Here is a 72,089-nt window from a genome sequence, read left to right as displayed (position 1 = left end):
CACCAATGTTTGACCTGTTTATTATAGAGGAAGGTAAAGGGAAGGGTATGAACATTTTTTGAGTGTCTGTCATAAATGCTTTCCAGATATTATTTGGGGGAATGCTAAATTGTGAATAGTTCTTAAGGTTCATAAATGAGATCATATGGAAGATAAGGATTCTGCCATTTTTCTCTGCTTTGGGTTGAACAATGTGGATACAGAAGGAAGGCAATGTTGCTAAAATCATGAAAAAGCTATATGATAAAATTGTTCTCTCCAGAAATTGACTGAAATTCAACTTTCTAGACTTATTATTCACACCATGTTCCACTTAAATGACTGTTCAGTCTCCTATCACTGTCTTTTCTTAGGATGTACTATGTAGCACAGTGGATAGAGCACTGGTCTTGGAGTCAGGAGAAGGGAAATTAAAATCTGGCCTCAAACCTTGAGACTTCCTTAGCTGTGTGACCTTGGCCAAGTTACTTAATACTGATTGCCTCACATCCTGGTCCATTTCTAGTCCTCCTGACTTGTCCTCTGACCACTGTATCCAGATGGCTCTGAAGGAGAAAGTGAGACTGATGACATAGCACAGCACTCCTCACTCAAATCCAGTCCATATTCTTGTCATGTTATCACTTCCCCTGGTGTCTTGGTCTTCTTGAAGAACAAAGACCATCTACATCCAATGTTGGAATGCTCTCTGTCTTCATCTCCATCTTTTAGAATTCCTATTTTCTTTCAGTCATTCAGTCGAAGTTTCATCTCTTTTATCATTCCTTTGCTGATCTTCCCAGTTGCCTTTGCCATGTCCCATCAAATTCTATTCATTTTGTATCTACAGACATGCTATCTCTCTATAGAAGTGCCACTTTCTTCTTGGCAGGGATTCTGCCATTTTTTGTTTTTCTATCAGCAGCATCTACTATAGTGTGTGTTGTGTATAATGAGTATTTAATTATTGCTTTCTATTCTAGGTAAAGATGGCCATGTGAAAGGTGCAGAAATCTCACCTCTCCCACCTTTACTGCTGAGACTGTAGAAGATCATCAAATCAAGCAATACTTTGAAATCCAAAGTGACCCCTTAATAAATGTATTCAACCAATCAAGGGTAAAACCAAAAAGATGATCAGAAACTAAGAACCCTAAAAGAGGAAGCAGTGTAAAAAAATCCTAGAAGCTCCTTGACTCAGAACATTCCAGTAGGGGACTGAGGCAGTAGTATGACTAGGGTTGTCCTCAGAGGGTGCAGAGAAGAGGCAGTATTCTAATCTTGGACATCTCCCAGGGGAGAGGCGAGTACCCAGTGTTCTGACTAGGTACAGTCACTATAGACCTCTGACTTCACAGTTGGAACAGAAAAAAAAGAAATGACCTATGGGGGTGAATTTAACATATGATATTAAAGAAAAGGAAGAAGAAGTCTGTGCATAGGGGGCACCTGGAAGTCCGGCACCAGGGTGGCATTCATAATGTGGAGAATGAGAGGCTGTCGGGGTGCTCTCTGTGGTTCAGGTTTGACTCCCTTGCTTTCCAGTCTTTAACTCCAGCACCATAAAGAAAGGCATCTTACAGGTTATCAACTTTCCAACTTTTATAACTCAATAGGTAAAGTGAAGGAGCAGGCACAGAAGATCATCCTGTGCTGCTAAGAGAATGCTGTTGGATGGTGCTAAGTCAGATGTAATTCAGACTAAATGATGGTATTTCGAGAGAGTATTCTTCTCCAAAATTTATAAAAACATCTGTCAAATTGGGGACTTATTTTTCTGTTTCTAATACCAAGCATATGTTGTTCCAGTCATTGTTTGGATAGTGCTTTTCTTAGACTTCAGGAAGGGCAAGTGTTGGCACCTATTTGGTTTAGCTAGAGAAGTTCAACTGGTGCTATGCTGTGATCTTTTTTTTAAAATTTTTATTTATTTAAGGCAATGGGGTTAAGTGACTTGATAAAGGTCACACAACTAGGCAATTATTAAGTGTCTGAGGTTGAATTTGAATTCAGGTCCTCCTGACTTCAGGGCTGGTGCTTTATCCACCCCCCTACTTAGCTGCCCCTATGCTGTAATCTTTCAATAATTTGAACTTAAATAATTTATACAAATATAGAAATTAATGTACCACTATTATGAATTGCTTTATGTCAGGTAGGTCTTTCCCTTTCACGTCTGGATTTTCTTGGATGTGGGGACCACAGTGATCCCTTTACTACTGGGAGAAAAAAATCATAAATTTTGCCTTTCCTATGTGATACTAACAAGGGTAGTATTACCTCAGATAGATATAGATATAGATATAGATGAGATAGAGATAGAGATAGAGAAACAGATGCCTTTTCCAAGTAGCATCAAAATTTATGTCAAAAATGCAGTGTCTTAAAAGCTGCTTTTTAAAGTTATGTAAATAAATTCAGTCAAATATTGGTTATGCTTAAATATGGTTTATGTTTTCCAGATACTTTTTTCATGTAGCATCAAGATTCTTGTACAAAAAATATTGACTTAATAGCTGCTTTTTTAAACTAATGAAAAAAATAGTTTAAATGAAATTGATTATGTGTAATTATAGTTGTATTCCGTTTTAAGTGAACTAATCCATATAAAGTAACCATCGAGTGTTTGATTTAATATTTAAAATAATTGACAATGCTGTTGTTGATGAAAGTAATTGCTTATAAATTGGATGAGTTTTAGTAGTTTTGAACAAATAGTCAAGGATTCTTGTCTACCTCTTTTGTGTGGGGGTAGTCTTATTATGAATGGGAAGTGAAGATAATAGAAGATCACTGCTCATTCTTAATGTTGCTCTAAATTCAAATGAAAAATGCTATTTAGAGTTTTCTATAAAGTGCCTTTAATGGTGACCAACTTGTGTATATGAGAGTCACAGGGATATAACACTTTGTTGGGTTACTGTACATTTCCCACCTTTGATCAAACAGTCCAAACTGGTAGTTCCCGAGTTGTTTGTTTGTTTGTTTTTTTTTTTTAAATGAAGATGCATCTTTAAAAGCAGGTACAAAGGTAAGTGAACTGCTTGCCACTTTAAAGGAAGAATGAAAGGAAATAGGCACTCAAATAGTAGTGAACCATCATTAGAAAATTAATAACGGCTATAAATAGACTAAAAGAAGAACTGACAACAAAAAAGAGAGCAAATACTCTAGTATCCGCAGAGAGTAGCTGTGCCCTAGGAATAAAAGAGAATATTTTTCCCTCTCAAGCTTTATGGACATATTCTGCAAGTTGTGGATTTCTTCATTCATCTATTGTTTATTTGAAAGACAGGCAGATTTCTAAAAATTGTTGTGATCATAAACTACATCTGTTGTGTGAATTCATTATGATACTAGAAAGTCCTGATTTTCCAGAAGACGATGAAACAAGATGTGGTGTTGATGAAACAAGGAATGGAATTAAGTGTAAATCTCCTGATTTGGAGAACTAAAGACCATTCAAAAAAGCACATGTGTTAGAAATTCATGATCAGTCTCTTAAAAGAGACCTTGAAAACAATGGTCAGGGAAAAAAAGTATTCTAAACTGACAAGTAATATAGAAAGAGAGGATGCTGAGAAATTGAGGTATGTTAATGAATATCCAGAGTTACCCACTTTCTGAACCTTTCATACAATTTTTTCTGATTGTCCAGACTAGATAAGTTCTAATAACTTTCTAAAATATTATTTCATACAAAAGTTTTGTGAAATTTATTAAATTAGGGATTTGACAGTAATTGTATTTCACTACTCTAGGCGTATGGTAAAAAATTACTAGTTATTTTCCTAGCTGATTTTTAGTTTTTGTAAATAAGCTCTTTCATTACACCTATTAGAAAAAAGCAAAACAACAAAAAACAGAAAGCAAAGGGCAATATGTTAATGAAAAATTGGGAACAAGAGGAGGAACCTTATCATTTTCCATAATTAAAAGATATCAGAAACATTGAGAAAGGGATGGGGAATGGCTAACGTGAATGTCCCTTCCATTAGGACCAAAGAGGATTTAATACAGGTTCACACACACACACACACACACACACACACACACACACACACACATAAAGAAAGACACAAACATGGATTTTGAGTACCCAAATGCATTAATATCATGGAAATTTTGGGACAGCAGGGGAAGAGCATGATTTAGAGGCATGATAGGGATAGCATAAACAAACCAAAATACAGTATGACTGTGACAGATCATGAAGGAGAGATTAAGAGGAAAGAAAGAATAAGAACTTGAGACACAGATCAGCTAAGGAGAAGAGAAACAGTGTGAGTTTTAAATTACTAAATTTTAAGTAAACTCTATCACTTTCTTTGGAAAGAGGGGTTGGGGTATCAAAGAAAAGAAAAAGAAATAAGACAACAGAAGTATGGGAATACACAATTGATGATTAGAATTACAAACATCAATGAAGTCACCCACAAAATGGAAGAAAGTAACAATATAGTTTAGATAGAGTTCAAAAAGATGATCATAAGAAACATATAATTATACTAAGGTACTGGGTTAAAATTTAATTTTTCTTTGGTGAATTTCATTTTATTTTATTTTTTAGAAGTCAATTTTTTAAAAGATTAATAATTGATTTGATTTCAGCAACACAACAATATAAAATAGATGATTATAAGAGATGAAGAGAGAAACTTCATTATGTTTCAATTCACTGTGAATTAATATTAATACTTAATATATGATAAGACACCTAGAGCTAGCTAAGTGATGCCTGTTGGATAGAATACTGGGCCTGGAGAAAGGAAGTGCTCTGTCCAAATCTGGTCTAAGTTACTCACTTGCTAATTGACCTTGGGTAAGTTTCATAATGTCTGTTTGCCTCAATTTCTCAATTACAACATAGGAAAAATAATTACATTTACTTTTCAAAGCTGATGTGAGAGTCAAATGAGATAATATTCCCATCTTAGTTTGTAATTGGTCTTAAATAAACACTTATTTTCTTCCATAATATCTATCTAGCTGAAATTGAATGGTATAGCATTCCAGGTAGTTAGGTTTTATAGTAGTTTGCTAGGTTGTGCAGAGAATAGAATTTAGAAGTTAAAGTCAGGGAGACTAAGGTCAAATGTGCCAGTAGTCATTTATTTACTTTGTGGCCCTAGGCAAGTCAATTAATCTCAGTTTGCCTTAATTTTTTATTTTAAATGTAGGAATTATATTATTAAAGCCATGCCTCAGAGATATTGTGAATTTATTTACAGATCACCACATTAAAGCAAATATAGCAATAAAATGAGACACATGAATTTTTTGTTTTCCTAATACATGTAAAAGTTATATTCATACTACAATTGCCTATAAAGTTAGAAATGATATTATGTCTAAAAAAACAATGTGGATCCTTTAATGAAAATATTTTATGCTAAAAATGATAACCCTCATCTATACCTTCACTGAGTTGTCATCTAAGACATCTAAAATGTCTTTTTTTTTTTTTTAGCAAACAGGGTGAAGTGGCTTGCCCAAGGCCACACAGCTAGGTAATTATTAAGTGTCTGAGACTGGATTTGAACCCAGGTACTCCTGACTCCAGGGCTGGTGCTTTATCCACTACGCCACCTAGCCCCCCCTAAAATGTCTTGAATAGAGGTTGATGGTAATTGACTGATCAGGTTACTCTTTGTTGAAGATTGGGGTTGCTGTGGTTATTAGAGTAAGAAAATAATGAAATTTGTCACATTGTTGGGCTTTTCCTATCAAATGAACATATAGAGATTTTTCTGGACTTATTAAATCATCGACTTTCAATATTATTGTCTCTCAGGTTAAAGGGAGACCAGAAGAGAAGTAGAAACAGGTGGAACACCTGGTCATTGGAGTAGTCAGAATAAAGAACATTGATTAATATTTTTGATATATGTGGTTTAAGGAACCCCAAAACAATTACAATAGTAATATTACAGATAACTCATCCTTGATCATCATAACAGATATAAAAATAACAATTAAAAAGCTTAAATACCATTAAAATAACCAAAATATGGCACAGATTGGTAATGTGAGCCAATGTCATGGGATATTGGAATAATGGCACCAAAAGACTTGCAATGCAGGGTGGCCAGAAACCTTCAAATTATTAAAAAAAGATCTCATTATTTGCAAAGCCCAATTTAGGTAAGTGAAAAAAATGAAATAAACTTGTATATTAAATAATATTTGTGAAATTCATTTTTAATTTTAAAAGGCTGTGTCAATGCTAGTTTTTATTAATTATTATTGTTATGTCAAGGAGAAATATATAGTCAAACTATAATGGTGGGAAGTCTCCTTGTTATCCTTTATACCTAGAGAAATCTAGACAAAAGATAAAGAAGATCAAGAGTAAAAAACTGAAAATAATTTTTAGAAATATTAAATATGAAATCTCTGCTTTGATTTCTGAATTTGAATAGGAAAGTTTTTCGCTCTAGACAGATAGTGCCATAGAAATTAGAATTCTGGACATGGATTCTGAAAGGTTCAAGCCCTGGGTGATTCTGACCAAATCATTTAATTTTTCAGCATTAGTTACCAGATTTCTAAAATTAAGATAATAAAAAAATTACCTGATCTTGATGCAGGCTACATGAAATAGACTTGCAAATTCTTTTCCAAACCTTTCAAAACACTTTATAGATACTATGGCCTGTTTTCCAGGAATGTGTAATACCTTTATGGAAGTTGACCAAGTATTAGAGTATTTAAGAATCCAAACAACAGATTCAGAAAAACAGAAATATTAAATGCACCCTCTACTGCAGGCAGTTCAGTAAAATCATATTTAATGAAGGAAAATTGTAGAAAGGATTAAAAGTCAAGTCAAAAGTAAATTAATCTCCAAGAAATTATAAGTTAAAGAACAAATAATAGAATACTAGATAATTTTATTAAAGAAAATGGCATGTGTGAGACAGTGATGCAGGCAAGGCAACCTCAATGGAATAAACACATCTTGGGATTTCTGGGCAAGATGGTGGAGAGGACAGACTCTGTACTAAGCTCTCCTGGTTCCCCCTCAAAAAATGACATGAAAGGAACCTCTTAACAGAAATTCATTTGATCGACAAAACCCAGAAAAAGAAGCTAGTAGAAGAACATCTACCAAAAGGTTTGTCTCAAGGGATCACAGGAGAACCAGGAATGGAGAACAGAGGGATAGTGCAGCAACAGCAGTGGGGTGAAACCAGAAGACCAGCCTTAGCTGTGGAGGCGTTGTGAGTGGTGGATCTGAGGACCAACATTATCCACAGAATCTCTGACTGGGGTAGCGGATGTCTGGTGAGTCCCAGCTGGGCTGGAGGGAAAGTTCCAGCATAGAGAGTTGCAGAGCATGACTGGAGATGGACCCCTGGGCTGGGGGCCTGAACATACTTTTAGTGGAGTCCTGGTACCAGAACAAACACAATAACTTTGCACCCCCCACCCCAGGCTCAGGTGTGGGCAGCAGAGCACACTCAGATGAAAGGGGGATTGACTACCTCCCCCAAGGCCCAGATCATTGTTCAAGGACAATTTAACCCTGCTGATGCCCCTTACCCCCTCTGGGTCTAGGAAGAGGGCCTCAAATACTCCAGAGAAAGCAGCCAGTGCCCCCTCCTGGCTAGCCCTTCGATTTACTAAGTCAATGGAACAAATTCCCTAGGGTTTTCAAAATCAAGCCTTTGAGAGCCAGTCACTCCTTAACACAAGATCTTAGTAAAATGAAGAAAGTCCAGTGGAAAGGGGGGCTCATTGACAAATATTTAGAAGAAACAGATTTTAACTCAGAGAGACCTAGAACTTCTGAGGAAAATATGAATTGATCTCCAGCTCAAAAAGACTTCCTTGAAGAAATCAGGAAGGAGATTACAAATCACTTGGGAAAATTGGGAAAGGAAACTCAAGAAAAAAGTAACACCTTGCAAGAGGAAAATTCTCATCTCGCAAAAAAGAAAACAAATCCTTGGAAAATATAATTGGACAAGGAGTTGCAAAATGTAAATGAAGAAATCTTCTCAAAAAAAGGAATGGGAGCGGCTAGGTGGTGTAGTGGATAAAGCACTGGCCCTGGTCTCAGACACTTAATAAATACCTAGCTGTGTGGCCTTGGGCAAGCCACTTAACCCCGTTTGCCTTGCAAAAAAACCCTAAAAAAAAAGGAATGAAATCTGTGGAAACTGATGACTTCATGAGACAAGAAGGTTCCATTAAACAATAAGAAAAGTTCAAAAAAATGGAAGAAAATTTAAAATACCTCACCAGCAAAACCACTGACCTTAAGAATAGATCAAGGAGAGAAAGCCTAAGAATTATTGGTCTTCCTGAAAACATTGAAGAGGAAAAAAAGCCTGAACTTAGTATTAGAGGATTTAGTGAAAAATTAGGAAAAATTGCTATCTAATAAGATGAACCTGACTATATCCCCACCTGGAAGAAATATTCTCATAACTCTTGAGAATTGTAACTCTATTAGAGAGAATATATTTAGTCAGAAGTGATGAACACTCATGACTTATTCATGAAACTGCTATCCAATAAGATGAAACTAGCTATATCCCTACCTAGGAGAAAGACTCTAATAAATCTCATGAATTGTAACTCTGTTAGAGAGAATTTACTTAGCCAGAAGTGATAGACACTCATGGCTTTTCTGTGACTCAGATGGAATGAGCTAAAAACAATACCTCCTTAAAAAAGTGGGACAGTAAGGAGACAGGAGGATGGAGGAAATTGAATGGGGGTAAATCTCACTACATTAAGAGGTACAAAGGACCTATTGCAATAGAGGGGAAGAAGGTGAGAACTGCCTGAATCTTACTCTCATCAGATTTGGCTTAAAGTTAACATACATACACTCAGTTAAGAAACTTATCTTACATTTCAAATATTAAAAGGGGAAAATGGAGGGCTAGGGAAAGTGGAACTAATAGAAGCAAGGGAAGGAAGAAGGGACAAAGAGAAAGGGGAAAGAAAGGGGGGAGGGGTTTGGATATAGGAAGGTAAATACACTGAAGGTGGTGGTATTCAGAAACAAAATACAGGGGAATATGGATAAAGTGAAAAAAGGGGAAAATACAAACAAAGGGAATATGACATGGGGGTACAATAAAGAGTTAATAATTATAACTTTGAATTTGAATGAGATGAACTGTCTCTTAACATGCAAGTGAATAGCAGAGTCAATTGAAATCTGGAATCCTGCAATATGATGCTTATAAGAAGTACATTTGAAAAAGAGAGATACATATAGAGTAAGGTAAAAAAGGTGCAGCAAAATATATTTTGTTTCAGTTGAAGTGAAAAAAGCAGGGATAACAATCTTTATCTCAGACAAAGCAGCTGCAAAAATAGATAGCATTAAAAGAGATAAGAAAGGAAACTTTATCCTCCTAAAAGGTACAATAGACAATAAAGTAATTTTTTTAGTTTTTTTTGCAAGGCAGATGGGGTTAAGTGGCTTGCCCAAGGCCACATAGCTAGGTAATTATTAAGTGTCTGAGACCGGATTTGAACCCAGGTACTCCTGACTCCAGGGCTGGTGCTCTATCCACTGCACCACCTAGCCACCCCAATAAAGTAATTTCAATACTAACTATGTATGCACCCAATGATATAGCATCCAAATTCTTAGAGGAGAAGTTGAACAAACTACAAGAAGACATAGACAGCAAAACTCTACTAGTGGGAGATCTCAACCTCCCGCTCTCAGATTTAGACAAATTTAACCATAAAATAATCAAGAAGGAAGTTAAGGAGATAAATACATAATTAGAAAACCTAGACATTGAGAGACTTATGGAGGAAATTGAATGAGAACAGAAAGGACTATATTTTATTTTTCTGCAGTATATAGCACTTACACAGAAATTGACCATATACTGGGGCATAAAACCCTAATAATCAATTGGAGAAAGGCAGAAATAGTAAATACATCTTTTTGAGATCATAATGCTATAAAAATCACATGTAATATTGGGATAGGGAGATATAGACCTAAAACTAATTGTAAACTAAATAACCTCATTTTAAAGAATGAGTGGATCAAAGAACAAATTATGGAAAGAACTAATTATTTCATCCTAGATAATGACAATAATGAAATAAATATACCAAAACCTAATGGTGGCTGTCAGAGTATATATTTAATCTTTAACTGCTTACATGAATAAATTAGAGGAAATCAATGAAATAAATAAGCAACTAAAAAAATTAGAGAAAGAACAAATTAAAAACACCCAAATGAACACCTTGTCAGAAATCCTAAAAACTAAAGGAGAAATTAATGAAATGAAAAGCAAGAAAACTATTGAACTAATAAATAAAATCAAGAGTTGGTTTTATGAAAAAAAAACAATAAAATTGATAAAGTTCCAGTAAATTTGATTTTAAAAAACAAAGAAGAAAACTAAATTGTTAGTATCATAAATGAAAAAGGTGAACTCACCACCAGTGAGGAGGAAATTAAAGTAATAATTCAGAATTGTTTTGTCCAATTCTATGCCAGAAAAATCTGGTAATCAAAGTGAAAAAGATGAATATTTACAAAATTATACATTGCCCAGGCTAAATGAAGAGGAAATTAAATACCTAAACAACACCATTTCATAAAAAGAAAATCAAGAAGTTATCATTGAACTCCCTAAGAAAAAATCTCAAGAGCCAGATGGATTCACAAGTGAATGCTATCAATCATTTAAGGAATAATTGTTTCCAATTTTATATAAATTCTGGGGAAAATAGGTGAAGACAGAACTCTGTATAATTCTTTCTATGACACCAATATGGTGCTGATACCTAAACCAGGAAGAGTTAAAACAGAGAAAGAAAATTACAGATCTATCTCTCTGATGAATATAGATGCAAAAAGCTTAAATAAAATCTTAGCAAAACAACTACAACAAGTTATCACTAAGATAATACAGTAGGACCAAGGAGGATTAATCCCGGGAATGCAAGGTTGGTTCAATATAGGAATACTTTTAGTATAATTAATTAAATCTATAAAAACCTATCAGAAATCATATGATTTAATCAATTGATGCTGAAAAAGCTTTTTTGACAAAATACAACATACATTCCTACTAAAACACTGGAAAGCATATGAATAAATGGATTGTTCATTAGAATAATAAGCAATATCTATCTGAAACCATCAACAAGCATTATATGCATTGAAGATAGGCTAGAAGCATTCCCAATAAGATCAGGGGTGAAACAAGGATGCCCATTATCATCACTACTATTCAATATTGTATTAGAAATGCTAGCCTCAGCAATAAGAGAAGAAAACAAAATTGAAGGAATTAGAATTTGGAAGGAAGAGACAAAATTCTTACTCTTTGCAGATGACATGATGGTATACCCAGAGAATACATGCAAATCATCTAAAAACAACTAGAAATAATTAGCAACTTTAGCAACTTCACAGTATATAAAATAAACCCTCATAAATCCAGGCCATTTGTATATATGACTAGCAAGATACAGCAGAAGGAGCTAGAAAGAAAAATTCCATTCAAAGTAACCTCGGACAATATAAAATACTGGGGAGTCTACCTGTCAATGCAGACTCAGAAAATTTTGAAAACAATTACAAAATTCTTCTCACACAAATAAAATCAAATTTAAATAACTGGGTAGATATTACCTGCTCATGAATATGCCGAGCTAATATAATAAGAATGACATTTATATCAAAATTATATCACTTGTTTAGTGCCCTACTGATCAAAATTCCAAAAAATCACATTAACGAGTTAGAAAAATTGTAAGTAAATTCTAATGGAGAAATAGAAATTCTAGAATTTCCAGGGATTTAATGCAAAAAAAAAGGTGCAAAAAGAGGTGGCTTAGCCTTATCAAGATCTAAAATTATATTATAAAGCATCAGTCATCAAAACTGTTTGGTATTGGCTAAGGAATAGATTGGTGGATCAGTGGAATAGGTGCAATAGCAGGAAAAGATTATAGTAATCTGTTGTTTGATAAACCCAAAGATTTCAGCTATTGGAATAAAAACTTTCTCTTCGATAAAAACTGTTGTGAAAATTTGAAGTTAGTATGGAAAAAAACTTGGATTATATCAACATCTCACACCCTATACCAAGATAAGATCTAAATGAATACAGGATTTAGTCATAAAAAATATTATAAGCAAATTAGGAGATCAATAAATAGTTCACCTGTAAGATCTATGGAAAGGGAAGCAGTTTATGACCAAGGAAAAGATGGAGAACATTAAAAACAAACCAGACAATTTTGATTACATTAAATTAAATAGCTTTTTCACAGACAAAACCAGTGTAACCAAGATGAAAAGAAATGTAGTAAATGGGGAAAAAAATTTTACAACTAGTATTTTTGACACAGGACTAATCTCTATAATATGCAGAGAACTGAGTCAAATTTAAAAAAAAATAAGCCATTCCCCAGTTGGCAAATGGTCAAAGGATATGCAAAGGCAATTTGCAGATGAGGAAATCAAAGCAATCCATAGTCAGGTGAAAAACTGTTCTTAACCATTACTTATTAGAGAAATGCAAATAAAAGCTTCTCTCAGATGCCACCTCATACCTCTCAGACTGGCCAATATGACCAGAAAGGACAATTATCAATGTTGGAAGGGCTGTGGGAAATCTGGGGCACTAATGCATTTTTTTAAGGTTTTTGCAAGGCAATGGGGTTAAGTGGCCTGCCCAAGGCCACACAGCTAGGTAATTATCAAGCGTCTGAGACTGGATTTGAACTCAGGTACTCCTGACTCCAGGGGCCATGCTCTATCCGCTGCACCACCCAGCTGTCCCCGTCAGTAGTCAGTAGTACATTGTTGGTGGATCTGGGAACTCATGAACCTTCCTGGAGAGAAATGTGGAATTATGCTCAAAAGGTAATAAAAATGTGTATACCCTTTGATCCAGCAATTCCACTACTGGGTCTATACCCTGAAGAGATTATGACAAAGGGTAAAAACATCACTTGTACAAAAATATTAATAGCAGCCCTATTTGTGGTGGCAAAAAAGTAGAAATTAAGTGAATGGAAACAATCTAAAGATTAATAGACTGCCTTCTGTGTGGGGTAGGGTGGGGTGAGAGAAGCAAGATTAGGGGTAAAAATTGTCAAATTCAAAAATAAATAAAATCTTTCACTAAAAAAAGAGTTAGTAAGGACTCAAAAAAGGAAAAGAAAATAAACATCTCTAAACTTTATCTGAAGGTTGAAAGAATATAATGATTTGGGCATTCCTCTAAAATAATTTTAAAAATAACAAATCAAAAAGTTCCAAGTGAACATTGTACTATATCCTAAGAAATTTGAAATTAAAACAAATAGTATCAGCACATGAAATTGAGAAGTAAAACCAGGAGCTGGTATTATGAACAAAGTACAGTAAATAGCTAGTGGATTTGATCAAATGAGCAGGAGGAAACAGAACATAGGAGAAATGAAAATAAAATAAAAGAACTTATAAAAATTATTTTAACAGTTATATGCCAAAAAATTCTTAATTTTGATGAAATGGAAGAATTTTAACAGAAATACCTAAGGTTTAGTTTACTTGAACAAGAAACAGAAATTTTAAATTATCTTATTTCAGAAACAAAGTAAATTAGCTATAAATGGGTTTTCAAAGCAAAAAAGTTCAAAAGAAATGGGTTGCAAGTGGATTTGCCAAACATTCAAAAAAAAAACTATATCCCAGTCCTACTTAAATTGATTCCCAAAACAGAAGCAGAGCAAATCCTTCCAGACACTTATGTGACCAGATATCAAAAACAGAAATGCAACAAAATAATTAAACAAGGAACCATTAACCTTAATGAATATCAAACCAAAAATGTTAAGTAAAATATTTGTATTATGGGTACAGCATCATGTTGTATTTTTATTGTAAATAATGTGTTTAAGATAGGTAAAACTATAAAGGTTACATACTATGTTAATAGCAAAATAATAAAATTTCATTAATAAAACTGAAATAATTTTTCAAAAAATTCAGCATTTATTTCTATTAAAAAATACATGGATAGTTTTTATGTCAATAATAATACTTGCACTGCTTGATGTTCAGTTTGTAGTGAAAAAGGTGCTTTGTTAACCTTAAAGTGTCATCTTTATCTGTGTTTCATATGTATATAGCCAGACTTGAATATAACAAATAAAATATATATACATGTATATATATAGTGACCATACTGCAGAGAGGGGCTTGTAGGGCACCCCTGATCAATTAATTCTCCCCCAACTCATATGATGTGATTTAGGAATATAAGCTCAGACAATGAAGTATTAAAATATGTCCCATTCAGCTTTTGAGGAGGTACATTAGAAGTTTGAGTGGTTCACAGCTATAGTCATGTATTCACTGATTATAATAATCATGAAAGTGAGAATGATCTATTGATTCATCCCTCTCAGACATTTTTGGGCTTTTTCAAAGAAAATTTGCAAAAGCAATCATAATTCTTTTCCCCTTTAGAAGGTGAAAAAATTTGCCTCAGTTTCCTTAAGGAAAGGATGTGTCCCTTTTCATAAAAGAATAAAAAATCCCATGGAAGGGAGTTATCTCTGCTAATCTAGATGAGATGGAAGTTGGAAAAACCTAGCTGAGGAGAGAGAGCATCAAAGCTGTCTTTGATTCTTGCATTGCCAATTTACAATCATTGTCTTTGTCTTAGTATCTTAGTTGTTACCCCTCTGCCAATTTTCTGGTAATGGTGGTGGCTACTGATGGGAGTTGCTGTTGCAGGAAGGCAGGAAGCACTGCTCCTGTTGGTGGAATTCCCCTTTGCCCCCTTTGCCATTTACTCCCTTCCAGCATGTTCCCTTCCTTATGTTGGAGGGGTGGTTATGACTGTCTCCCAGTTCCCAGAAGAGTTGCTATCCTCTCATACCACCTATCTTCCAGGATTCTGCCTTAGATTCATTGGCTAACGCTAGATGTGTATTTCTTTCTCTTTGGACCTCCATTTTCTTTTTTTTTTCTTTTAGGTTTTGTTTTGCAAGGCAAATGGGGTTAAGTGGCTTGCCCAAGGCTACACAGCTAGGTAATTATTAAGTGTCTGAGACCAGATTTGAACCCAGGTACTCCTGACTTCAAGGCCGGTGCTTTATCCACTATGCCACCTAGCAGCCCCAATGGACCTCCATTTTCCTATAACTTCTGATTTCCCTCCATCCTTTAATTCCTTTGGTGGAGTTGACAGAGAGATCAGGTTGATGTGTCTAATGACTCATATTACTATACCTTTATTTAGGGAGCTCAAGGAGTAGGGAAACTACTGTTCACTTCTCCTTAAGAAGATGGGGGGTGGGGTGGGGGAGGGAAGTTAGATTGGGGAAAAAATTGTAAAACTCAAAATAAAAAAATCTTTAATCAAAAAAAAAAATGTCAGGATCTAAGGGCAAAGTTTCCCTATCCACTTCCTTCTTTCCTCTAGAATCTAGATTACAATCTGATCTCCTTTTCTCCTGCACCTTTCTCTGGGGATCATGTTTCCCTGTGGCTAATAAACTAGGAATTCACATTGGAATGCCTGCTTGTAGGTGGTACCTTTAATAGGAGCTCTTCCAGGAACCCCTATGGGTGGTTGGGATCTTATCTGAAACTTAAATTTCTCCCATCCTTTCTCTATCTTGTGACTCACTCTATGTGCCTCAAAGTGTTCCTAACCTATTTCCTTTTTTATTCTCCTCACTCTTTTCTCATTTTTTCTCTTCTCTTCTCTTCTCTTCTCTTCTCTTCTCTTCTCTTCTCTTCTCTTCTCTTCTCTTCTCTTCTCTTCTCTTCTCTTCTCTTCTCTTCTCTTCTCTTCTCTTCTCTTCTCTTCTCTTCTCTTCTCTTCTCTTCTCTTCCCCCCTTTTTTCCTCATCTCCCTCCTTATTATTCTCTATTTGTGTCTATATTTGTTCACATCTTCAGTTACCTTTAAGGATGAAAGACAGTTTCTGCCCATAGAACCCAGGACTTTGTGAGGTGGAAGGGATCATATTGATATTATATACACCTATATCCCATTTTACATGAAAAGTTAAATAATTATGTTGTGATTTTCTCAAAATGGACATTCTATTATCCTCCTGCTTATCCATCACAATCTCTATACTTGGACAGTTATTTTTTTTTCCTAACCTGCTTCTCTCTTATTGCAGCAGTTTATTTACTTTTTTCTCTTCTTTGGGATGATTAACAGTTCTCTCTTTTCCTGTTCTCAGATGTAGATTTAGGGTCATGGATGATAGAAATGGGACAGCTGTGACTGAATTTATTTTGTTGGGATTTTCATATTTGGAGAACTACCAGATAGCCCTCTTTTGGGGGGTGCTCTTTGTCTACCTGATCATCTTGCTGGGCAACTCCCTGATCATCAGCCTAACTCTGCTGGACTCAGCCCTGAGCACTCCCATGTATTTCTTCCTTCGGCATCTCTGTGATAGAGATTCTCTACACTACAACTATTTTACCTAGGATGTTGACTAATCTTCTCCTCTCACATCCTGCCCTCTCTCCTGCCAGTTGCTTCACCCAGATGTATTTCTTTGCCCTCTTTGGCATTGCTGAATGCATCCTGCTCACTGCCATGGCCTATGACCGTTATGCTGCTATTTGCCAGCCCCTTCACTATTCCATGATGATGAATCAACAGACTTGTGTGGGTATGGTAGGTGCTTCTTATCTAATGGGCATCACCACAAGTACTACCTACTCCATATTAATCTTTACCTTGCCCTTCCATGGCACCAACATTGTTCATCATTTTCTATGTGACATTTTGCCTGTTTTGAGATTGACAAAGGGAGACCCATTCTGGGGTGAGGTTGGGAATCTTGCTGTCACCTTATTCTTTATCATTACTCCCTTTTTTCTAATCCTGTTTTCCTATGTTCTCATCCTCATTACTATCCTTGATGTAGCCTCTTCTCAGGGATGCCGAAAGGTCTTTTCTACTTGTTCTTCCCATCTACTGGTTGTCATACTCTTCTTTGGGACTGCAAGTCCTGCCTACATGAAACCAGGAGCCAATTCTACTGGGGACACAGACCAAATCCTTTCCTTTTTCTATACAGTTGTAACTCCCATGCTCAACCCTTTTATCTATACCTTGAGGAACAAGGAGGTGATGGCAGCCCTGAGGCGGAAGATAACAAAACATCTTTGAAGTCCTTGCTGGGTCCAGTGGTTTGCTTGGCTTCTTTTTTGGTGAGTTAAGAGTCACTTCCTTATCTTTGTTTTTTCTTTAAATTAAAGTTTATATTTTTCAACAATCATAGATTATTTGTTATTCTGCTCCCTTGCCCTCTGCAAAAGGAAGAACAGCATAGCTCTTGTGACAATATATAAAGTCAGAGAAGACAAATTCTTTTATCAATTTTGCCTCAAAATGGGTCTCATTTGGCATAAGTGGTGTTCTTTACCCTCATGGCTTGATCTTTGTAAAAGGAGGGAGGGTGGACTGTATTCCTACATTTTCTGCATAAAAGATAGATTCCAATAAGATTATCATTAAGGTGGGTTCAGTTTTTCAGAAGGACATCCTTCTTTTTCTAAAGGACCCAAGAATCTCTTTCACTTTTCATATTAGATCCAGATACGGTACTTGTATTCAGTGATGTGCTTCCAGAGGTGGCCAGATCATCCCTTTTGGAAGAATATTCAGAAATGGGTTGGATTAGATGGATCAGCAAGGCATTGTCTGAAATAAATCAACAAATATACACACATATATACATGTATTCATACACACATACATGAACACACACACACACATATATATATATGTATATATATATATATATAATTTGTATAGAAGTGTTGTCCAGGTATATGGCCAGAAGCTGTTAGTTGAACACCAACATCCTTAAGGATTCTTTTAAACCTGGGATTTTGTTATTTGGATTCTGTGACATTATTTGGGAGTGTTGAGTATATAAGTGTGTGCCTATTCTTGGGCTTTAATTTGGGAAGGATTCAGATGGATTAAGGGATGCTGATATGGATGAATCAGTGTGATTGTGATACATTAGCTTTGACGCACCCCGGGCAACAGTCACTATAGACTTAGGATCCTTTCCTGTACTAAAATCTTGAAATGGAGTCCTCTCTTTCCTCTCTAGTAAGACATTGCACTGGGATTTAGTGCCAGTAACTACTGAAGTCCTGAGAAGTAATCAGAGGATGAGCTATATAAATCTTTCCCATTGTTAGGGAATATTCAGATCTGTTGAATAAGCATTCATCAAGTGCTTTCTATGTGAAGAAGTTGTGCATAATACTGGTGTACCAATTCATCCTTTAAAGAACTCAGATTTTACTACAGGAGATGCTGAATTTTACTTTATCTAAATTAGTGGATAAGTTTATTTAGATTGTTCTTGCTTATAGCTGCTTCTGTTCAAGTCCTTTGATCTCCAGCATCACTATGAAGTCAATATTTCCTGCCCAAATATGTCTTTTTGAAACTCTTAATTCCATCAGATGTTAGTCCTAGACCAAGTTGAGATGGATACTTATCCTGTGTCTGGCTCCTTTGGTTCTGAGATCTGCAGGTCTGACCTAGTCTCTCTAACTCACATTGCTCTATCTAAATATCTCACTCTATTACAATCCTGGTGGTGGTTGCTTACTTTCCCATCAGATCATATGTGCATTTTCATTAATGATAGAGTCAGAGAAGGTAACCTGATGTCTACATGTACTAGCACCAGGCACACTATTGTCACAACATGTGTCAAGGAAGTATGTTTTTTGACGTAAACAATTGTTTGGCTTGATTATTGTAGAGGAGAGGAAAGAGAAGGGAATGAATTTTACTCAAGTGTCTGTGTGAAGTACATTCGAGATATTATCTGGGGAAATGCTGAATTGTGAATAGTTCTTAAGACTCAGAAAGCAGATCATATGGAAGAAGAGGACTCTGCCATTTTTCTCTAATTTGAATGGTGTACTGTGGGTATAGTAAGAGGCTTACATCAATGATGAACTTTATGCTAAGATGGTTAGTTTCCTTCACAAACTGATTGCATTTCACCTTTCCAGATTTATTCCTCATTTCTTATTTTACTCTCACCATGTTGCACTTAAATTGGTTGTCCAGTCTCTTTTCTTTGTTCTCCATTCCTGAGGGATGAACTCCCCTTTTAGAATGTCCTCTGTCCTCAACTCCATCTTTTAGAATTTCAAAACTCAGTTGAAATCTCATCTCAAATATAATCTCTTTCCTGTTCTTTCCAACCGCTAGTGTCTTTACCTCCCACTCCAAATTAACTTTAATTTTTTGTGTATATACCCATATTCTGTCTCTCTATAGAAATGTAACAACCTTAATGGGAAGGATTGTGTCATTTTGGCTCTTGTCTCCCCAGCATATGTCACAATGTATGTGTGGTGTATAAAATGTCCTTAAGTATTGCTTGCTATTCCAGGTGAAGTCGACCAAGTGAAAGGTGTAGAGCACTCACCTCTTCCCTCCTGTATTCCAGTGAATTACCAGGTGCAACCAATCAAGCAATAACCTTCAAATTCCAAGTGACCCTTCAATAAACCATTTCATACAATCCAAGGTTAATTCAAAAGATGATCAAAAATAAAACACCCTGGAGAGGAAACAGTGCAAAATTTCCTAGAAGCTCCCTGACTAGGAAAGTTCCAGCAGAATGAAGCTGTAGTGTGACCAGAGTTGTCCTCAGAGGTCACAGAAGAGGTAGGATCCTTATCCTGGAAGCCTCAAAGAGGAGAGGAGACCACACAGTGTCCTTCTTAGGGTCAGCCACCTGTGGAGATTTGACCTCATAGTGGAAATGAAAGAATGAAATGACTGAACAAGGTGATTTTCATAATGGTCTTTAAAAAAAGGAAGGAAAGGGGGAAAGAACTTACTATTTCATATAACTAAGGAATGTATGTTGAAGAGTCTCTAGCCATGGAGGAAGGGATGAGAGAATGTGTTAACATGAACCTCATTTTCATATGAACTGGAAAAAAAGGAGAATTTAGCACAATTTCATACACGCATTCATACCCAGAGTTTTGGTACACAAATACATTATCTTCAGCAGAGAAATCATGAGAAAGTTGGAGAAAGGGGTGGTTTAGAGGCAGGATATGGTTGGCATAAAAAATTCTGGTGTTATGGATCATGAAGGGGAGATTAAGAGAAAAGAAAGACTAAAATTTGAGATGAAGACTAGGTAAGGAGAAGAGAAGAAGAGTATTGGGACAAAGAGATCTCTTCAGTTATAGATAATTAAAAGTTAAACAACCTTCTCTTGTTATCACCTGCTTTGTAAAGAGAGTGTTGGATGCAAAAAAAGAATAAAAGCAGAAGTTGGAGGAAAATATATAAATGATGATTTTTTTAAAATCATAATTATGATTGGGATGAAGCCCCCTGCCATGAAAGTCCAATAATTTTTTTTGGCAAGGCAATGGGGTTAAGTGACTTGCCCAAGGTTAAACAGCTAATTTTACTAAGTGTCAGAGGCTGGATTTGAACTCAAGCACTCCTGACACTGAGACTGGTGTTCTATCCACTGTGCCACCTAGCTGTCCACAATAAATTGTTTACAAGAAAAATATAGACTCATGCAGAATTATGCTGAAGGCTAGGGTTAAATTTTATTTCTGTTGCAGGTGAATTTCATTTGAAATTATGATTTCATACAGAGTAACAGCAAAAATAGACAGGATTAAAAAGATATTGACAAGGAAACTTCATTGGCTTCAATTCCCCATGAAAAAAAGAATCAGTATTAATACTTATTATATGAAGAGGCACTTAGAGGTTGAGACTGTGGATAGAGGGCTGAGCTTGGTGTTAGGAAGACCAGAGTCCAAAGCTGGCCTTAAATTCCCACTAGCTCTGTGATCCTGAGTAAGTTTCTTAATTTCTGTTTACCTCAATTATTTTTTCAATGATAAAATAGGAACAATAATGTCACTTAACCTCTCAGGGTTATTATGAGGTTTGATTGAGTTTGTAATGAGATCAGCACAGTGCCTGGGTCATAGTTAATGCTTAAAAAAGGCTTCTTTCCTTGCTTAATATCTATCCAACTGCAGTAATGGCATGGCATGTGAATATTTCAGACAGAAAGGTCTTTTAGGGGTTAGTAGGTGGTGCAGTGAGTAGAGCATTAAGTTTGTAGTCAGGAAGACCTAAATCAAATCACACTTTGACATTTATTTGTTGTGTGACCTTAGGCTAAGCACTTAATCTCCATCTGCTTTAATTTCCTCATTTCCTCATTTATTTATTTATTTATTTATAATTAATTTTTTAAATTTTTGTACAAGTGATTGTTTTAATGCATTACTAAAATATTCTTGCTTAAAAGTAACCATAATACTCCCCCCAAAATATAGATCCTCATGAGAAATAAACTAAAGGAAAGAGAAAAAACTGTTTCAGTCTGTGTTCTGATACCATCAGCTCTGTCTCAAGTGAATCACATTCTTTATGATAAGTCCATCACAAAGGCTACTTCCATATTTTTCCACTGTTGTTGTTGCTGATTGTAATTCCCTCCATCCATACCTCCCCACTACCTTATATTATATTTTCTCTCTCCTTTCACTCTGTGCCTCTTCTAAAATATTCTGTAGGGTAGCTGAATGGCCCTGCAGACTAATCACCAGCCTTGGGACCAAGAGACCCTGATTCCATATACCACCCCTCAGATCCAACAGCCACCCAGCCCCATGGTCCCGGAGAGGCCACCCAATCCCAGCCCCTTACAAGAAGTAAAAAAGAAAATGTGTTATGTATGACTATTCTTTCCTATGATCTACCCTGTCCTCTATCACCAACATTTCCCCCCTTCCCCCTTTCTACCTTCTCTCCTTTTTCTTCTCGATTTCTATACCCTATTGAGTGTACATGCTGTTACCTCTCTGAGCCATTTCTGATGAGAGTGAAGGTTCCCTCATTACCCCTCGCCTCCACCTCCTATATCATTGCAAAAGCTCATTGCAAAAAAAGTCTTTAATATGAATTATTTTAGCCTAGTCCACCTCTCCTTTCTCTTACTCCTAGTTTCCCTTTTAGCCATTGGCTCCATTTTTACAATATATTATATCTTCAAATTCATCTCTCTCCTGTGCTTCATCATTCTACCTGCTCTATTGAATGAGAAGGTTCATATGAGTATTATCAGTATTATTTTCTATGCAGGAATACATGCAGTTCATCATCATTAATTCTCTCATGTTTTACCCTTCTCCTCCACTCTCTATGCATCATCTGAGTCGTGTATTTGAAGGTCAAACTTGCTGTTCAGTTCTGGTTGTTTCAACAGGAGCATGTGAAATTCCCCTGGTTCATTAAAAGTCCATCTTTTGCCCCTGGAAGTTGCTGGGAAGTTGACTCTTGGTTGCATTTCAAGCTCTTTTGCCTTCTGGAATATTATATTCCAAGCCCTATGAGCCTTTAATGTAGTTGCTGCTAAGTCTTGACTGCAGCTCCATGATATTTGAATTGTGTCCTTCTGGCTGCTTATAATATTTTCGTTTTGATTTGAGAGTTCTGGAACTAGGCTATAATATTCCTGGGGGTTGTTTTTCTGGATCTCTTTTGTGGGGTGATTGGTGGATTCTCTCAATTTCTATTTTGCCCTCTGGTTCTAGGATATCTGGGTAATTTTCCAGTGGAAATTCTTTAAAAATGAGGACAAGGCTCTTTGTCTGATCGTGACTTTCAGGTATCCCAATAATTTTTAAATTATCTTTCCTGAATTTGTTTTTCAGATCATTTGTTTTTTTTCAATAAGATGCTTCACATTTTCTAATTTTTCATTCTTTTGGTGTTGAAGTACTGTGTCTTGAGTTCTTACAAAGTCATCAGCTTCTTTTAGCTCAATTCTACATCTGAGGCATTTCTTTTCCTCAGAGAGCTTTCTTATCTCTTTTTCCATCTGGCCAATTTTGCTTTATAAAACATTCTTCTCCTCAATAACTTTTTGAACTGTTTTATGCATTTTACTTATGCTGGTTTTTAACATGTTAGTTTCTTCAGCATTTTTTGGATCTCCTTTACTAAGCGGCTGACTTCTTTCTCATGTTTTTCCTGTATCTTTCTCATTTCTTTTCCCAATTTTTCTTCTATCTACTTGACTTCATTTTTAAAATCTTTTTTGAGCTCTATCATAGCCTGAGCCCAACTTTAATTTTTCTTGGAGTCTTTAGATGCAGGAACTTGGACTTCCTCATCTTCAGATTGAGTATTTTGATCCTTCTTGGGATCATAGACAATGTATTTCACAAGGGTGTTCTTCTTTTTTCTCTTTTTACTCATTTCTCCAGCCTGTTTCAGGTTTTGGGGTGCTTCCTGAGCTTTCATTATTGGGACACCCCCTCCCCTAGGGATCTCAGTGTGTGAAGCTCTGACTTCCATCCTGGTCTCTGAATGACCACAAGCACACCCCTCTGCCATGGGGCTGAGGTGGGCAGGAGAGGCTCTTCTATTGGGGGGGGGGACTAGATTGTGATCAGGATCTGAATGTGGTCAGCACCCCCCAGAGTCTTGTTCCAGGTACAGAGGACAAATCTAAGAAGTCTCCCCTACCTTCAATGGGCATCAGTTGCCTGGAGGCTCCACACCTTTTTCCGTTTCCTGGATCTGGATTTCTGGGGTTGCTGCCATAGCCCTGCTGACCAGGCTGCCTGCTAGCCTGGTCTTTGTATGCATGCTCTGGCAGAGGTTCCCCCCACTGATCCCCCAAGTTGTGCCCGGTATTCTCCGGGATGTAAGTCAGGAAACTGTCCCCGCTGCTGTGAACTGGGGCTTCCAGGTGCCCTGGGGCTGCCTCCAAGAGGATGTAGTTTTTTTCACTCTGGCAGGGCCACCCCTCTAACCCTGTGGAGCAGAGCCTTCCACTGTTTTCCAGGTTACCTTGGTCTGGAGAATTGCCTCACTGGATCTTTCTGTGGGTTCTGTCTCTCAAAAATTTAGTTAGAGTCATAGTTTTAAGATTTTTGAAATATTATGGAGGGAACACCTAAGTGAGCATCTTCTCCTGTCGCCATCTTGGCTCTGCCCCTCTGATTGCCTAATTTTAAAAGCTGAAATACTAATAGTATAAACATACCTCAGAAAGATTGTTCCAGATCATCACTAAATATAGTAATAAAATGAGTCACATGAATTTTTTGTTTTCCAGTGCAAATAAAATTGTATTTATATTATAGTTCAGTTTATTAAATGTGTAATATATTATGTCTAAAAACCAACATACATACTTTAATTAAACATATTTTATTACAAAAAATGCTAACCCTCACCTGAGCCTTCAGCAATTTATAATTTCTTTGGTTGTAGATGTCTTCACTCAAAAATGATGGCTGCTGACTAATGAGGGTGGTGGTTACTAAAGTTTTGTAAACTCTGGAAATTTCTTGAAATAAGACAATGAAGTTTGCTACATAAGTTGATTCGTCCTTTCCCTTGAACACTTAGTGTCCTTTGTAGAGTTATTAATTTAGTTTCAATATAGTTTGTATCTCACAAACTAGGAAGACTAGAGTACAAGGAGAGACAGAACATCTATTAATTAAATTTGATGTCTCACATAGGCATAGTTTAAGGTATTCCAATGAAATTTTAATAGTAGCAACAAATATCACTTATAATAGTTCACTGTAACAGATTTAATAATAATGAAAAAACTTTGACATGTTATGATAATTACCACAATATGACACATAGACATGATGTGAGCTCATAGCATTGGAAAAAAAAATTACCTATAGACTTGTAATTCAGTATTGCCAGAAGCTTTTAACTTACAGTATTTGTAAAACCCAAGAAAACTAAGTGTAATAAAAGGAGGCAGGCATGTACAAACCTCCTTCAATCAAATGAAGTAATATTTTTAAAATGCCTTGATAACTTTAAAGAACTGTATCAGTGCTAGTTATTATTAAATAATTATTATTTCAGGGACAAATACATGACAAAACTATAATAGGGAAGTTTAAATATAATCATTCATATCAAGACAAATCAAACCAAAAGATAAATAAGAACAAATAAGATAAAGACATAAATATAATTTTCAAATAGTTCAAGAGAAAAAGCACTTATTCAATTTCTGTATTTGAATTGAAATGTTTATACCCTTGGGCAGTTGATGCCTTTGCAGCTAGAGTGATATACCTAGAATGAGGAAGACTACAGTTCAGATCCTGTTTCAGCCAAGAACTGACTATGTGGCTCTGACCAAATCACTTAATTTTCTCAGCTTCTGTTACCTGATCTTTAAAAGAGAGATGATAAAAATAACAATCATATTACATGGACATTTTGCAAATTAAATGAATACTACTTAATTGTTTACCAAGTCTCATGCATTATGTAAGAGCTATGGCATATTTTTCAGGTAAGCACAATAACTTTACAGAAATTAATTGAGTACTAAGCCATTTATTAAAAACCTCACCAACAGATTCAGAAAAGCAGAATATTAAACACTCTCTACCTAAGATAGTTTAATAAAACTATATTCAATGAAGGGAATTTGAAGAAATGGTTGAAAATCAATTAATGAGTAAATTACCTCTAAAGAATTCATACTTCAAAGAACAAATCAAAGAACAATAAATAATTTTATCAAAGGAAATGGCAACTGAGCCAAGAGAATTTTTGTGATACATGTAACACAATCTTAGTGAAAAATTCATACCTTTAAACTCTTATTCTGACATTGATATTTGTTCTTCATTCTCAAAGAAGACCATGATATCAGGGAGGTGATACCATGACATTCATAAGAATTAGATGAGAGTAAGGGGATGCTGTGCAAAGTCAATAGTCTTCCTTTCTCCTCTGGAGTCATCTGGATCCAGTGGCCAGCTATGAATCAGGACAACTGGAGATGACACAGCATGGAGGCAGTTAGGGTTATGTGACTTACCTGGGGTCATACAGGTAAAAGTATCAAGTGTCTGAGGCTGGATTTGAACTCCTGTCCTTCTGAGTCTAAGACCATTGCTTTATCCACTGTACCTAGCTTTCCCTTACGTACATCTTATTTGTTTCTGCTGCATTAGGAATGAATTTGATAATCACTTGGACATACCTGTAAACAATTAGAAAAGTAACAAATCAAAAAACCTCCAAGTCAACATTGAACTAGATACTAAGAAATTTGAAGTTAAACAGCAGTAATAGTTTATTAAATAGAGAAGTGAAACCAGGAGTTAACCTTATGAACAAAATTAACCAGACAGTCAGTGGTTTTCATTAAATTTACAAGATGAAAATCTAATTGCCAGTAGTAGCAAAAGTGGAAAAGAGAACTCAAAAGAAATGAAGATAAAAGAAATTATAAAGACTATTTTGCTCAGTTGTTTGCCAACAAAACTGTTAATATTGATGAAACTGATGAATTTGTACAAAAATACTAATGACATTTTAATTGGATTAAATTGAATTAAAATTAGATTAATTTAGCAAGAATTTAAATTATGCAAGTTTCAGGAAAAAAAAAGAAAGTAAAGTAACCATAAATGTACTCTCAAAGCAAAAAAAGTCCAGGACAGGATGGTTTAACAAGTGGATTTGTCCAATAATCAAAGAACACTTCATTCCAATGTTACTTAAGCTGTTAACAAAATAAAAGAATGAATCCTACCTGACTCTTTATATGATACAAATCAGAATTGTACAAAAAAGGAAAGAAAAATGTTCTTAATGAGTATAAAACCATAAAATATTGAAATATTAGTAATTAAAATATTAGTAATGAGATCACAACAGAAGATTTAAAGATTACTCACAATGTCCACATTATATTTTTACTGAGAATACTATTTTCAACATCTGTAACATAATAAAGAGAATTGACAATGTTTATAGAAAAAATAATAAAAATGGCATCATGTCATTAATATATGCTAAAACATTTTTAAACAAAAGTCAACATTCATTAATATTTAAAAAATCTGTGGACACTTCATGTTAGTAATAATACTTGCCCTGCTTGACTCACAGGTTGTGGTAAGTCACTTTAAAGTGATATCTATCTCTGTTTTTCCATATATATATATATATATATATATATATATATATATATATATATACACTCATGCATGTTACATATATAATATATAGAGGATATACTGTGAAGTGGGGTTTGATTAAGATGCCCCATATTGTTAAAGTCTTCTCCAAACTATGTGATATTTCAGAATGTAAACAGCAGATAGCCAAGACAATGAAGTATTAAAGTACATGCTATTAAGCATCTGAGGATTTGAATTTCAAGTTTCAGTGATTCAAACCCAGAGTCCTATATTCACTGATTTTAAAAAGTTGTGAAAATGGGAGTGACCTATTGGTTCATCCATGTCAAATTCTGTTGGGCATATGGAAAGGAAATTTGAAGAAGCATTCCTACTATATATCTCTTTTGGAGGTGAAATTTGCCTCAGTCATCTTAAGGAAAGATTACTTCCTTTATCATAGAAGAATAATCAGTCCCATAAAAAGGACTTATCTCTGCTAATCCAGATGATACTAGATGGAAGAATCTGACTGATGAGAGACTTTTAAAGCTCATTGCCTATTTATAGCTTTTGTCCTTGTCTCAGTAATTAGCTTTTACTCCCCTGACAATGGTGGTGGTTGCAGCTGGCAGCTACTGTGACAGGAAGATCCTAGCACTGCTGCTGATGCTCCTTTTCCACTTAGGGAGCCCATGATTGAGCTTATGATGGAGTGGTGGCTATGAACCTTTCCAGATTTCCTGCATAGTTGCTAGTCAACCTGTCTACCAGACACTTTGCTAGCTTGCTGTTCATGATTTTTTTTAGTTTTTTTTTTTTTTGAAAGGCTTGCCCAAGGCCACACAGCTAGGTAATTATTAAGTGTCTGAGGCCGGATTTGAACTCAGGTACTCCTGACTCCAAGGCCAGTGCTCTATCCACTGTGCCATCTAGCTGCCCCCAGGTTGTAGCTTGGCTGCTTTGCATCAATATAGGAAGGCGTGTTTATCAATAAAATTCTGACTGTTTCAATCTGTGGAAATGTTAACCATCTAAAGGGTGAAGGCAGGAAAACAAGGTGATTTCCATCTTGACCAGAAGGTATGCATCTTGAGATGCCTCATCTCCTTCACATCTTGCGAGGACATCTGGCTTAGACTCAGTGGGTAAATTCCTTCTTTCTGGACATCCATTTCTTTACAGGTTTCAAATATCCCTTCCATCATCTAATACTTTTGATGGAGTTGGGGTGATGGAGATGAGACTGAAGTGTCTCTTGTCCCAGATCTCCATTCCTACATTTCAGGGAGATCAGGGAGTAGAAATTGCTGGTAACTACTTTTCACTTCTCCTTAGGAAGATCAGGGCCTAAGGGCAAAGTTGATCTTAAGACTTCCTACTTTCCTCTAGATTACAGTCTGACCATCCTTTCTTCTCCCCCCCCCCATTCTCATGGTTCCCCATGGGCTTTAGCTCAGGGATAGTAAACCAGGGACCCATATGGAAATAGCTGCTAGCAGCTATTACCTCTAACAGGGGCTCTGGGGAGGAGCCCCATGGGTGATGGCAATCATATTTTGAGGTGAAATTTTACCTCATCTTGTGTCTCATTCTGTCTGCCTCAAAGTATTTCTCTGCTTTTATTTTTGCTCTCCTCTCTCCTATCTCCCTCTTTGTCTCCTCTCTACAATCTCTTTTTCTTTTCTCTCTCTGTCTTTTTCTTTCCCCATAATACTTCTCTATGTGTGCCAATATCTGATCACATCTTCAGTCACTTTTAATGGCTGAGGTTTCTGTTCATAGAACCCAGGGCTTTGCTAGGTAGAAGGGACTATATTGATATTATATACATTTGAGAAATTTAAAAAAATCCACATATATTATAATTTTATCAGAATTAATATTTATACATCCCACTGCTTATCAATCATAATCGCCCCACTTGGGAAGTATTTGTTTGTTTAACCTGGGTCTCTCCTATGGCAGCAATGTCTACTTTCTTTACTTTGTGACTACAACTCTACCTTGACCCTGTTGTTCCCAGATTCAGGTTTAAGGGACATGGATGATGATAATGGGTCATCAGTGACTGAATTTCTTTTGTTGGGATTCTCATATTTGGAGGCCCAGCAGAGTGCCCTCTTTTGGGGTGTACTCTTTGTCTACTTGGTTACCTTGCTGGGCAACTCCCTGATCATCACCCTTACCCTGCTGGACCCGGCCCTGAGCACTCCCATGTATTTCTTCCTTCGACATCTCTCTGTGGTAGGGATTCTCTATACTACGACTATTGTGCCTAGGATGCTGACTGATCTTCTTTTCTCACATCCTGCCCTGCTAGCTGCTTCACCCAGATGTATTTCTTCATCCTCTTTGCCATTACTGAATGCTGCCTGCTCACTGCCATGGCCTATAACCATTTTGCTGCCATTTGTAGACCCCTGCATTATACCATGTTAATGAACTGGAAGATATGTGTGGGTATGGTGGGTGCTTCTTATTTAATGGGTATCATCACAGGAACTACCAACTCCATATTCATCTTTACCTTGCCCTTCCATGGCACCAACACTGTTCATCACTTTTTCTGTGACAATTTTCCTGTTTTGAATCTTTCAAGTGGAGACACATTCTGGGCTGAAGTTGGGAATCTTACTTTCACTCTGCTCTTTATCATTACTCCCTTTGCATTGATCCTATTTTCCTATGTGTGAATCCTCATCACCATCCTTGGGGTAGCCTCTGGTCAGGGATGCCATAAAGTCTTCTCCACTTGCACTTCCCATCTTCTGGTTGTCACACTCTTCTTTGGGATGGGGATCATTGCCTACATGAAAACTGGAACCACTGCCAATAAGGACTCAGACCAAATCTTCTCCCTTTTCTACACAGTTGTAACTCCCATGCTTAACCCTTTTATTTATACTCTGAGGAACAAGGAGGTGATGGGAGCCCTGAGGCGAAAGGTAACAAAACACCTTTGAGGCCCTTGTTTGGTCCAGTGGTTTCCTGGGTTTCCTTTTTGGTGAGCTGAGAGTTATTTCTTCATATTTGTGTTTTCTTTAAATGAAAAAAAATATGTTTTTCAACTGTCAAATATTTTTTTATTCTTCCATCTCAGTGCTATCCTCTGATGGGAAAAGAACAATAAAACCCTTGTTAAAATAGAAATGCCCAAGGAATACAATTCTTCTATGAATTTTGCCCCAAGGTGTGTCTCATTATGCTTGTTAAATGTTCTTAATCTTAAAGTCCTGGACTTTTAATTGGAGGGGCAAAGATTGAAACCTTTGATCTTTTGCACTGTAGGGGTATTCTTGGAGGATTATGGGTAAGATGGGCCTGGTTATCTTTCCTTTTCTGAAGGACCCAGGAATCCATCCCTTTTCAACTTGGATCTACATTTGGTGGATTTTTGCATCCACTAGAGGTTGAATGACCACTTTTGTAATGATATTCATGTATGGGGTGGAAGAGTTGCACTGATAAGACAGTGTCTGAAGGACAGAAACATGAATATTGATGTCTCCAAATATTTGATTTTGTGATATTATTTAGGGATATTGTTGTCTGCTTGTGTGTGCTGAGTCTAGTGCTGCTGTTTGTGAGGACTTCACATGGACCTTGGTCACAGACATGGATCATTTAGTGTGATTGTGATATATCAACTTTGACACACCACAGGACTTGGAACCTCTTCTCATACAAGAACATTGAAACAGAGTCCTCCCTTTCTTCTGAAATATGGCATCCATTGGTTATGTTCAGTGCTAGTAGTTGTAGTGGTTAGAGGTAATTGGAGAATAAGCACTAAACAAGTTTAAGATACCAGGGGCAAGGAGTATTCAGAGTAGTTGAACAAACATTCATTAAGTGCTTATTATGTGTATGGAACTAAGGACACAGACACACAAATGCATCACTAGATATACAATAAAAGTTCCTTTAAGGATGTCATTTTATTGAAGGAAATGCAGAATGTGATTTGATCAAAATTAGGAGATTAGTCTTGTTTAGATTGCCCTTACTTATATTAGTTTCTGTCCAACACCTCTGATTTTCAACATCTTTTGGTTCTGGGTTCTGGACTAGGCTCTCTATCTAATCCAATTTGCCCAATCTAAATGTATTATCCTATTAGAGATCATGTTGGTATTTATTTTCTGACCTCTTGGATCATCTGTCAAGCAAGTTCATAGACTTAATTTCCTTTTGGAGTTAATTGGGGATAAGTGACTTGACCAGGATCACAGAGCTAAGCCACTAAGTGTCTGGAGCCATATTTGAACTGTTTCTCCTGACTCCAGGACTGGTACTCTATATATTGAACCATCTAGCTGTCCCTTCCAGGGACTTCAATATACATGTTTATTTCCATCAAACACACTGGCTTCCCATTATGTTGCCTCATCAAAGACAATGACCTTTATCTTTTCTATCTCTCTCTTTCTCTCACACAGAGAGGGTGGTCACTTTTCTTTTGATATTTTTGATTTCATCATATTCATATGAGATCCACCTGTACAATCCAGAAGGTCAAAATTATTCTATGTGTGATTAATCTAATACATTTGCAACTTTCCTTTACTCCTACCACTCCTAAATCTATTTTTGTTTTCAAGGCAAATCTCAACTCATTTCAACCTTCACTGCTTTCCTAGTCATTTCTAGTGTTCTGGCTTTGGACAGTCCTTTCAAGCTGACCAGTTCAATTTTCTACTCTCATTAGTCTTAAGTGTCTCTTACCCTATCCTTTCAGTACTTATGCCATTCCAAATCCCAGATTTGGATTTTCCTCAACAGTTGAATGACAAAGGTAACAAAAGCCATGGAACTCATCTGAATGGGATTACTATAAATTTGGCAGTTAGTTGTAACAGTGGATAGAATTCTGAGTCTGCAGTCAGCACGATTTGAAGTCCAATGTGACCTCAGATATTTACTAGCTGAATGACCCAGACCAAGTCATTTCACCTCTCTGAATTTCAGTTTTCTCATGTGTAAAATGACAATTATATTTAGCACCTATCTCTCAGGATTGTTGTGAGATTATAATTATAAAATGATTATTCCTGGTATAAAATGAGTACTTTATAAGTATTTATCATCATTATTGCATCTTGACTGTATATTCTGGCTGTCACATAAAAAATATATTACTTTTCCCTGATTAACTCCTTGGAGCACTTTTTATTCCAAAATATTTATTATTTCTCTAAGTCATAGTTGTCTCACTTCTATTTTCCTTCTAGGCAGAAGCTTTTGTTCCATATTTTGGCCATGATTATGAGTTCCATTTTCTCCCAATTACTTATCTCAAATACCATTAATAGCATTTGTCATTCTTCCCTTCTTTGTCACTATCTCAGAGGCAAAGGTGAGTTTTGCTAAAGCTAACTTCACTTTTGTGTTGTTGATCACATTCCCTCCAAATTCAAGTAGGAGCTTTCACTTTCATTTTTAATCTAGTTTCCTTCCTTGGTTCATGAAAAGATGCTTAAATTTCCACCTTTCAAAGTCTTTCACTTGCTTGGGGCATTTTTTCTTTTTTTAAAAATTTATTTTATTTTTAAATTTTATTTTCCCAACTATATGTAAAAATAGTTATCAACAATCATTTCTGTTAAGTTTTCTGCTTCCCTCCCAAGCTGCCCCTCCCCCCAAAATATCAAGTAATTTGATATATTAGTCATTAGTCACTATTAGTCATGGTGCAAAAGAAGAATCAGAACAAAAGGGAAAAACCATGAGAGCGAAAGAAGAAAAAACAAATTTAAAGGTGAAAATATTGCTTTTTGATTTTCATTCAGACTTTACAATTTTTTCATCTATATTTGGATGGCATTTTTCATCATAAGAGGCAACTTTTCAAACTGTTATATCATGTTTCTTCTGCCTTTGATAAATTCCTAGGTGGAAAAACTCTGTTGCCTTTATTTCCTCGTAGGATTGTATTTTTTAAAGAAAATTTTATTTTTCTGATTTTACTTTACACATTGTGCTTGATAAAAATGAAGTATGCAAAAAGCCCTCTCCATTTTTCAACCCTTGAGTTGCTATCAATAGTTCTGTTTATTTTCTTCCACTTCTCATAATGACTTTTGACTTGGAGGAGACATCTCAGGTTCTAACATACCAGTATCTCCCACCCTGAGGGGTCAAGTTTTTGATTCCTCCTTGTGCCTCAGAATTGAGGCACTGAGCTTTTTGTGATAAAATTGACTGTGCTGCATATAGTTCACAGCCATATTAGTTGGAACAAAAGAGGTTTCACTTTCCCTTTGTTCTGTTGTTTAATATGTAGATATGCTTTGATGCTGGGGGAACTCTGAGAGGTTTATGGAAACCTAGACTCTTCAGGACCCTGGTTTGAAGTAGGGGTGAGTGAACTCATGTAGATATACAAGAGTCAACTGACTTTTATGATACTAATAGGCAAGAAGAGGGGGGCAAACCTAGTTGATTTGACTATTGGGTAGAAGGAGGACTTTTTACAAAGATGTTTTGGATCTCAGTCAGATAGTCAAATGCCCAGGGAATTTTCCATTTACTGGTTCCTCATAATGGGAGTGGGTAGGTAGGGATAGACTAGGGAATTTTTCCACGTGCAAAGTTTTTAGGAGGGAAGGAGGGGGTTCAAGAAGTATTTAAGATAATGAGCAAGGTTATACTCTAAGTAAGGTGAATTGAGTTCAGTTTACAAAGACATGTTTATGTCAGAACTTTATCTTCATGGACCTTCTCTCAGAAAGCTCATGTTCTGCATTGTATTCTCACAGGAATTATCACTTCTAAGTCCAATTGAATCACATATTCCATGAACTCAACCCTGTCATTTTCCAACTTGGAAGTTAGTGGCACAAGGGTGGAGGCTTCATATTCTGCTTCCACTTCAAGCTAAAAACAGTCATAGAATTGTTGGGGAGTTAACATTCACTCAGTAGATGACTGTCCATGACTGTGTAGAGATGTTATCAGGCTTCATTCAAAAGTTGGAGATGTTTGGCTAATAGCCTGGAGGAGAAAGATTCTAAAAGGAGATTAAACAGACTGAGGTCAGAAAATAAGATGGCAGTCAGGGTTAAGTGACTGAGTTGCCTAAGATCACACAGCTAGTAAGAGTCAAGTCTTGAGACTATATCTGAACTCCCACTCTCCTGACTCTAAGGTCAGTGCTCTATTCACCATGCCACATAGCTGCCCAGTATACCTTAGGGCACCTAGGGTACTTAGGTGGCACATTGTAAAGAGCACTGGCCTTGGAGTCAAGAGGTCTGGAGTATGAATCCAGATTCAGACACTTGACATTTAATAGCTAGGTGACCTAAGGCAAGTCACTTAATACTTAACCCTGATTGTTTCCCTTCTAGGTTCATCTCCAGTTGTTCTGATTCATATCTGGCCACTGGATCCAGATGATCCTGGAGGAGAAAGTGAGACTGGTGACTTAGCACAGCACCCCCTTAATCAAATTCATTTCATGTGCTTGTAATGACATCACTTCCCTGATGTCATGGTCTTCTTGTGAGAATGAAGGACATCAATCAATCAAGATCATTAAGATATTGAAGCTTGTTAATGAGATATGAAACTTGTTAATAGCCATGTTCTGAAAAATGAATGAAAACAAAAGGGAACAAAAAACCATGAGAGTGTAAAGAAAACATAAAACATAAAAGAAATTTTTAAAATTGAAAATAGTGTCCTTTGGTTTGCATTCAGACTCAGTTCTTTCTCTAGATGTGGATGGTATTTTCCATAGCAAGTTATTTACAATTGTTTTTGATTATAGTATGCTGATGATCATATTTGATCATCACACATCTCACTCACACACACACACACACACACACACACACACACACACACAAAATTGATCATTATACAATTGTGTGCAATGTTCTCCTGGTTTTGCTCACCTCACTCAGCATCAGTTCATGTAAGTCTTTTCAGAGTTTTCTGAAATCTGCCCATTGGTTTCTTATAGAGCCTTAGTACTATGTCACATTCATATACCACAATTTATTTAGTCATTCCTCAGTTGAAGGACATCCCCTCAATTTCCAATTCTTTTGTACACGTGGGTCTTTCCCCTCTTTTATATATATATATATATATTTTGGAATATAGACCTAGAAGTGATAGTGCTGGATCAAAGGATATAGAAAGGACAAATTCCTTTCAAAAGGAGCACATTAGGGAAACTGAATCAGAAGGGTATTATCTTAGACTGAGACCAAAGATCTTTCTTTCAACCTTTTCCCAAACTTAGATCTTTATCTGTGGCAGTTTGGTATCACATTCCCTGTGAATAGCTTTTATCTGTTCTTGGATGGATTAATGACAATGGACCATATCACACAACAAAATCTAGAGTCAAACCTTAAAACAAAAATCAGTCATAGTCCCAAAGACTTTTGCACTAAATAACAAATTTTCACCAATCACAGTTTAGGGTTAATTATTTTTCCTCTTGTGGATTGCAATAAGCAATGAAAGTTTACTAGTTCAAACACACATAAGAGATTTCACTTAGAATTCATCCCTTGCTTTTTCCTTTCAGCTCAAATTTATTGTGATTTAAATACCAAATCATTAGAAATAATTTCTAGTTCAGGCAGAAACTAAGATTTATAGCAAGCCAAGTTCACTTTATAAATTCCATGATTCAAACTTGGCTCATTTCCCAGGACTGGTGACCTAAACTGACAGGGACTGCAGAGAAGGGAATAGGGTCTGTTGTACCTGCCTGCCTATCCATCTATCCTACTTCCCTTTTGCTGGATGCAATAAATGAATTCCATTTGCACAGTCTCATACTCCATGGCTGACTGTTTAAATAAGTAGAAAAAATCCAGATAAGGCTTCTATTTCATTGCATCTTTTCACAAACAGTAATTAATGACCAATTTCAGGTTTTAGCATTATGACAATAATTTCAAATTACTTACACATTCATAAGTGATAATATAATAGTTATAGAATTAACTTCCTCTTAACTTCAGATAAAAGTGGAAAAATAAAGTTTTTTAAATTCTAATTACAAAACAAGATCTGATAAAATAATATGACTGATTTAAAAACAATTTTCCACTGATTTTTTTAGTTTCTTTCAGTTCATACCAATAATATCCAAACTGAAAAAATAACATACAAAAGTTTACCAACTTGTAATTATAAACAAAATCCATCATTATTACTTGAAACATGAAACAAATTCATTATAAGGTGACTCCAATACACTTAAATGTGTGTAAAATTAGAATTCTTGTTACCATTAGCATCATGATAAACTGTTCCTATTTAGAAGCATAAAATATTATCATACTTGAAACATTTATACCTAATTATGGAAGTAATAGTACCAGTTTACATAATATATACCCATTGTTTGTCTTATACCAGAGGCTTTGCAATTGCATGAAATAAAGATGAAGTAATTTCCTTAAGTCACCCAGTTAATAAATTTCACATCCATGCATTTTTCCAATTTGTCTTACTGTTAAATAGTATAATAAATTCTGACATGGTTTAAACACCAAATTAGAAGGGACATATTTCACTTAATATGTGGCCAAAATTGAATTCAATTACACCTGAATCTATATTCCAAATGGAATATATGGAACACAGTATCAATTTATGATCTTATTTCTGCAATCCTAGATTTAAACTAATGCTATCTATCCCAAATTTTTCATATTATAGGCTTCACTATTTCTAGTCAATCTACTGCCAAAGATATAGAAAATGGCTATCCAATGTTTAGTTTTTAAATTACTCCAATTCCATTTAAGAGCACATCTCAATTTAGTATTATTCTAGATTCCTCAAACCTAAAAAAATTCACAACTTTTAAACTGAATCATAGCTCTCTATACTCTATTTTCTTTTTGCATTGATTTTAAAATCAATTTTCAAAACTTTCTCAATCAGTATTTTTACTTATACAAAGTCAAATCTGCTCATATCCTCTCAACATACTTTAATCCATGCTCTGTAAATTTTATATCCCTTATTTATGTTTCATATAACTCAGACTTTTTATACTTTTTCATTTTACCTTGTAAGTATTTTATTATTATCCAAACCCATTGCTCAGAATTTACAATTTTCCTTTCCCTTAATATATTGTTTAGTCACACAGACTGTATTCATTCCACAGAATATTCCTTTTTATGCTTTTCATACATATTTTTGTTAAATAATCTATAATATATAAAACCTTACTTTAACCCTTACTTTTCCAGCTTTTTCAGTTAGATGAACATAGTGCTAATACATGACTTGACTTACTACATCATAATTCTTTTCCTTAAGTTGTAAAACTTCAATATTCCTTAGATATAGGGACATCAAAAAATGTTTACAAATGTATTTAACCCTTTAAAAACTACAAAGCCTACTAAATAATAGCAAAGCATTTTTAAGTTACCTTCTTGGTAACAAACAAAAAAATTAATAGGAGCCTTATTTAAATTATAGAATGATTTCCAAATTTCATAGTATATATACCAATTCAAAAGTACATTTGCATTAATCAGTGTTTGATATTAACCTTTTAACTTTATTCCATTTATCATGGGGCAAGAAAGACTTTGAAAATTGTCTGTTGGTGTAATTCCCAGGATGGGATGGGCCTTAGATTACATAGAAGCTGAACTGTATTTTGATAGCAACTTTTCCTCTGTGAGAAGGAAAAAAAAGAGGGGGGGCTAGGGGAATCTCCAACACTACGGTTCAAATTAGAGTAAGGAATGAAATACAGACACTCACCTTTCAAGGTGGCAATTTCCAGATAAACTTTTACCTGTTTGTGCCAAGGAACTCATTATTGGGGGAAAGCTGGTCCTCCATACAGTGGAATGAAGGCAGTGAGAAGAAAGCACTCCCCCCCAAGCAGCAAAGGGAAGGAGGGGGAGCAGGGATGATCATCCATGATTCAGAGAAGGATGGAGGAAGGAGCATTTGAGATTAGGAGCAAGGTTATACTTTGTCTAAGTAAGGTGATCAGTTTACAAAAATATTCTTGTCAGTGCTTTTCCACTAGGACTCTTTTACACAAAGCCCAAGTTCTGCATTATAATTTCACTTCTAAGTCCAAGTTAACCACTTATAACATTGTGGTTACCCCCTATCATTTGTGTCCCCTGTTGAAATGATTTTTTTTTTTTAATTTTTGCTTCAATGTCTAAATTCACCTCAGGGATGCTGTACATCCCTGATTGGACTGCATCTCCTTATTCTCCTTAGCTGAGGAGACTTGGGAAGCTCAGAGACAGTTTTCAGCATTCTTTAAATCTACCTTTTGCGCAATTTCTTTACTCTTCTTTAGTTCAATCTCAATATACAATATCAGGTCAGCATCTTCCTCCCTTAGGTTGACTTCTGCTGAAAATGATGTTGCCAAGTTGAGGTCCTCCTCTTCATTACTTCTGTCCTTTTTTCTCTCCCTTTTATAGCAGTCTTGATTTAATGGGATCATCCACTAGACTTGTCTCTTCCTGTACTCTCTCCCAACCAGAATGATTACAGTCCTCATTCATTAGGTTGTCTCTTTAAGCTTGGATGATCTTTGGTTTCCTGCTGTTTCAACCAAAAATCCTTCTTCTGCTCATCCAGCTCTGAGAATAATCTCTCACCTGGACCCCAGGCCCTCGCAGAGGCTCAGGGTTCAGTTGCAGTAGAGATGTATGCTGCAGTCTGGCCCCTTCTGTGTGCACCTCCATGTCAACACACGGACATCCAGCCCATCAAGGAAAGTATAGTAGCTGCAAGCCCAATTGTGGACCAGCCTGTGGGGCATCAGACTACATCTTCTACTCTTTGGTGATGGTATTTTGTCTCCACTGATGCTTTCTCCAATTTTACCCAAGTATCTCTTGAGCAATAAGTCTGAATCTCAGTTTTCATCTTTCTTTTCTTCTCAGCAGCTTTTGATATCCCCTTCTGCATATTATAATAGCACCTATTCTTGGTAATTCTAAGCTAGAAAATTACCTCTTCTTCTTTTTGGTAAATCATCATTCATGTACCTCCCTTATGAGTGAATCTACCTCAGACTTATCCCAAGTCTTCTCTTCCCTTTCTCCACTCTTTTTTGGGTGATATTATACACTTTCAAGAGATCAAAGATCATCCCTATTTAGCCATTGGAGATCTGCATTTGAATGCCTCAGGGCATCCCAAACTCAAGTCAAGAAGTCCAAAATATAACTCATTTCCTATTCACCATACCGACTTTTCTTCCTAACTTCCTAGTTTTATTAGGTTTGAAACCTCTGATTCTCTTTCCTCCTATCCCATCAATCACCCAGTCTTGTTGATTCTGTCCTTACTGCATTGCTTGTATTCTCATTACCTAGCTCAGACTCTCCTCACCTTTTGTGTGGACTATTATAATAATTATCAAATTTTTGTCCCTTTTCCTAGCCTGACTCCTCATGAATACAACCTCCATATAGCTGTTACTATCTCTCAGGCACGTTTATTTATTTTTATTTTTTGGTTAAGCAGGGTTAATTGACTTGCCCAGGGTCACACAACTATTAAATGTCTGAGCTCACATTTGAACTCAGACACTCCTCATCCCCGGACCAGTGTTCTGTCCACTGCTCATCTAGTTACTGGCAGGCGTGGATTTGAATCCTCTCAGTCCTCTATTTAAGAGCCTATAGTGGCTCTTTGTTATTTCTAGAATAAGATACAAACTCCTGTGTTTGCTACTTAAAATGATTCATAATCTGTTTCCAAACTATTTTTAAATGTATATATGCACATTGATTCCCATCATAGACTCTATGTTTTAGCTAAAGTCATTTATTTGCTGCTCCCCAAATATGACAATATAATCCCTGTGTTTCTGCTTTTATATAGGATGTTTCTTTTGTTTACAATGCACTTTGATCTTCCTTCTATCTAATGCAATCCCCAACTCTCAACAAGGATTAGCTTGAGTATAATGATGACCTTCATAAAACCTGCAACCCACATTAATATTGTCCCCTTGAAATTACTTTCTATATGATTGTATTTCCTTCTTTGTGTAGATGCTGCATTATACCAAAAGAAAGTAATATCTTTTCATATGGAGATCATTCACAGTGGATAGAGAGCTGGCCTTGGAATTAAGAGGATGGCAATTAAAATCCAGCCTCTGATACCCACTGGCTGTGTGACCTTGGCAAATTACTTAACACTGATTGCCTCCCATCCAGGGCTAACTCCAATACTCCTGATTCATATCTGGCCACTGGACCCAGATGGCTCTGGTTGAAAAAGTGAGATTGGTGACTAAGTATAACAACCCCTCACCCAAATTCAGTTCATGTGCTTATCATGGCATCACCTCCTGATATCATGGTCTTCTTCAAAATGAAGGACAAAGATTTCATTTTAGTTTTTATATCTGTACATCTAAACACAGTTGCTTAGACACATTGGCACTAACTAGATATATAATTTAATTACATTTCTTTCTTCTTTTGTTAATTTTCCTTTGTCTTTCACCTTGATACTTGATTTGGAATGCCTTTGACTTGCTTCCAGAGGGGACCAAGGACAGCTCTGTCTCTTCTAGAGTGACCAGTTCTTGTTAATGGTGAACTTGGATCATGTAATTCCAGTTTTAGCGTATCAGCATAGTCATTAATTATAGAGTCAGAGAAGGTAACCCAGATTACCTAAGTGATATTGCCCACATGTACAAATAGCAGGCAACCTTAGTTACACCACAAGGGCAAGTAAACATGCTATTTGGTGTTGATATTTATTTGACTTGTTTATTGTAAAGGAGGGGAGAGGGAAGGGTATGAGCATTTCCAAAATGTCATGCTTTCCAGATGTTATCTTGGGGAATACTGAATTGTGGACAGTTTTTAAGACTCAGGAGATCATATAGAAGACAAGGGGACTTCCGGTCAAGACGGCAGAGAGAAGACAGGCACAGTGCCAGTCTCCTGATGTTCCCTCATATATAATATGAAATAAACATCTTAACAGAAATCCAATCTACCAAACCCAGAAAGAGAAACTAGGAGAAGAAAATATAACTCAAGGTTTGTCCTCCAGGATCATGGGTGAGATGGGTGCAGAAGGCAGACTCTGCTAGGAGCAGAGGACAGGGTCAGAGCCTGAGAGCACCACTAACCTGATCAAAGGGGTGGACTAGAGCCTGGAAGCCTAAAAGCAGGGCAAGCCTGATAGGCCACAGGTTGCATGGGCCAACTAGGGAGCAGAGGCATTGGTTGTGTCACTGACAATCTGGAGCTTGCCTGCAGAGCTGGAGGGTGAGTTCCAGTGCCAGAGAGCTTCAGCCATACCTTCATTTCAGCTGAAGCCTCTTTCCCAGAACAAGCACAATTACAGCCCAACTCTGTCCCAGGCTAAGAGCAGCAGATCTCCCTCAGCTGTGAGTAGGGAGGGCAATTACCTTGCCCTAGGGCAAAGATAGAAGTACTCAACAGCTTCATCCACCTCCTCCAGGCTAAGGAAGAGGACCTCAAATTAAGGTCACAGACACACCAGAGAAAGCAATCAACATTACCTACTGGCAAGCCCACATGAAGTTACTAAACCCAGTGAGTAAATTCTCTAGAGATCTCAACACCAAACCTCTGTGAACAAACCCCTAACCAGCATAAAGTTTTAGGAAAATGAAGAAAGGTCAGAGAAAAGGAGGGTCCATAGAAAAATTCCTATAAGGAAAAGGCTCTAACTCAGAGAGACCAAGAACCTCTGAGGAGAATATGATCTGGTCTCCAGCACAGAAAGATTTCCTTGAAGAAATCAGGAAGGAGTTTAAAAATCAATTGGAAAATTTGGGAGAGATAATTAACACCTTGCAACAAGGAAAGAAATCACTGGAAAATACAACTGGACAAAAGCAAAAAGAAAATAATTCCCTCAAAACTTCTCTGCTTCAGAGCACCCACCAAGCTACTCCTCTCTGTCCTCTGCCCTGGCCACTGCTGCAGTGGAAGTTTGGCCAGCCCTAAGAGGAGGGCAGAGGTGAGGTGAGGGTGAGCTCCAACCCCATTGCTATGGCAGCAGCAGGGCCGCCGCCTCCGCTGTGGCCGCAGCCTCAGCCGTGGCCACTGCCTCTGCTGTGGCCACCGCCTCCGCTGTGGACTGTGGTGCTCAGCAGAAGGCTCCCTTGTTTCCCGGAGTGCCTCAGAAGCTCATCCCATGATGGAGCCCATTGTGATTTCAGATGTCAGTGATGAGGAGTCCCATGGTTTGGGCAGAAGCTCTGGCACTAGCTGAGCTGAGAGGTTCTGTTGGAGCCATAGCGGACACCAGATGCTGGACCTCAGTCTGCCGACAGTTCTCCCATGGTGGATTTCATCGACTTAACCAAAGACACTGACTCATTAGTGAAGGCCCCCAGAGGACCTGGCATAATAGGTCTGATAGGGTTGGAGGAGGAGGAAGAGAAGAATCTCTTCAACTCTGATGACAATATGAACCTAGATCTGGACCCTGTCTCTGGTTCCAAACAGAAGCATTCCTATTCCATGGCAGCTGTGTCAAACTTCCCATCAAATGTGAGGAAGCAGAGCAGATTGACAAAGGCTCTAATTTCCTGAAAAAAGGAAGTGAATGATGGTCTAACTTCTGCTCAGGACCCAGTCCAGGGCCCTGGATTTGAAGACTGCCTTTCTCCAGTATCTAGTGGTGAGGATTCTGAATCTAGCGCAGAGCTGAACCAAAGTACAACCACTTTCAACAGTGATCTGGGCTCTTTGGAAAGCTTACAAATCTCTTCAGATATTTTCTCAACCTCTCCAAATGATAGCATCAATGAAAACAACAGCCAAAATGAATCTGTGCCCTTTATCCTGACCCATGCCCTAGTGACTGGCTAAATAAGAATAGCTAGGGTGATGGCACTAGTCTGTGCCAGAAAGACTTCTTTCCCTTTCCACAAAATTTGCTTGCAGGGCAGTTTCCCTGGATTTCTGCCCTAGAAATGCAAGACAAGGCAGAGAAGCCCATGCTACCTGCCATAGCAGAGTCTGTGGGGAAAAAGCCAACTCTGGTATACCCACCCAGAAAATCCTGTCTCCACAGATTAAGATATTTCCTTAGACCTGGAGTGCGTCATCTCTTCTTCCAGACATTGATACAGGACAAAGACATCACAGAGGTAATGATGCAGATGTCCCTTCCAAAAGGGTGAACATATCAAGTACCAAGAGAAGAGAAATCAGGTATAGTTGGCAAAGGCTTAAGGTGGCATAACTGAAATATAAGTGCAGGGATTTCAATATTGCCCTTTATAAATAAGCCTTTTGTTTTTTGATGCTTGTATTTCCACCTAAGCCTTGATTATATGCTGCACCTCTCTAATATACGTAGTAAGAATTATTGTATATGAGAGTTATATGAGTATACTTTGCATGAAGATTGGACTCTATCATGTCTAATCTTTGTTTTTTGCCATGCTTTAACAATGGTGCTCTTCACAGAATAAACACTTAATTGTTGAATTTAAAAGGGGGGGGGCAGCTAGGTAGTTCAGTGGATAGAGCACTGGCCCTGGAGTCAGGAGTAGCAGAGTTCAAATCTGGACTCAGAAACTTAATAATTACCTAGCTTTGTGACCTTGGGCAAGCAACTTAACACAATTGCCTTGCAAAAACCTAAAAAACACCCCAACAACAACAACAACAAAAAATTTCAATTGGTCAAATGGGAAATTCTTTCAAAGATAGAATTGACCAATTGGAAAAGGAACTGCAAAAGGTAAATGAAGAAAATTCTTCTCTAAAGAAAAGGAGTCTGTGGAAACTAATGACTTCATGAGATAGCAAGAGTCTGTTAAACAAAGCCAAAAATAATAGAAGGAAATTTAAAATACCTCATCAGCAAATTGAGAACCAATTGAGAAAGGACAACCTGAGAATTATAGGTATTCATGAAAACACTGAAGGGAAAAAAACCTGGACTTAATATTACAGGATTTAGTAATGGAAAACTTCCCTGATATCATGGAATCAGAGGGCAAAATTCTTATTGAAAGAATACATTGATCCCCTCCAAAAAGAGATCATAAAATGAAAACAACAAGGAAAGATGTAGCCAAATTCCAGAACTATCAAATAAAAGAGAAAATCCTGCAAGCAGGCAGAAAGAAACAATTTAGATACCAAGGAACCACAGTAAGGATTACACAGGACCTGGCTGCATCAACATTAAGGGATCAAAGGGCCTGGAAGAACAAGGGAGCTTGGAATGCATCTAAGAATCCACTACCCAGCAAAGCTGAGCCTTCTTTTTAAGGGAAAAAGATGGATATTTAACAAACTAGAAGACTTTCAATATTACCTGATGAAAAGAACAGAGCTTAATAGAAAATTTGGAGAGCAAATAGGAGGTTCAAGAGACACATGAAAAGGTAAAAAAAAAATAAAAAAGGCTAAAGGGGAAAAAACTGCTATCCAATGAGATGCAACTGACTATACCCTCTCCTGGGAGAAAGATTCTCATAACTTTTGAGAAATGTAAGTCTATTAGAGAGAATATACTTAGCCAGAAGTGAAGGATACTCATGACTTATCTGGGACTCAAAATGATTTAAAAACAATACCTCCTTAAAAATGGGTACAATAAGGAAACAGTAGGATGGAGGAGACTGAATGGGGTAAATCTCATTACATTAAGAGGTGCAAAAGACCTATTGTAATAGAGGGGAAGAAGGAAGGAGCTAAGAGCCACCTGAATCTTCCTCTCATCAGACTTGGCTTAAAGTTAACTTACACAAACACTCAGTTAAGTTATGAAACTTATCTTACCTTTCAAATTTTAAAAGGGGAAAAGGGGAGGTAGGGGATGAGAATGGGGGAGAAAAAAGGGAACTAACAGAAAGAAGGGAGGGAAGAAGGGGAAAAAGGAAAGGGGGAAAGAAAGGGGAGGGGAGTTGATAAAGGAGGGCAAACACACTGAAGATGGCAGTATTCAGAAACAAAATACTGGGAAATATGGTAAAAAGGAAAAAAGGGGAAAATATAAACAGAGGGAAGATAGCATGGAGAGCAATAAAGAGTTAACAATGAATGGGATGAACTATCACTTAACATGTAAGTAAATAGCAGAGTGGATTGAAAACCAGAATCCTACAATATACTGCTAACAAGAAACTCATTTGAAGTAGAGACATACATATAGAGAAAAAGTAAAAAGTTGGAGCAAACTATATTTTACTTTAGCTGAAATGAAAAAAGCAGGGATTGCAATCCTTATCTCAGGCAAAGTAGATGCAAAAATAGATAGTGTTAAAAGAGGTAAGGAAGGAAACTATATTCTCCTAAAAGTTACCATAGACAATAAAGTAATTTCAGTACTAAATATATATATACACCTAGTGGCATAGCATCCAGATTCTTAGAGGAGAAGTTGAAAGAGCTACAGGAAGACAGACAGCAAAACTCTACTAGTGGGAGACCTCAACCTCCCCCTCTCAGATTTAGATAAATCTAACCATAAAATAAACAAGAAGGAAGCTAAACAGATAGATTGTTAGAAAACCTAGATATGATAGACTTATGGAGGAAACTGAATGGGGATAGAAAGGAATATACTTTTCCCCCTGCAGTACATGACACTTGCACAAAAACTGACCATGTACTAGAGCATAAAAACCTAATTATCAATTGCAGAAAGGCATAAATAGTGAATACATCTTTCTCAGATCATAATGCAATAAAAATCACAGTCAACATTGGGCCAGGGAGATATACACCCAAAACTAATTGGAAACTAAATAACCTCATTTTAAAGAATGAATGGATCAAACAGCAAATTGAAAATTTGAATTAATTATTTCATCCTAGATAATGGCAATAATGAAACAAAATACCAAAATCTGTGGGATATACTCAAGGCATCAATCAGGGGATATATTATATCTTTAAATGCTTACATGAATAAATTAGAGTAAGAAGAAATCAATAAACTAAATATGCAGCCAAAAAATTTTAGAGAAAGAACAATTTAAAAACCACCAATTAAATACCAAATTACAAATCGTAAAAATTAAAGGAGTAATTAATAAAATAAAAAGCAAGAAAACTATTGAACTAATAAATAAAAGCAAGAATTTGTTTCATGAAAAAAATAAAATTGATAAACCTCGGGTCAATTTCATTAAAAGAAAGAAAGAAGAAAACCAAATTACTAGCATCATAAATGAAAAAAGGTAAACTTACCCAAAATGAGGAGGAAATTAAAGGAATAATTTGGTATTATTTTGCCCAACTGTATGACAATAAATTTGACAATCTAAGTGAAATGGATGAATATTTAAAAAAATATAAGTTGCTCAGGTTAAGTGAGGAGGAAATTAAAAACCTAAACAACCCTATCTCAGAAAAAGAAATATAACAAGCCATTATTGAACTTCTTAAGAAAAAAATCTCCAGGGCCAGTTGGATTCACAAGTGAATTCTATCAAACACTTAAGAAACAATTGGCTCCAATTCTATATAAACTCTTTGGAAAAATAGAGGAAGGGGGCGGCTAGGTTGCCCAGTGGATAGTGCACTGGCCCTGGAGTCAGACTACCTGAGTTTTAATCCGGCCTCAGACACTTAATAATTACCTAGTTGTGTGGCCTTGGGCAAGCCACTTAACCCCATTGCCTAGCAATAAAACAAAAAAAAAAACAGGGGAAGATGGAACTCTGTTTAACTCTTTCTATAACACCAATATGGTTCTGATACCTAAACCAGGAAGAGTTAAAACAGAAAGAAAATTATAGAGCTATCTCCCTAATGAATATAGATGCCAAAAGCTTAAATAAAATCTTAGCAAAACAATTACAAGAAGTTATCACTAGGATAATACACTATTACCTAGTAGTATTTATTCCAGGGATGCAGAGTTGGTTCAATATAAGGAAAACTCTCAGAATAATTAATTATATTAATAACAAACCTATCTGAAAACATATGATTATATCAATCGATGCTAACAAAGCTTTTGACAAAATACAGCACCCATTCCTATTAAAAACAGTAAAGAGTGTAGGAATAAATGGTTTGTTCCTTAGAATAATAAGTATTTTCTATCTGGTTTCATCAACAAGCATCATATGCATAGGCTTGAGGCATTCCCAATAATGTCAGGGGTGAAACAAGGATGCCCATTATTAGCACTACTATGCAATATCGTATTAGAAATGTTGGCCTTGGCAGTAAGAGAAGGAAAAGAAATTGAAGGAGTTAGAAATGGGAAGGAAGAGACAAAACTCTCACTCTTTGCAGATGACATGATGGTTTAATTAGAGAATAACAAAAAATCATCTAAAAAATTACTAGATAAAATTAACAACTTTAGCAAAGTAGCAGGATATAATATAAACCCTCATAAATCCTCAACATTTCTATATATGACTAGCAAGATACAGTTAGAAAGGGCTAGAAAGAGAAATTCCATTCAAAGTAACTTTAGATAACATAAAATACCTAGGAGTCTATCTGCCAAGATAGACTCAAAAACTTTTTGAAAGGGGGTGGCTAGGTGGCATAGTGGATAAAGCACCGACCTTGGAGTCAGGAATACCTTGGGTTCAAATCTGGTCTCAGGCACTTAATAATTACCTAGCTGTGTGGCCTTGGGCAAGCCACTTAACCCCATTTGCCTTACTTTTTGAAAACAATTACAAAACACTTCTCACACAAACAAAATCAGATTTAAATAACTGGACAAACTTCAACTGCTCATGGACAGGCCGAGCTAATATAATACAATTGACAATTCTACCAACTAAACTACCTGTTTAGTGCCCTACCAATCAAAATTCAAAAAAATTACTTTAATGAGTTAGAAAAATTTGTAAATATATTCATATGACAAAATAAAATTCAAGAATTTCCAGGGATTCAATGAAAAAAAAAAGTGTAAAAGAAGGTGACTAAGCCTTACCAGATCTAAAATTATAAAGGATCAGTAATCAAAACTGTCTGGTATTGGCTAAGAAATAGTGTGGTAGATCAGTGGAATAGATTAGGTGCAATAGTAGGAAATGATTATAGTAATCTGCTTTTTGATAAATCTAAAGAGTCCAGCTATTGGAATAAAAACTCTCTTTAATAAAAAACTGTTGTGAAAATTAGAATTTAGTATGGAAGTTACTTAGATTAGACCAACACCTCACACCCTACATCAAGATAAGATCAAAATGGATACAGGATTTAGACATAAAAAGCATTATTATAAGCAAACTTGAAGATGAAGGAGTGGTTTACCTGTCAGATCTATGGAAAGGGAAGCAGTTTTTGACCAAGGAAGAGATGGAGAACATCATTAAAAACAAATTAGACAATTTTTGATTACATTAAATTAAAAAGCTTTTGCACAGATAAAACTACTGTAACCATGATCAAAAGAAATATAGTAAATTGGGAAAGAACTTTTACAACTAGTATTTCTGACAAAGGAATCATTTCTAAAATATACAGAGAATTGAGTCAAATTTTTAAAAAAAACCCACTGCCCAATTGACAAATGGTCAAAGGATATGTAAAGGTAATTTATAGATGAGGAAATTAAATCCATCTACAGTTAAATAAAAATTGCTCTAAATTATTACTTTTTAGAGAAATACAAATTAAAGCATCACACCTCTCAGACTGGCCAATATGACCAGAAAGGGCAATGATCGATGTTGGAAGGGATGGGGGAAATCTGAGACACTAATACATTATTGGTGGAACTGTGAACTCATCCAACCTTTCTGGAGAGAAATTTGGAATTAAGCCCAAAGAGAAACAAAAATGTGCATACCCTTTGATCTAACAATACCACTACTGGGCCTGTACCCTGAAGAGATTATGAAAACCTTAAAAATATAACTTCTACAAAAATATTCATAATAGCCCAGGTTGTGGTGGCAAAAAATTGGAAATTAAGTAAATGTCCTTCAATTGGGGAATGGCTTAACAAACTGTGGTATTTGTATGTCATGGAACACTATTGTTCTATTAGAAACCAGGAGGGATGGTAATTCAGGGAAGCCTGGAGTGATTTGCATGAACTGATGCTGAGTGAGATGAGCAGAACAAGAAAAACTTTGTACACCCTAACATCAACATGGGGGTGATGACCAACCTTGATGGACTTACTCATTCCATCAGTGCAACAATCAAGGTCAATTCTGGGCTATTTGAAATGGGGAATACCATCTGTATCCAGAGAAAGAATTGTGAAGTTTGGAAGAAGACCAAAGAGTATCAATTTTAATTTAAGGGGAAAAAACCCTTATCTTACTATATAATTTTTCCATCTCTTATACTTTATTTTTCTTCCTTAAGGATATTATTTCTCTCTCATCATATTCAACTTCGGTCAATGTATACCATGGAAACATTGTGAAGGCTAACAAACTGCCTTCTCTGGGAGGGGAGGGGAGGAAGATTAGGGGAAAAATTGTAAAACTCAAAAAAAAAGGATTCTCTTCCTTCTTTCTCTGCTTTAGATTGTGTACTATGGGTATAGCTGGAGGCAGTGAGGCCAAAATCAAGGAAGAACTTTATGATAAGTAGTTTTATTAGCTGACTGCAATTCACTTTTCCAGACTAATTATTCATTTCATTTTCGTTCCCTCTATGTTTTAGTTAAATTGGCTGTTCAGTCTCCTATCTCTGTTCTTGTTTAGAATGAACTTTTCCCTCCTCTCCATCTTTTAGAATTCCTCGTTTTTTTCAATACTCAGTTGAAGTCCCATCATCTGTGATCTTCCCAGCTGCTAATGTCTTTGCCCTTTCCCATCAAATTCTATTTATTTTGTATATACATACATGCCATCTCCCTAAAGAAATATAACTTCCTTAATGTCAGTGACTATGTAATTTTTGGTCTTTATGTTCCTAAAATTTGCCACTGTATGTGACATATAATAAATAATGAATTATTGCTTGCTTTTCAGGTAATGGTGTCTATGTGAAAGATGCAGTAATGACTTAACAAGAATAGCAGATAAAGCAATAATCCCCAAATCCCAAGTGACCATTCACTGAACTGATATATTTAGTTCAGGATTAAACCAAAGATGAACAGAAGCTTCTTTGGAAGGGGAAACATTGTGGAAAGTTCTCAGCTTAGGGAGGCCCTAGAAGCTCCCTGATTGGGAAAACTCTAGCAGTAGAGTGAAGCAGTTGTATGACCAAGGTTGTCCTCAGAGGGCATGTAAGATGCAAGATTTTGATCTTGGAAGTGTCAGATGGGAATGACAATCACACAGTGTTGGAGCGGCTAGGTGGCACAGTGGATAGAGCACTGGCCCTGGAGTCAGGAGGACCTGAGTTCAAATCCGACCTCAGACACTTAATAATTACCTAGCTGTGTGGCCTTGGGCAAGCCATTTAACTTCATTTGCCTTGCAAAAAATAAACAAACCTAACAAAAAAAAAAGATCACACATTGTCCTAACAGACAACCTTACAGAGCTTTTCACTTTTTTGTCATTCATAATAGAAATGAAATAAGAAGTGACCTAAAAGGCCTAAAAAGGTGATTTAAGAAAAATGATCTTTTATTTTTTTAATCAATTATTTATTTAAGGCAATGGGGTTGCCCATTGTCACTTGCCCAAAGTCACAGTTAGGCAGTCATTAAGTGTCTGAGGCTGTATTGAAACTCAGGTCCTCCTGACTCCAGGGCTAGTGCTCTATCCACTGTGCCACCTAGCTGCCCAAGAAAAATGATCTTAAGAAAGAAAAGAAGGAAAAGGAAAAAAAAATGAAGAAAGGAAAAATGTAGGAGGCCACCCCACAGCATACCTACTGGCCTCGCAGGACATGAGATGAAGTCCCGTAGAGCAAACTCTGGGATATAGGCCAAACCTTGGTCATCTCAAATCCTTGGCCCAAGGAAACTGGGAGACACCCCCATATCTACCTCCCCCCCCATATCTACCCATCTACTTCCCTATTTCACCCGTCCCTCGCTTGACAAATTTCTGCATAGAGACACTCAACAAAGGCAATGCAAGAGGCTCAGGCCAATATGATATAGGCCTCAGGAGATCCTCCCATACCCTGCTTCCGCATATAGAATATAGTATATAAGCTGACATATGCAGAAATAAATTGGACTTGCCCCCCTCCCCCCCATCGCCTGTGTGAGTTGTCTTTCTTCAGCAGTCCCTGAGGTTCTGCAGAGGGAAGAGTCCCGCCCAACAACAGAAAAAGGGGCAGGAACTTACTATCTTGCATAATTAAGGAATGTGTATTGAAGGGCCATGGAGGAAAGGATGAGGAATATGTTACATGACTCTAGTTTTGATCTGAACTGGACAAAAGATGGTTTAACACAATTTTCAGACACACACACACACACATACCCCCCCCCCCCCCACCACATACAGATTTTTTGGTACATAGATACATTAATTCAGTAGAGAAATATCAGAAAAGCAGGGGAAGAGAATAGTTTAAAGGTAGGATATGAGTGGCATAAGCAAAACAAATTCTAGTGTAGCTGTGATGAGTCATGAAGAAAAGATTAAGAGGGGAGAAAGAATAAGAACTTGAGTTGAAGAATAGATAAGAAGAAGTGGGAAAAGAGATTGTTCACTTTTGGATCATTAAAGTTTAAGCAAACTTCTCTTTTTTACAACCTTCTTTGTAAAGAGAATATGAGTGGGAGTAAAAATTAAAGAAGAGTTCAAGATGGTTAAACCAAAATATGAGTGGGATGAAGTCACCCACAAAATGGAAGTCCAACAAGCTGTTTTCAAGAAAAACCTAAGGTGGCTAGGTGGTGCAGTGGATAGAGCAGTGGCCCTATTTATCTTTCCAAAAAAAAATCCTAAAGAAAAGAAACACATAGAATCATACAATTATATGACAGGAATGGGTTAAAATTTGTTTCTGTTTCAGTTGAATTTCATTTCATTTTTTTTCCAGATGAATTTTTAAAAGGAAGGCTAGTAATAAACATCTCAGAGCATCAGTAAAAATAGACAGGATTAAAATATTTAAATGGGGAAAATTTATTGTGCTTCTATTCACCATGAATAATGAAGCAATATCAATACTTAATGTATGTATGAAAAGTCACTTAGAGGTAGCTGGGTGGTGTCTGTGGATGGAGTGCTGCATCTGGAGTCAGGAAGACCAGAGCCAAAATCAATTAGATACCCACTAGCTTTGTGACTCTGGCTGTTTTTTTTTTTTTTTTAATGTTTTCTTGCTTCAATTTCCTCAATGATATAATAGAAACAATCATACCACCTAACTTTCAAGATTGTTATGAGAGATTAAAGGGATAATATTTATAAAATGCACTGTCTGGCATCTGAGTCATAGTTAAAGCTTCTATTCTTGCTTAATATCTAGTGGCATAGTATCTGAATATTCCAAGCAGGCAGGTCTTTTAGTTTGCTAGATGGTGCAGTGGGTAGTATTGAAGTCAGAAAGATGAATTAAAAGCCAGTCTTTGGCATTCATTTAGTCTAGACACTTAAACTGTCTGTTTTATTTTCCTAATTTTAAAGGTAGGAATAAAAATGTGTATATACCTCAGAGACATTGTGAGTTTGGTTCCAGACTACCACAATAAAGCAAATAGAGTAATAAAAGAAGTCACCTTAATATTTTGGTTTCTCAGGTCATATAAAAGTTATATTTATGTAACAGTATAATATAATAAATGTATAATAATATTATGTCTAAAAACATCATATATAGTTCAAAATATTCCATTGCTAAAATGATAACCTTTGTCTTAGCCTTCAGAGAATTCTAATTTCTTTGCTTGTAGATTTCTTGAATCGATGTTGATGGCTGCTGACTGATAAGGGTGGTGGTTGTTGAAGGGTGGCTGTGGCAATTTCTTAAAATAAGACAACAATGAAATTTTCTATAACAGTTGATTCTTCCCCTTCTTTGAACCCTTAGTTTCCTTTGTAAGGTTATTAATTAATCTAAGTGTTGTATCTTAGGGAAGAGGGAGACCAGAGGATAAGGAGTGATAGCAATAACTGTTCAATGCATCAATCAGAACAAAAAACACTTATTAAGTTTGATGTCTCACTTGGGCAATATTCACAGTATTAATACAGACTAGCAAAAGTATATAACATTTTAAATTTGTTGTAACCTTATTGTTAATATTATTAAAATTTTGATATTCATTAAGGATTATGGTCCCTTGTTTAATTTTTCTTCTATCCATTTTTGGTTTAGATATCTAGTTATATGATAGAAAAAGTTCTAGTAGGAATCATTATCCTATTTTTGTAAAATGTTTAAGTAATATTGGAATGAAATGTTCTTTGAATGTTTGAAAATCCACTTGTAAACCTGTCTGTGTCCTGGGCCTTTTTGCTTTGAAAGTACATTTATGCTTAACTTTGTTCTGAAATTGAATAATTTCAATTCTCTATTTCTTGTTCAATTAATATGAACTTTGACATTTTTGTATAAATTCATCAATTTAATCAGCATTAATAGTTCCGCTGGAATACAATTGGGCTAAGTAGTTTTTATCATTTATTTTATTTTATCTTCATTTATTCTGAATTATCTTTTTTTCCAGTTTTGATGATGGCAATTGGATTTTCCTGTTTTTCATTTAATATCAACCCTAAATTTGGTTGGATTTATTCGCAATGCCAGCTCCAGATTTTGCTTTTCAATTTGATGAGCTAATGGTGTTGCTGTTTTAATTTCAAATTCCAAAAAAATGTAGTTTGGTTTTGACTTGGGCTTTTTGTTTTGTTGCTTTTCTAATTTTTTAGAGGCATGCCCAAGTCATTAGTAAATTCTTTCAGGCTTCAGATTAAGAAACTGTTTAGAGATATGTATTTTCCTCTAAGTTTGCTTCGCCTGCATTACAAAAAAATTATTTCCTAATTGTTGCCATTTTGTTTAATGAAATTATCTCTTCTATTATTTGTTCTTTGATCTAAGAATTCTTAGGAATTAATTTAGTCTTGAAATGATTTTTAATCCTTCCTTCAAATTCCCTTCATTGAACACAGTTTTATTGTTTTGTCTTCAATAGAGGGTATGTTTAATATTTCTGCTTTTCTGAATCTGTTGGTGGGGCTTTTAATACACTAATACTTGCTCAGCTACTGAAAAGATATTATGAATAGACCAAAAATATGCCATTGCATGCATATAATGCTTTAAAGTTTGGAAAACAAGTTCCAAGAATACTTTCAATTAATCTGCATAATCATCAGGCTATGTAACTGTTATTTTTATTATCCCTATCTTACAGATCAGATGACTGATGCTGGGAAATTAAGTGATTTCTTCAGAGCCACCATAATCAATTTATTACTGAGTTAGGATTTGAACTGCAGACTTGGAAATTTCAGGTCCAATACTCTAGCTGCTTTGGCACCAGTAGTCCAGAGGGAGAAACTTTCCTGTTCACATTCAGAAATTAAAAGTGAGCTTCTAAAATTCTATACAGGTTTTTATCCTTGTTCTTACTGATATTTTGGTTAGATTTGTCTGCATAAGGGTTGTGTTGTGTCTCAGGAAAGAGAGAGACCAGAGGACAAGGAGAGATGGAATAGTTGGTCAGTAAATCAGTCAGGAAAAAGAACACTTAATTAGAGACTTAGATTCACTTGGTAACACTGGTTATGTATTTCTTTCACATAACCTATTGCCCTTCATCCTGTAACCCTTTTGGTGGAATTGGGTTGCCAAAGATGAGGTTGAACTATCTCCTGACCCATATTTCTGATTCTAGATTATAGGGAGATGAGGGAGTGGAAGGACCTAGGTAACTACTATTCATTTCTCATAAGGAAAGTCAGAGTCGAAGGGCAAAGTATCCCTTCTGACTTTCTACTTTCCTCTAAATTACAGTCTGAACCTCCTTTTTCCTACTTCTCTCTCTGGGGATCATTATTGGTCCCCATGGCTTTACCTCAGAAATAGTAACCAGGGATCCACATGGGAATGGCTGCTAGTGGTTAATAGGAGCTCTGGGAGAGATTCCCACGAGTGATGGGCAACATAACTGAAGTTTAAAGTTTCCCCCATCATTTCTTTTTATCTTCTGTCTCATGCTGTGAGTCTCTAAGTGTTCTACTTCTTTTTTCTCCCTTCTTAACCTTTCTCTTTTTTCTCTTTTTTACTCTATTCTCTCCTTTTCCTCTCCCCTTTTCCTTTCTCTCTGTTTTTCCCCTCTTCATATTTCTCTGTATATGCCTATATCTGTTCACATCTCCATTTATCTTTAATACCGAAAGACTGAAGTTTCTACCCATAGAACCCAGAATTTTGTGAGGTGGGAAGGATTATGTTGATGTAATATACAACAACTTGACTTCAGTTTAGTTCCCATTTAATGTCTGATAAATTTTTAAAAAATCATTTGGTATAGTTTTCTCACAAAGAACATTCAAATATCCCACTGCTTATCTATCACAATCTCCATACTTGGGAAGTTCTTGTTTTGTCTAACCTGGGTCTCTTATTGCAGCAGTGTCTACTTGTGTCTCTTCTTTAAGACTATTTACCTTGTTCCTGTCCCCAGATGTAGATTTAGGGATGGGTGATAATAATGGGACAGGAGTGACTGAGTTTATTTTGTTGGGATTCTCATATTTGGGGTCCCAGCAGAGAGCCCTTTTTTGGGGGTGTGCTCTTTGTCTACTTAGTCACCTCGTTAGGCAACTCCCTGATCATTACACTCACCCTGCTGGACTCAGCCCTGAGCACTCCCATGTATTTCTTCCTTCGGCATCTCTCTGTGATAGAGATTCTCTACACTACTACTGTTGTGCCTAGGATGCTGACTGATCTTCACTTCTCACATCCTGCCATCTCTCCTGCCAGCTGCTTCACTCAGTTATATGTCTTTGCTCTTTTTGGTATTGCTGAATGCTGTATGCTCTCTGCCATGGCTTATGATCGTTATGCTGCCATTTGTCAACCCTTGCATTATACCAGACTGATGAACAGACAGGCATGTGTGGGTATGGTGGGTGCTTGCTATCTAATGGGCATCATCACAGGCACTACCAATGCCTTATTGATCTTTACTTTGCCCTTTCATGGCACCAACATTATTCACCACTTCCTGTGTGACAATTTGCCTGTTTTAAGTCAAATGGAGACACATTCCAGGGTGAGGTGGGGAATCTTACTTTCACTCTGCTATTTATCATTACTCCATTTGCACTGATCCTGTTTTCCTATGTTCGCATCCTCATTACTGTCCTTGGAGTAGCCACTGCTCAGGGACGTCAAAAAGTCTTCTCTACTTGCTCTTCTCACCTACTTGTTGTCATTCTCTTCTATGGTACTGCAATCCTTGCCTACATGAAACCTTCAACCAAAGACTCTCAAGACTCAGACCAAATTCTCTCCCTTTTCTACATGGTTGTAACCCCCATGTTCAATCCTTTTATCTATACTCTGAGAAACAAGGAGGTGATGGGTGCCCTGAAGTGAAAGGTAACAAAACATTTTGAAATCATAGCTTGGGTCAGTAATTTGCTTGAATTTCTGGTGATTTAAGAGATGCTTTCCTTTGTTTTTTCTTTAAATTAAAATTTATGTTTCAACAAATAGACATTTATTTGTTATTCCACCCCTCTGCCCTCCACTAAAGTGAAACAATAACAAAAACATTGTTATAATATGCGAAGTCAAGGCAAACAAATTCCTCTATTAATTTTTTTTCCCGAAAGTGTGTCTCATTCTGCATGTTTTGTGTTTTTCACCATCATGATCTGGTCTTTGTAAAAGGGGGCAGGGAATGTTGAACCCTTTGATCTTCTGCACAGTACCTACACAGTGACCTCCTTAAAGTTACTTTTAACCTTGGTTTCTGTGACATGGATTCTGTGATATTATTTGGGGATATTGAGTGTATAAATGGGTGCTGAGTTTAGTGCTGTCATTTGATTGAGGATTCACATGGATTAAGGGACACAGGCATGAATAATTTAGTGTGATTATGATATGTCAGTTTCGATGTCCTCAGACAGCATTCCCTGAGGTCTTGGGTCCCCTCCCTGTACTAGAACTTTGAAATGGAGCCCTCCTCTTCTCTAGTGAATCATTTTTTTTTTTTTTTTGGTTTTGTTCAGTACCAGTAACTAGTGGTGAAAAGCAGTCACAGAATAAGCTCAATACAAGCTTGAAGTTACCAGGGGCAGGGAATATTTAGATCAGTTGAACAAGATTCATATTATCTGCAAGACATTATACAAAGGGAAGATTACACAGAGACACAAAAATTACAAGTCCTTTAAGGAACTCAGGTTCCTGCTGTAGGAGATGCAGATTTAGCTTGATCTAAATTTGGAGGTAAATCTTCTTTAGATTGACCTTATTTATATCTGTTTATGTCCAAGTCCTCTAATATTCAACATCATTATGAAATCAATATTCACCGTCCAGAATGATCCTTTTGGAATTATTAACGCCATCAGTGCTGAATCCTAGTTGAAGTTCAGATGGGTCTACATTGTGTGTCTACCTCTTTTATTTCTGTGACCAGCAGATCTGACCTAATCTTTCTATGTAATTTATTTTGCCCTGTCTAAAATATCACACTATTGTGATACCAATAGAGGTCATTTTCAGAACCCTCAGATCATTTTTAGTTCCAGTTGTTAGCATATGTTCATATTCATTAATGATAGAGTCAGAGAAGGTCTATATGTACAAGAACCAGGCACATACTTGTAACTCTGCTAAGGTCAAAGAATTAGATTGTTTGATCCTAACAAATGTTTGGCCTGTTTATTGTAGGGGAAGGGAAAGGGAAGGATATGAGAATTTGGGGGAATGCTTAATTGTGAATAGTTCTTCAATCTTAGAAAGGAGATCATATGAAAGAAAAGGATCTCTGTTCTTTTTCTCTGTTGTGTTTTGAAAAATGAATATAACAGGAGATAGTGAGGCTAAAATCAAGGAAAAACTATGTTAAGATCAGTTCTATCTGCAAACTGACTGCAATTCACCTTTTAAGACTTATTATTCATTTCAATTTTTTTCATTTAGTTTCATTTAGATTGACTATTCAGTCTCCTGTCTCTGTCTTTGCTCAGGATGTAGTCCCATGTTGGAATGCATTTCATTTCCATTTTTAACGTTTTTAGTTTCCTTCAATATTCCATTGAAGTCCCATCTCCTATATTGTCCCTTTCTTGATCTGCCAAGCTACTTTTGCCATGCCCCATAAAATTCTATTTATTTTGGATATATATACACATGCTATTTATGTATAGAAATGAAACTTCTCAGTGGTGGGGATTATGTCATGTTTTGGTCTTTATATCACCAGCAACTGTTACAGTGTTTGTGGTATGTACTTATTTATTACTTGTTGTTCTAGGTAAAGATGGCCATGTGAAAGGTGCAGAGATTCCAATTCTCCCCCCTTTACTCCTGAGATGATTTCAGAAGATCACCAAACCAAGCAATAGTCCCCCCCAAATCCAAAATGACCCCTTAATAAAGTCATTCATCCAGTCTAGGGTTAAACCAAAAGAGGATCAGAAACCCTGAGTTCTAGAAGAGGAAATAGTGCAAAAGTTCTCAGCACAGAGAGTCCCAGAAACACCATGATTGGGAACACTCCAGCAATAGAGTAAAGCAGTATATGACTCAAAGGATACAGAGGAGGCAGGATCCTGATCTTGGAAACCTCACAGGGGAGAGAAGAGCATCTCTGATTAGATGCAATCATCTATAGACCTCTAACCTCACAGTGGGAATAAAAGAAAGAAGAAACCTAAAGGGATGATTTTGAACATATAGTCTTAAGAACAAGGAAGGAGGGTGCTCTTAAGAATTCATGTTTGGCTCCCTTGCTTCAACATTTTAATTCCATTGCCAACACAACATACAAAGACATATTTCAGGATATCAGCTTTTAGGTTTTTATTACTCAATAGGTGAAGTAAAGGAGTAGGCACTGAAGACAATCTTATGCTACAGAGATTGGAATTGGATGGTTCCAATTCAGACTTAATTCAGACTAACCAATGACATTTTGAGAGAAGATTCTTCACAAAAATTTAGAAAAACATCTTTCAAATCAGGGACTTATTTTTCTGTTGCTAATGCAAAGCATATATTTCTCTACTCATAAGTTGGATCATGCTTTACATAAACTTCAGGAATGGCAGGTGTTGAACATTTGGATTGGCTAGTGACATTCAGCTTGTGTTATGCCATAGATTTTCAATATTTAGTTCTTAAATACTTTTCACAAATATATGTTAATGTAACAACATTTTATGAATTAGTTTATGTGAGATGGGTCTTTCCCTTTGATATCTGGATTTTCTTGAAGACGGGTAATAGTGATCCCTTTCACTGGGAGAAAAATCACAAATTTCTCATTCCCTTGGTGAAACTAATAAGAGTAGTAGTGCCTCATGTTATAGAGATACCTAACCCACGAAACTTCAAGATTCTTATAAAAATATATAGGCTAAATAGCTGTTTTTTAAACTAATGAAAATAGCTTAAACCAAATATTGGTTAGGCTTAATTATAGCTATATTGCATTTTAAGTGAACTAATCCATACAAAATAACCATCAAGTGTTTTTCATATTTAAAAGGCAAAAGCAATTGCTTATAAATTGGATAAGTTTTAGTTGAGTAGTTTTGAACAAATAAGGATACCTCTTTGTTTGGGTAGTCTTATATGAATGAAAAAATAGAAAGTCGCCGCTAATTTTTAACTTTCCTATACATTCATATGAAAAACATTCTTTAGAGTTGTCAAAAAATGCCCTTAGCAGTGGTGTCCAATTTGGGCCTATTAGAACCACAGGGATGTAAAACTTTGTTAGGTTGTTGTATATCCACCACCTTTGGTTGAACAGTCCTTGCGCATAGTTCAGAATTTATTTTTTAATTGAAAAAAGGAGCTTTAAAAGAGGTACAGAATATAAGTGAACTATATTGTGCTTTACAGCACTCAAGTATTAGTGAGCAATCAGTAGAAAAATTAATAAAGGCTATAAATAGACTAAAAGAACTGACAACATAAAAAGAACAGAGACTTTATCATCAGCAGTAAGAGACCATGACCCAGGTACAGAAGAGAATGTTTTCCTCTCTGAAACATTAGTGGATGTTTTACCCAAGTTGTGGATTTCTTCATTCTTGAACTGTTAGAAAGACATACAGAGTTCTAGAAATTGCTGTAATATTGACCATAAATTACAGCTGGTGAGTAAATCTCTGATACTGGAAAGCCTGATTTTCCAGAAGGCGATGAAACAAGATGTGGGGCTGATCAAACAAGAAGTGGAATGAAATATAAAAATCTCCCTATTTGGAGAAAAAAGTATAAATCTTCTGTCTTGGAGGACCAAAGACCATTCAAGAAAGCACAATTGTTAGAAATTCATGATCGGTCTGTTAAAAGAGATCAGGAAAATGGTGATCAGGAAAAAAATGTTCTATACTGACAACAGATGAAGATGCCAAGAAATTGAAGGATATTAATTAATATTGAGTGTTATCAGCTTTCTGAAGCTTTCATCAATTTTTCAGATTGTTCTGACTAGATAGGTTATAATAATTTTCTAAAGTATTGTTGCATGCAAAATATTTTGGAAACTTGTTAAATTAGGAGTGTGACAATATTTTTATTTCAGTACCCTGGAAGTAAGACAAAAATTGCTAGTTATTTTTCTACTTGATTTTTAGATTTTGTAAATAAAAGCTTTCATTGAAACTATTAGAAAAAAATCAAAACAATAAAAAAAGAAAAATGAAAACACAGGGAAATATATTAATGAAAAATTGGGAGGAAGAGGAGAGAATTTACTATCTCCCATAATTAGGGGATGATGTTGAAGAGGTCAGAAACATGGAATAAAAGATGGGGGAAATGTATGACATGCACCTCTTTTTCATCTGGACTAGACAAAAGAGTTTGGGTCATAAATACATTAACCTCAGAAGGGAATATTGGGACAGCAGGGGAAGGTCATGACTTAGAGGACCAAAACATAGTGTGACATGAAGGGGAGATTAAGAGGAAAGAAATAATAACTTGAGATGGCGCTTAGTAAAAGAGAAGAGGAAAAGTGAGACAAAGTGTTCAATTATAGATTATTCAATTTTAAGTAAACTTCTTTTTTAAATTACTTTCTTTGTAAAGACTGGATGGGTGTTAAGAAAAAGAAAAAAAGAATAAGAGGACAAGATGAGGGAAATATATAACTGATGATTAGAACCACAAAATTGAGTAGAATGTACTCACCCACAAAATGAAAGAAAATAACTATAGTGTAAGATAGCAGAGAAAGCAAGAGGTTTACAAGAAACACAAAATTATTCTAATGGATGGGATTAAATTTAAATTTTTCTTTGGTGAATTTCATTTTATTTTGTTTTATTTAGGTCAAATTTTTTTAGTTCATTTTTATTTATTTACTTTTTTTGCAAGGCAAATGGGGTTAAGGGGCTTGCCCAAGGCCACACAGCTAGGTAATTATTAAGCCTCTGAGGCCAATTTGAGCTCAAGTATTCCTGACTCCAGGGCCAGTGCTCTATCTACTATGCCACCTAGCCACCCCTAGGTCAAATTTTAAAAAGAAGGATAATAGTCATGATTTCAAACAAAGCAATGGCAAAACAGACAGGATTAACAGAGATAAAAACAGAAATTTCATTGTTCTAATTCACCATGACTAATGACTCAATATCAATAATTAGTGAAGAGGCACTTAGAGCTAGCTAAGTGGTGCCCCTGAATAGAGTACTGGGCCTGAAGTCCAGGACATCTGATTACAAATTTAGGTTAAGTTTCCTCTTTCTAAGTTAACCCTGGGTAAGTTTCTTAATGTCTGCTTGCCTCAATTTCCTCAATTATAATATAGCAACAATAATTTATCTACCTTTCAGGGCTGTTAAAATAATCAAATAAGATAATATTTCTATCTTGAGTTGTAATTGGTATTAAACAAATGCTTATTTCCTTCTACATTATCTATCTAGCTGAAGTGAATATTATAGCATCTGAATACTTCCAGGCAATAGGTCTTATAGTAGATTGCAAGGTTGAACAGAGGATAGAATATAAGAGGTGAATTCAGGAAGACGAGTTCAAATTTGACTATAGCCATATATTTGCTTTGTGACCCTAGGATGGGCAATTAACTTCAATCTACCTTAATTTTTTTATTTTATTGGGTTTTTTTAGATTTTTGCAAGGCAAATGGGTTTAAGTGGCTTGCCCAAGGCCACACAACTAGGTAATTATTAAGTGTCTGAGACTGGATTTGAACCCAGGTACTCCTGACTCCAAGACCGGTGCTTTATCCACTACGCTACCTAGCCACCCCAATTTTTTTTATTTTAAAATAGGAATTTTAGTAGTATAGTCATTCATCAGAGATATTTTGAGTTTGATTGCAGATCTGCACAATAAATATAACAATAAAGACTCATGAATATTTTGTTTTCAGTGCACATAAAAATTATATTCATACTCTATTGTAGCCTATTAAATGAGCAATAATATTATGTTCAAAAAACCAATGTGCATCCCTTAATTAAAATATTTTATGGCTAAAAATGATAACTTATAATCTTTTGAGTTAGAATCTTTTGGTTGGAAAAAAACTTTCCTAGAAGTTGCTGATAGCAAACTGATGAGGATGGTAGTTATTGAACACTGGTTGACTGTGATAATGTCTTAAAATATGACAATAATGAAATTTGCCACATTTATTGACTCCTACTTTAAATTGAACTTTGGGGTCTTGATAGGATTATTAGTTTATCTAATTTTAATACTGTTGTGTCTCAGGTTACAGGAAAACCAGTGTAGAAGTAGAAACAGGGGAAATACTTGACCAGTGGGGCAGTCCGAACAAAGAACATTGATCAGTAACTTTCTTATATGTAGTTTAAGATACTTCAAAGCAATTACAATTGTAACATCACTGATCACTGATCTTAGGCAATCATAACAGAGATAATTATAATGAAAAAATTTTTAAATACTATTAAAATTTTCAAAATATGACACAGACATGATGTGAACCCATGGTATTGGAAAAATGACACCAATAGACTTGTAATGCAAGGTTGCCAGAAACTTTCTGTCTATTAATTCAATATTTGTAAAACCCAATTAACTAAGTGCTTAATTGATTAAACAAGGTTATATTTATAAAAGTCCTTGCTAATTTTAATTATTATTTAATTTATTATTAATTATTAAATTAATAGTTATTATTAATTATTGTTATGTCAAGGAGAAATACATGGTAAAACTATATTAATGGGAAGTTCAATTTTATACCTAGACAAATCTAACCATTAGATAAAAAGATTGAAGGTAATAACTCAATAGATTTACAAAAAAGTTAAATATGAAAATTTCTTTTGATTTCTGAATTTGAGTGGAAAAGAATTTCCCTCTGGGTAATTGGTGCCATAGGAGCTAGAATCTGGAAGGCTGAAGTTCAAATCCAACGTGGCTCTGACCAAATTATTTAATTTTCTTTTAGCATCAGTTTTCTGATTTGTTAAATTGGGATAATAAATATATTATCTGGTCATTATACAGGTTACATGAAATAATACTTGTTCATTACTTTCCAAACTTTTAAACACTTCACAGATGCTATGGCCTGTTTCTCAGGAATGTGGATTACTTTTACAGAAGTTGACCAAGTATTAGGGCATTTAAAATTGGTAGCCACAGATTCAGAAAAGCAGAAACATTAAAGAAATCCTTTACTACTAAAAACAATTCAATAAATTATATTCAGTGAAAGAAATTTGGAGAAAAATCAACTCATGAGTAATTTTATCTCTAAAAATTCATAGGTCAAAGAACAGTTAATAGAATAACAGATAATTTCATTAAAGAAAATGGCACCTATGAGATAACAAAATTTTTGTGATGCTGGCAACACAATCTTAGTAGAAAATATACATCTCTAAACTTTTAATTTGTAGACTGAAAGATTATAATAATGACTTTGGCAATCCTCTAAAGTAATTAGAAAAGTTCCAAGTAAACACTAAAGCAAAAAGTTCCAAGTCAACACTAAAACTAGATCTTAAGATATGTGAAATTAAAACAACAGTCTCAGCACTTGTAATTGAGAAGTAAAACCAGGTTCTGGAATTATGAATAAATCCAACAAAACAGCTAGTGGACTTGATTAAATGAACAAAAAGAAAAAGAAAACTCAATAAAATGAAGATAAAAAAATTTATAAAGTACTATTTTTGTCCAACTGCATGCCAACAAAACTGTTACTATTGCTGACATTTTTGAATTTGTACAAAAATACCAAAATTTCAGATTAATTGGAAAAAATAGAAAGTTTAAATTATCTAATTTCATAAAAAAAGAAAATAGATTAACCATAAATGAATTTTCAAAGCAAAAAGGCCCAGGACAGTGAATGGAATAAAGTCTGAGATTTCTTCAGTAGAATATAATAGACTGGTGTTATGTCTCTTCTACTCCTCCTCCCCTGACAAACAACCTTGACAGAAATGTAAAGAGTAAACTGACCCTGTCTTATCTGGATTGAAGTCCTGGAGGGGGAGAACCTGTGTCTGTTTGAATTATATGCTTTTTCTTTAGAGTAATTTATGCATCTCCATTGTGAAAACCAAATTCTTCACTAATGAGGATGGGTCAGTGGGTGGAGGAGGGGAATCCCTTTAGGAAAAATAGATTGTGGATTTCTTGTTCAGGGCCTCTCTCAGGGAAGGTCAGATTCTAGAGAACTGAATAAAACTTTTCTCTTCATACCTTGAGAAATCTCTGAGTTTTATTCAAGTGGGTAGACTCATCCCATACAACAGGATGCATTTGTCAGACATTCAAAGAAAACTTGACCCTGATCCTACTTTAACTATTTGTAGAAATAGGGAAGAATGAATCCTACCAGACTCTTTACATTATTCAAATATTGGCTTGATATCTAAACCAGAAATGCACAAAAGAAAAATTAAACAAGGGACCATTGTTCTTAAATATTATCAGATCAAAAAAATTAATATAGTATACAGTAATATAGTTACAGTATCAGAATAAAAAGATTATGTGCTATGTACAGACTATTTTTATATTGTAAATAATGAGGTCAACACAGGTAAAACTATAAATGTAACTTACCATGTTAATAACAAATGTAATAAAATGATATAATTTTATTAATATAAGGTGAAAAACTCACAAAAGTCAGCATTCAATTCTATAATATAATCCATGAACTTGTAAGTTTATAACTTGCAATAATAATACTTGCATTGCTTGATGTACATTTGTGGTGAGAAATGTACTTTGTTAAAGTGATATCTTTATCTGTCTTTTCATGTGTGTATATTCACACATGACTATAACATATACAATATATATTTCAGGTATGCTGCAAAGGGGATTTGTAGGGTACCTCTGAACAATTAATTGTCCCCAACCCACATGATGGGATTTCTGAATGTAAGGAGCAGATAGCCCAAGACAATGAAGCATTAAAATATGTCCAATTCTGATTTTGAGGAGTTGCATTATAAGTTTGTGGTTCCACACTGATGGTGATATATTCACTTACTATAAAGAGTATGAAAGTGGGAATAACCTATTGGTTCATCTCCTTCAGGCTTTGTTGGGTCTATGCAAAGGAAGTTTGAAGAAGCAATCATATTTTTTTCCTCTTTTAAGAAGTGAAAAAATTTGCATCAGTCACCTTAAGGAAAGGCTGTCTCTGGTCATAAAAGAATAAACAAGCAAGGAAGGGAGTTATCTCTGCTAATTCAGATGAGAACTAGATGGAAAACCTAGCTGATGACTAAGCACCAAAGCTCTCTTTGGTTCCTTCATTGCCCATTTGCAGTCATTATCCTTGTCTTGGTATCTTAGCTTTTACTCCCCTGTCAATTTGCTGGTAGAGGTTGGCTGCAGATGGCAACTTCTGTGGGAAGGCAGGAATCCCCCTCTTCCCTTTCCCTCTCTTGCTTGTCATTCTACCCCTTTCACATTCATGTAGCCTGTTCTCTTTATGGTGGAGGAGTAGCTATGACTGTCCCAGTTCCCAACAGAGTTGCTATCCTGTCATACCACCTGTCTACCTGGACCCTTGTCAGCTTGCCCATCATGAATTTTATCTATCTATTTATTTATTTATTTATTTATTTATTTATTTATTTATTTATTTATTTATTTATGTGTTTATTTATTTATTTATTTGTTTGTTTATTCATTCATTCATTCATTCATTTATTTGTTTGTTTATTTATTTATTTATTTTTACTTAGCTTCACATTCTTGGGGTGGGGGGTTGTGGTTTCTTCATTTGCATCAAAATTAAAAGTTTTGCTTTTCAATTAAATTCTGGTTTCTTCAGTCTATGTCAATGTTAACTGCCTAAAGGCTATGAGGAGGAGAACTAGGTGATTTCCATCTTGACCAGAAGGCATTTGTCTTGCAAATCCTCATCTACATAATATCCTGCAAGGATATCTATTTTAGACTCATTTACTAATCCTTCTTTCTGGAACTCCATTTCTCCATAGATTTGAGATAATCCCTCCATTCTCTAATCCCTTTGATAGAGTTGGGGTGATGAATATGAGGTGTCTCTTGACACAGATTTTTATACCTATATTGTAGGGAGCTCAGGGTAGAAGGGAGTTAGGTAGCTACTGTGCACTTCTCCTTAGGAAAGTTAGGGCCTAAGGGCAAACTTTTCCTTTTTACTTCCTTCTTTCCTTTTGAATCTAGATTAGTCAACTCCCTTTCTCATACTTTTCTCTCTGGGAATCATGGGTTCCCATGGACTTTACCTCAGGGATAGTAAACCAGGAATCCACATGGGAATGCCTGCCAGCAGCTGCTACCTCTAATAGGGACTTTGGGAGGGAGATGGGAATCTTATCAGAAATTTAAAGCTTAGCCCATTCTTTCTCTTTATCTTGTAACTCACTCTATGTGCCTCAGTGTTCCTCTGTTTCTTTTTTGTTCTCTTCAATCTTTTCCTCTCTTTTTCTCTCTCTCTCCTTCTCTCCTCTTTCTTCTCAATTGCCCCTTTCCCCTCTTTCCCCTCCTCATAATATTTCTCTATGTGTGCCTATATCTGTCCACATCTTCAGTTACCTTTAATGCTGAAAGATTGTTTCTGTCCATAGAAGATAGGACTTTGTTTCTATTATATAAACCTAGATTACATTTTATATGAAAAATCAAAAAATAATTATATAGTAGCTTTCTCAGAGAGGACATTCTACTATCCTTCTCCTTATCCATCACAATTTTCCCATTTGAGAAGTTCTTTTTTTCCCCTGACCTGGGTCTCTTATATTGCAGCAGTTTGTCTACTTTCTCTTCTTTGGGACTATTAACAACTCTCTTTTCTGTCTCCAGATGCAGATTTAGGGTCATGGCTGATGGAAATGGGACAGCAGTGACTGAGTTTATTTTGTTAGGATTCTCAAATTTGGGGGCCTACTGGAGTTCCCTCTTTTGGGGAGTGCTCTTTGTCTATTTGATCACCTTCGTAGGCAACTCCCTGATCATCATCCTTACCCTAATGGACTTAGTCCTGAGCACTCCCATGTATTTCTTCCTTCGGCATTTCTCTATTGTAGAGATTCTCTGCACTATGACTATTGTGTCTAGGATGCTAAGTGATCTCCTCTCCTCACATCCGGTCATCTCTCCTTCCAGTTGCTTCACCCAGATGTATTTCTTTGCCCTCTTTGGCATTGCTGAATGCTTTATACTCACTGCCATGGCCTATGACCGTTATGCTGCCCTTTGCAGGCCATTACATTATACCATGCTGATGAATCAACGGGCTTGTGTGGGTATGGTAGGTGCTTCCTATCTAATGGGCATCACCACAGGTACTACCCACTCCATATGCATCTTTACCTTGCCCTTTCATGGCATAAATATTGTTCATCATTTTCTATGTGACATTTTGCCTATTTTGAGGCTGTCAAGTGGTGATACATTCTGGGGTGAGATTGGGAATCTTGGTGTCACCCTGCTCTTTATCATTGCTCCCTTTATATTAATCCTATTTTCCTATATTCGCATCCTCATTACCATCCTTGGGGTAGCCTCTGCTCAAGGATGCCAAAAAGTCTTCTCTACTTGCTCTTCCCACCTCCTGGTTGTCATTCTCTTCTTTGGGACAGGGACCATGGTCTATGTGAAACCCCAATCCAGTACTCCTCAGGACATGGATCAAATCCTCTCCCTTTTCTACACAGTTGTAACCCCCATGTTCAATCCTTTTATCTATACCCTGAGAAACAAAGAGGTGATAGGAGCCCTGAGGAGAAGGGTAACAAAACACTTTTAAAGTCCTTGCCTGATCCAGTGGTTTGCTTGGCTTCCTTTTTGGTAAGTTGAGAGATGCTTCATGATCTTAATTTCTTTTTAAATTAAATTTTATTTTTTTCAACTATCAAATGGATTCTTACAATGGTTAAGTTGTTTCCCTGTTTCTATTCTCTCTCTCATCAATCCACCCTCCACACAATTACTATGTAAATATTTTCTAGGCTCAGGGCATTTTTTTAGGCAATCAGAGTTAAGTAACTTGCCCAGGGTCACACAATTAGTAAAGGGTCTGAGGCTGTATTGGAGCTTACATTCTTCTGACTCCCAGTCCCATCTCATTACTCTAAAACAGAACTTTTGTCAAGTCAGTTTTCTGTTTAAGAACCTTTAGTGTCTTCCTATTATTTCTAGGATAAAATGCAAACTCCTGTGTTTGGTATTTAAAACCATTCACAATCTATATCCAATCTATTTTTCTAGACTAACTATACATTGATCCTCAGTGTGGATTGTATGTACCAGCCAAATTGATCTGGTTGCTGTTCCCCAAACATGATAATATAGCCCTTGCCTTTCTCTTCTTTATAATCTGTATCCTGTGTCTGGAGATTATTCCTTCTTCATCTCTGTCTCTTAGATCACTACAAGGACTAGTTTGAACATAATGATGTCTCATATGGAAGCTTTTCCAATTTTTCTCCTCCCACTCCCAGTCATTAATATTGTTCCCTTGAAATACTTTCTATATACATTGTATATCCTTCTCTGTTCACATGCTGTTTTACCCCAGAAGAATGTAAGATCCTTTCAGAGGGAGACTATTTCATTTTTGTTTTTATATACATACATTTCTATTCTATCTCTATCTTTATCTCTATCTCTATATCTTTATCTCTGTCTCTGTCTCTGTCTCTGTCTCTATCTCATCTACATCTAATTCTTTACACAGTGTCTGGAATAAAGTAACACTAAATAGATGTTTTAATTACATTTCTTACTTCTTTTGAAATTCTCCTGTGCCTTCCACCTTCATATTAGACTTGGGATGCCTTTGATTTGCTGTCTAGAGGGGACCACACACAACTCTGTCTCTTAATATGACCAGGTCTTGTTAATTATGAATTTGGAACATATAGGTCCAGTTGTCAAGCATTACGTGCATAGTCATTTATTATAGAGTCAGAGAGGAGGGAACCAGATGATCAGAGCACTATAGCCTATGTGTTCAAGCACAGGGCTGTTTTTGTCATACTTTTATGGTAAAGGAAGTCTATAGTTTGATGTGGACAATTGTTTGACTTGTTTATTGTATAGGAAATGAGAAGGAAGTGTATGAACATTCCCTTAGCATCTACCATTAGCTAGAAACATATTTTCTGAATATTATCTGCCAGAATGCTGAATTGTGAATAGTTCTTAAGGTTCAGAAAGGAGATCATATGGAAGCCAAATACTTTTTGTTATTTCTCTATGCTTTGGATTGAGTTCTCTGGGTGTAGCAGAGGCAGAGATGCTAAAATCAAGGAAGTACTTTATGATAAGGTCAGTTTCCTTTCCAAACTGACTGCTTTCACCTTGCTATGCTTATTATTACTCTTTTCATTTTTACCACCTTTATGATCCAGGTAATGGGATTTTCCTCACAAATACCAGTCTATCTTCCATCTCTATTTTGCTCAGGATATTTTCCATTTAGGAATGTATTTTGTCCTCTTCTCTATCTCTTTGAATTCTAGTTTCTTCCAAAACTCAATTTAATCTCTTACATAGTCCCTTTCTTGATATATTCTTCCCAACTAAATTAACTTCTGTTTATTTTGTATTTGGTTATTGTACTTTGTTCTTGAAGAGGACCCACATTTCTATGTTAGGGCAAATTGAGCTATGTGTACAGCTGTAGCTGATCAGATTCAATATGAGTATGAGAGATTATCATAGGATGGTACAAATAGTCCATAAGAACATTTGGAGTGTCATCTCTGCCCCAATATCTGGCATGTCATAAATACTTAATAATTGCTTGCTGGCCATGTGAAAGGTGCAGAGGACCCAACTCTCCTACCTCTACTCCAGCAATGATTTAACAAGATCACCTGATTAAACAATAACCCTAAATCTCAAGTGACCTTTCACTAAGCTGATTCATCCAGTACAGGGTTAAAACAAATGATGATCACAAATTAAGAGTTCTAGAAGAAGAAACAGTGAAAATGTTCTCAGCTCAGGAAGGTCTCAGAAGCTCCCTGATATGAGAAAGCTTCAGAATGATAGTGAAGCAGTAGTATGACCAGAGTGTCCAGAGGAAATGGAAGAGACAGACTCCTGTTCTTGGAAGCCTCGGAGAGGAGAGTGTCTTGCTTAAGGACAGCTACGTTACATAGCTCTGAGCTCATCATGTGAATGAAACATGAAGTGACTAAAGAGTTGATTTAAAACAATATAATCTTAAGAAAATGGAAGGAAAGGGAAATATATTAGGGCTAATTGACCAAAATGTGGCCTCTGGGCCTCATGTGGCCTCCAGGGCGATTTTATGCAGCCCTCTTGTGGGGTTACTTTAAATGCTTTAGTAAAGGAAGCTGAGCTACTGCAGAGCTCTCACCAAAATGTCAAATCAAAATATATTGTCTATTGTTTCAAAAAAAAACTTTTAAAAGTAAGGGTACACAGCAGGGAAATATTGGAAGAGTAGGGAAGGGAGTGGTTTAGAAACAGAGTATGGATGGCATGAGCAAAACAAATTATAGTATGGCTGTGGTGGATCATGAAGAAGAGATTAATAGGGAAGAAAGAATAAGAACTTGAGATGGGGACTAAGTGAGGAGAAGAAAAGAGGAACAATAGGGCAAAGAGATCACTTCAGTTATTAATCATCAAATGTTAGGCAACTCCTCTTTTATTACCATCTTCTTTGTAAGAGAAGGTGAGGGGCAAAGAAAAGAAAAAAGAATAAGAACAGAATGCAGAGAAATACACATTTGATGATTATAACCACAAATATGAATAGGATGATATTACCCACAAAATGGAAAAAAGTAACAATATAGTTTATTTTTTTAAGGTTTTTTCCAAGGCAAATGGGCTTAAGTGGCTTGCCCAAGGCCACACAGCTAGGTAATTATTAAGTGTCTGAGACCGGATTTGAACCCAGGTACTCCTGACTCCAGGGCCGGTGCTTTATCCACTGTGCCACCTAGCAGCCCCACAATATAGTTTAAAAGACAGAGTTCAGCAAGTTGTTTACAAGAAACACACAGATACACAAAATTATACTAAGGGGCTGGGTTAAAATTTAATTATGCTTCAAGGGAATTTCATTCCATTTTATTTTTTCAGGAGATTTTAAAAAGCAAGAATAGCTATCATGATTTCAGGATAGCAACAGTGAAAATAGGCAATATTAAAAGAAATGAATAGGGAATTTTCATTCCGCTTCAATTCATGAATAATACTTAATAAAATACTTAATAAAAGAAGAGCCACCTAGAAGTAACTGGGTGGTACTTACATATAAAGTGCTGTACCTAGAGACAGAAAGAACACAGTCAAAATCTGGCCTTAGATACCCACTAGCTGTCACTCTGGATTAATTTCTTAATGTCTACTTGCCTCAGTTTCCTCAATTATAAAATAGGAAAAATAATAGCACTTGCCTTTCAAGTTTGTTATGAGAGTCGAATGAAATAATACTTCTAAAGTGCTTAGCACAGTTCTTGACTTGTAACTGGTGTTTAATAAATACTTATTTCCTTCTTCCATTGAATGGTATCACATCTAAATACTACCAGGCAAGTGAGTTTTATGTAGCTAGGTGGTTTAGTGGGTAGAGTAATGTAGTCGGAATAAGGAAGATCAGAATTAAAATCCAGTTT

At 36.0% G+C, this 72,089-nt stretch overlaps 1 protein-coding gene and 6 pseudogenes across 1 annotated transcript; 6 read left to right on the top strand and 1 right to left on the bottom strand.

The window, feature by feature from the left end:
- Positions 1-2,810: 2,810 nt before the first annotated feature.
- Positions 2,811-3,606, top strand: LOC141512179 (BRCA1-A complex subunit Abraxas 1-like; annotated as a pseudogene).
- Positions 3,607-16,198: 12,592 nt separating this feature from the next.
- Positions 16,199-17,126, top strand: LOC141511597 (olfactory receptor 10P22-like; annotated as a pseudogene).
- An 11,879-nt stretch (positions 17,127-29,005) lies between these two features.
- On the top strand, positions 29,006-29,928 carry LOC141511596 (olfactory receptor 10P22-like; annotated as a pseudogene).
- Positions 29,929-33,033: 3,105 nt separating this feature from the next.
- Positions 33,034-38,975, bottom strand: LOC141512177 (splicing factor C9orf78 pseudogene; annotated as a pseudogene).
- Positions 38,976-55,464: 16,489 nt separating this feature from the next.
- Positions 55,465-56,370, top strand: LOC141511595 (olfactory receptor 10P22-like; annotated as a pseudogene).
- A 2,392-nt stretch (positions 56,371-58,762) lies between these two features.
- Positions 58,763-60,399, top strand: LOC141512176 (BRCA1-A complex subunit Abraxas 1-like; annotated as a pseudogene).
- A 6,907-nt stretch (positions 60,400-67,306) lies between these two features.
- Positions 67,307-68,236, top strand: LOC141511594 (olfactory receptor 10P22-like). The gene has a single exon (XM_074220721.1). It carries the CDS (start codon positions 67,307-67,309, stop codon positions 68,234-68,236), a length of 930 nt encoding a protein of 309 aa, XP_074076822.1.
- Positions 68,237-72,089: the final 3,853 nt, after the last annotated feature.

This window comes from Macrotis lagotis, chromosome 2 (genome assembly GCF_037893015.1).
Source record: "Macrotis lagotis isolate mMagLag1 chromosome 2, bilby.v1.9.chrom.fasta, whole genome shotgun sequence".
In the NCBI taxonomy this organism is placed as follows: Eukaryota; Metazoa; Chordata; class Mammalia; order Peramelemorphia; family Peramelidae; genus Macrotis; species Macrotis lagotis.
The sequence above is the reverse complement of the archived record's forward strand: the minus strand, read 5'-3'. Positions and strand labels throughout refer to the sequence as shown.

Excerpts from the sequence above, each read along its gene's own strand:
- LOC141511594 (XM_074220721.1), top strand. The coding sequence starts at position 67,307 with ATGGCTGATGGAAATGGGACAGCAGTGACTGAGTTTATTTTGTTAGGA.